At 39.6% G+C, this 71,639-nt stretch overlaps 2 protein-coding genes and 1 long non-coding RNA gene across 6 annotated transcripts; 1 reads left to right on the top strand and 2 right to left on the bottom strand.

Annotated features, from left to right (window-relative positions):
• The first annotated feature begins 13,274 nt into the window (after positions 1–13,274).
• Positions 13,275–56,053, top strand: LOC104593514 (uncharacterized). Of its 4 annotated transcripts, none has more exons than XM_088892270.1 (5): positions 13,275–14,659; positions 31,926–32,058; positions 33,653–33,897; positions 34,700–34,871; positions 55,420–56,053. In XM_088892270.1, the coding sequence occupies exons 1-5, from the start codon at positions 14,460–14,462 to the stop codon at positions 55,591–55,593; spliced, it is 924 nt and encodes a 307-aa protein (XP_088748396.1). In that variant the 5' UTR covers positions 13,275–14,459; the 3' UTR covers positions 55,594–56,053. The 4 variants fall into 4 exon arrangements, 2 of the variants coding, with proteins under 2 accessions (XP_088748396.1, XP_088748397.1); XM_088892271.1 differs by lacking the exon at positions 13,275–14,659 and adding an exon at positions 31,249–31,628; XR_016078837.1 differs by lacking the exons at positions 13,275–14,659; positions 31,926–32,058; positions 33,653–33,897; positions 34,700–34,871 and adding an exon at positions 44,361–48,236 and having other exon boundaries at positions 55,420–55,560.
• On the bottom strand, positions 38,335–43,491 carry LOC148790273 (uncharacterized). The gene is made up of 2 exons (XR_016078838.1): positions 42,753–43,491; positions 38,335–41,886 (listed from the first exon to the last, which is right to left on the bottom strand). It is a non-coding gene; the product is annotated as an uncharacterized LOC148790273 (long non-coding RNA).
• Positions 56,054–62,379: 6,326 nt separating the features above from the next.
• Positions 62,380–70,487, bottom strand: LOC104593517 (L-ascorbate oxidase-like). The gene is made up of 5 exons (XM_010253398.3): positions 70,124–70,487; positions 69,918–70,010; positions 69,574–69,786; positions 69,168–69,362; positions 62,380–63,572 (listed from the first exon to the last, which is right to left on the bottom strand). Exons 1-5 carry the CDS (start codon positions 70,412–70,414, stop codon positions 62,613–62,615), a joined length of 1,752 nt encoding a protein of 583 aa, XP_010251700.1. The 5' UTR covers positions 70,415–70,487; the 3' UTR covers positions 62,380–62,612.
• Positions 70,488–71,639: the final 1,152 nt, after the last annotated feature.

Here is a 71,639-nt window from a genome sequence, read left to right as displayed (position 1 = left end):
AGGGTGAGATGGTTGCCCCAATGTCTCCATCATGGCTAGGATGTGATTGACTTTTTGCTGCATGGCTTGGAATTGAATGGGGTTGATCGCACTTTGATGTTGGGATCTTGAGGTGGAGAGTTGCAAAGTGGGCGGGATCCCTGAGATGGGGAACAGGCTCCGGAGCGGTCGGATGTGTTTTTAGGCATGGTTGCTTTAAGTGTATGAAAAGGTGTTTGGGAAATGGGTTTTCGTATGCTTCCCATAGACGACACCAATATGATGTTGTTCCAAACCAAGGACACAATCAAATAATCCTGCCAACTAGACAAGGCTGAGGTGGAAAGACGAACCTACACACTGAGATCTGCAATCAGGAGAAAGGTCAGAGGCTCGAGGAGTTATCCCCTGGGTTAGTACTCCGATGCTCAAGTCAGTTGGGTAGAGAAAGAGGTGGTCGGGTCGAGCAGGTTGCAATAATGTTGGTTCGGGCCGAAGAGATATTCAAAGATTATTCTTCCAAAAGTCCCTTACCTCGAGCGAGGAATATCTATTTATAGTTGGGTGTCCGTGTTCTAGAGGGATAGGGCTTCGGGGTTGTTAGGATGAGGTCGTCCACTGAGATCTTCGAGAGGTTTCCTCTTCCTTGGTAGAGTTCGCTTCCATGTTCATGCAGGACACACCTTCTTAGTCATGCTCTTCCGTTACACGTAGTGTTGACCATGCTTAAGAGAGAGGACATATGTGGAGGTTAACACATGACATCCTTAACCAGCTTAACCATCACCCAAACACATACAATAATGCAAATGGTGGTTTAATGGGCAATCATCATGGGTTTTCAATGAGAGATCTGAGGTTTTCAAGGAAGCCATTGATAATGTCTCGATTCTAATGTTGAGTGGTGTAAAACCAACTCAAAACTGACCTTCTTTGATATTGATTACTAGTATTTGTTTTCTAATCATTTAGCTAGTTTTGTCTTCGTTTAAATACATGTTAAATCAAGCGTACTTGGTTCGGATTTGGGTCAATGGAATAGTATTAGCTTAAATTCATTTTATATTATTTTAACAATATTATATGATCTGTTTTATATTTTTTAATTTTTTATTACCATTATTTTTCCTTTTTTACATATTGTTATATTTATAATAATTTGTTTACTAATATATCTTTTTTACATTATTTATGTTAAATTATTTTTACGATATATTATATTTATGATAATTTTTACTATTATATTATAATTTTTTTACTATTTTATCTTTTTTTCTATTTTTTTTACTATTTACAATTTACAAATCTCCTTATTATATTTTATATTATTTTTATTCTTAAATGATCTTTTTTATATATTTAATTTTTTATTACCATTATTATTATTATTATTATTAGTTTCTTTTAAACTTTTATATATTTTATAATACTTTTTACTATTTTATCATTTCTAACATTACTTTTTTAATTTTTATTTATTTTTATCATATTTTATATTATTTATTATTTTTGTAAATTTTTATAATATCATTATACTTTAATCGTTTTCATTTACTTTTATTTAATTAATGACTTAAAGGATAAATTTGTAAACTGCAACCTTTTCAGATGTCACAACATTCAAATTATCAAATAACTTCACTATATTCAAATGTCTACAAAAGAAAAAAAAATGATTTTCCACTAGATGCTTTCAAAGCTTTTTCAGATGTTTTTTGTCTTTTCAGACTTCAAAGTTCAGATTTACTGAATGCCACCTAAGTTCTAAACTAAAATTCTATTTTATTGGCATTACGTAAAATATTTCAAATCAAAATGTTTATAAACTTAGAGTCTTTTTTATGGTTCATGGGACTACACAAACCATGGAAGCCCAAGTCTAGAGAAGCATACAAACCTTTGAACTTGGGCTTATGTTTCAAGCCCGAGCCTAGGTTGTGGTCATTATCACTGCTGCAAAGTGCAGCTTGACCCATGGGCTTAGCATCTCTTGAACTCAGTCCTGACAAGGGCCGTACATAGGGGTGATCATTTCAGCCCGGCCCGACTTGGAAATTCTAGGCTTGGGCCTTGGGTTTTGTGTTCAGGCCAAGCCCGGGCCCGGGCCCACATCAGGCCTGCAAATTTTAGGGCCAGGCTTGGGCTTAATACTTCAAGCCTGGCCGGTCCACATATATTTAAACTTACATATTTTGTATATAATGTATACATATGTATACATGTTATTTTACATTATATTATATATTTTATATATAAATATTATAACATGACATGTATAATTAATATTATATGTAATATTTTATATTATATAATGTATAAAATAAGTTTATATGCATGTTATGTCATTTAATGTATAGATATGTAATGTTTTATATATGAGTGACATTGGCCCGAAATCAGGCCCGAGCCCGTATAAACCTGGGCTAGGACTTATGTTTTAGGCCTGGAACCTCAGGCTGGGCCGGGCCCAGGCCAAGCTATAGCTGTTATCATAAATGCAAAGCCCAGCTTGACCCGACCCATGATCACCCCTAGCCGTACATAGATTTAAATAGTTTTTTCAAAAACGGTTACATTTCACCTCAAAACGGTTTTTTAGTTAAAAATCGTTGATTTGATCAGCAAAACAATGACCTAGCCAAACTGTTGACTTGGACAATTCTTTGGCCGCTTTTTTTTTTCATTTTTTTTTGTTAGAACAGGCCATCCATTTAGACCAGATGATCAGACCATTCAACCCGAGAATCAGACCCCATAATGGATCCCTGTCTGATATGGTTTTAAAAACATTGATTTAAAATAAAGCACACAACCCTCTATATCGGATTTTCTTCACACTCTTATTCTAAACAATACATTTTCAATATAATATTCGCTTCGCTAATTCCTTAGAAAACAAATAATATTTTATCAAATCCAAATTAAACTACTATTCCTACTAATTGCAAAACCGAACCAAACCATAAATTGTAAACTGTATATATAATTATAAATATTTAATAATTTTTTTATTTATCATGTTTATGATTCCAGTTTATTGGCCACTTATTTTTTGGATATTATATTTTTTCCATATCATAGTCGAACCCTTTTACTTTAGTCTTTTAGGCATGGTCAAACTTTTGATTGTGTTGAAACTTGATTGGATTTATGAATAGTGATTGTGCGCGATCTGGAAGCTCCTAGCTGGAAGATGACTTGGACCATAGTCGCGTGGCAAGCTGGACCAAGCTACAAGACAAAGGATCAAAGAACCCAGGGTGGTTGACTCGGTGGTGAGACTAAAAAGTACTCTATTTTTATCCCCAAATATTCACTCTTTTACATTAATTTAGCACTTAATTGGACTCATTACTTTTGTATTTCGATTCAGGGCAAGAAAGAAGGCAATTGGAAGAAAAACAAGGCAAATCGGATGATTTTGCACAGTTTCGGCACCATTCAGTAATCTGGGCATAACTCTCAAGTCCGGACTCCGATTTGGATAATTCAAGAGGCATCAGTAAGATGAAAGAAAGGCCCACAAATTTTATGTTTTTGGTTTTGACAGATTCGGTCCGCATCAAAGATGAAATCGGGCCTGAAGTCGGAGCAAGTTCGTAGCAAGGCCCATTTCACAACTGAAGACCAATTCGCAGAAGAGCCTTGTAGCAGCCCAAGTTATTAAAGTAGCCCAACTCGAATTCAAGAGCCAAGAGTCCAAATTTCGAATGTAATCTCCAAAAAAGATAGTCTTATCAGATTTAAATTTTGAATGTAATCCTATAAAGATAAGAAGATTAAGATTAGATCACTAGATAAGAGATAAGATAGGATTAGTTCAAAACAAGATCAGGACTTTCTAATTTGAGGTTAATCTCCTAGAAGGAATTGGAAAACAACCCTCTCCCTAAGCTATATAAAGGGGAGGGGGGGGACCAACTTTAGCCATCCAACAATCCATCAATCTAGCATCAAGCAACTCAATCAATCAAGAAGATCAGTTTGACCTTCTGAGAAGCAGAGCAAGGAGGATTCGAAAATCATGAGCAGCTAAGCTTTTCTTTTCTGGTTCAAGGGGGGATGTTCGATTGTGTCATCGTGAGGTTTTGTATTTAATTCAGGTTCTTGCTTTTTAATTCAAGTATTTGTTGGTTCTTGTGCATATTCTCTATGGATGTTGATGTTAATTAGTCTGACAAATTAATTAATGTTGATCTTCCTACTGCTACCCATGATTTGATGATCCGTAATTGTCACAAATAATGGTACAAGTAGCAAATAGGTTAATATCTTTCTGGGTCAATTGTTCGTGACAGCCTTTGACCAATGTATTGGCATGTTTTAACCTAAAGGGAATCAATGGAATAAGATTCGATAATTGTAGTTATCTCAATTATTGTTATCTTGGTTTAACTGTTTTCACAAAGGTGATTGCTATCATTAATTGATATGGAACGCTATCATACCCAGTTGGTTAATGGTAAGTGTTGATCGAATGCTGGGTTTGGTCAACTAATTTAGGAAAATGCAAGGTTTATTATGGCTATCCTAGTTAAATACTTGAATTGCAAGACTGCTGAAGTTTACCTATGATCAGTGACCAATTGACTCAATCTGAACCCTTGGATCAAAATTCGGTAAGACTGAATTTTCCTTGTAGTTGTTATTTGCTGTTTTGTTATTCTTAAATTTTATTCATTCCCATTCTTTAAATTGCGCATTCGGCTAAGAAATTCCTAGCTCCCTGTGGGATTCGACATGGTACCACTGTCACTACAAATTTATTGTAAGGTGGGACTAGCATTAATTTTGAGGGCTTCGACAACCCATCACTCGGCGTGGTTGCTCCGATGCTTAAGTCAATATTGTATTATGGTTGCAAGCTGAAAACTTGAATGCTAGAGTGCTAGTGTGCAAATAATCGTGCGTACCTGAGTTTTGAGGGTTGATGCCCTTATATAGTTGGGATGTCGTGGGTCTCGTGAAACGCTCTTGAGATCTTTGGCCCATGACGTACGGATCTGTTCCGCTTTAATAGGAGAGTAATGCACCAATTAATGAGGTTTATCACTTCCCTTCGATTCAGGCGGGATGAGGATAAGGCTTACGGTTACGCGGCATGATCCCGAGAAGTTTGGAAACGACGGTGAGCACCCGAGGTCCCCTGTTCTACTGACGTGACTTCATATGTCAATTTGTTGCCTGGCTTGCAGGTCGCGTCTATGTGTCCCTTGCATACTAGGTCAGGCCAAATCACCCCTTATCAATTGCCCCCACTCCCCGTGCCGTGGGTCCTGACCCGGTGTGGGGAATTCACGGCGAGCCCAGGTTGGTTTAGCATGACTTCCAAGTGGTTCAGAGGGTGGTTCTTTGGTTGAACCTTCATGGCCCTTTTGGCTCAACCAGGGAGAACCGAGATCGTGTACTGGGTACGCGCGGACGCCATGCCGTTTATAAATTCCGTGAACGTCAAAACACGCACTCAACCGATTTTGATCTCGGGAGTCATGCAGCTTGTTTTCATGGGAGCCATCAGATCGTGTACAACTTGAACATTGAATCTCAGTTGCGGTGGCTATAAATAGGGCTAGAGGGGCCCATTTTTCTCGCCATATATCACGTGTTGTAGTTTGGTTGAGGTCGTGCTTCAGTCTTCCAGGTCGGTGTCAGTCGCCTTTGCATCCGAGGTCTCATTGCTTTCTTCAGTCTTCTTCGGTGCTTATGAATCTCTCGGCTAATGCGAGAAACTCTGTAATAGTCTTTGGTCGATTCACTCTAACGTACCACCTGAACTCCTTGTGTGTGACTCCTTTTTTAGCTGCGTTGAGGCGTACTGCTGAGTTGAGATCTGGTATCTGTAAGCACGTTTCATTGAAACGTTTGATGTAGCTTTGGATTGACTCACCTTCCCTCTACACCACGTTCAGAAGGCTTTCTTGTGACTTTGGGCACTTCTTACTAGTGATGAAGTGGGTTGTGAACATGTCTACAAACTGTCTCCAACTTATGGTGGAGCTTGGCGCGAGATTCCTATACCAAGCCTGAGCTAATATTTTGAAAGTGGTGGAGAAAGCCACACACATACACGCTTCGTCTGCCCCGGCAAGATGCATTTGAGAATGGAACGTGTCTACATGATTGTTGGGGTTGTAGGATCCGTCGTTCTTGTCCAATGGAGGTACCTTGAAATCTTTTGGCATCGGAACTACTAATAGCTCGGGTTACAAGGGGGATTGCCAGCTCAACAAAGTTGGAGCCACTCGTGTAGCCACCAAGCTTACCTCTTCCCTTTTCTTGCTCTGCTCCAACGGTTGGTTGTTCTTCATTGGCAGGCTGTTCCTGGTTGAGGAACGGTGAGTCTTGCGACGCCACCATTGTTGCTTCTTTACTGGCTCGATGTTTGTGCTGCTGACTTCTGTATGGTTAGGCACTTCAATTCTGGTATGCTCTCACTTCTAACACTGTCGCGAGGTGGGTCATGGTTCCTTCATGTTGCTTCTTCTTGGTTTTGAGACCGGTGTTGACTGTTGTGAGGCACCGAGGGGTCTCATCTTGAGTCCGCACGTCGGGCCCTAAGTTGACGATCATTGCGTTGTGATCCATTTTTCTTCGGTCGCGAATGTTGATGTTGATTGACCCTCTCGGATTGGCTGACTTTGGGCCTATCCTTCGGGTTCCCCCTTTGAGAGATTGGGGGAGTGTGTTGTCCGTCCATCCTGCCCCGAGGTGGGGTCTGACCCCTGGGGGGACCGGTACTTGCGAGGTCCCCTCACCCTAATGGGGAGATCGGCGAACATTCTGATGGGCCCTATGCTAGTTTTGGTTATGGTTCTATCCTTGGTATTGACCTATTTGCTGGGGTGGAATCTGCTATTGGTTCGGCTGTAATGGTGGAAATTGTTGTTGATATTGTTGGTAGAAATTATACTGTTGAAACTATTGGAATTGGTGGCTCAGTTGCATTTGGATCTGCATTGTCCTGACAATCTAAATGAGGTCATCGAATTGGGAATGCCTGATCCCAGGAGGGATCACCGAAGGCTCTGAAAAGGTGGTGTTCACCTTGGGCAATGGGACATTTATCTGCTGAGTTGTCTGAGGCACTGATGGAGAGGGGATCTCTGAAGCAGTCAGGGGAATGGTAAACTGCCCAATAGTCACTAGGAGGCCTTGAGGGAGTGATGTTTGGTGATCCTACCCCCCAATGACGTTAATGTCAATGCCCTTACTGGTGTTGTTGGAAGATGCCTTTGAAAAAGAGTGTGATGGTTGATGAAATGTAGTGTTGACCTTTTGATTGGAATCCCACAAACAACATCAATTGATTGTGCACGATCTGGAAGCTCCTAGCTGGAAGATGACCTGGACCTTAGCCACATGGCGAGCTAGACCAAGCTGCAAGACAGAGGATCAGAGAACCTGGGGTGGCTGACCAGGTGAGGTTGCTTCGATGCTTAAGTCAATATTGTATTATGGTTACGAGCTGAAGGTTTCAATGCTAGAGTGCTAGTGAGCAAATAATCGCGTGTACTTAAGTCTTGAGGGTTGATGCCCTTATATAGCTGGGATGCCGTGGGTCTCGCAAAACGCTCTCGGGATCTTTGGCCCGTGATGTATGGATCCGTTCCGCTTTAATAGGAGAGTAACGCACCAATTAATGAGGTTTATTGCTTCCCTCTAATTTGGGCGGGATGAGGATAAGGCTTATGGTAACACGGCGTGATCCCGAGAAGTTCGAAGATGACTATGAGCCTCTGAGTTCGGTTACTTGGCACCTCGGCGCAAGTGGGTACCGAGGTGCTCCGGGCTCCGAAATGACCGAGCACCCAAGGTCCCCCGTTCTGCTGATGTGACTTTATATGTCAATCTGTCGCCTAGCTGGCAGGTCGCGTTCACGTATCCCTTGCATACTAGGTCGAGCGAAATCACCCCTCATCAAATTGCATTGGTTCAAAATCTCTCTCTAGATGCAGTATTGCAATGCATATCAAGCAAGCTCGCTTCTTGGGGAGTTGTTTTTTATATTTTTACTTTTGATAAAAAGAAACATTTCATTCACTATCATAGTCAACCGCAAAAGTTAGCCATGGTGCAAGTTGTGGGCCTTGTGGCTAAATAATAAACTACCACATGGCTAACATAAAATCGTTATGTGCAATTTAATTAGGCCGCATTTGGCAAGCCTTGTCGCGCGAGCTGATAGCTTTTTAAAAGTGATGGAGCGCAATCCAGTCGGTCCTAGCTGTCAATGGTCTTGCCTCCGACTAGAGCGGTAAGTGCCTGAAACGAGGAAGAGATCGAGTGATCTCCGGGGAGGAACCCGGTGAGAGTGCTCCGTAGCTCAAGTTAGTATTCTTTCAAAGGCAAGACGAAAGAGAACCAGATAGCGCAAAATTATCACCTACCTCCATTCGGGAGGGAAAGGGGGCTTTTATCATCACTTCGCGCACTCGCTCCTAGGCTCCTTTCAGGTCGGGCATTATTACTTCTGTGTTTCTGCCAGTTCGGGTGTCATCACCTCTGCAGGGGCAGACAACTACCACTGTTCTCTGTCGGAGCCGCCTCTGTGACTCGAGGTGGCGGTGGCAGGTGGCTGGTGTAGTGCGGCTGTCAACTGTCAGATCCCCTGAGTGTCAGGTTCATTGAGGTGTGGCTGTCAACTGTAAGATCCCCTGAGTGTCAGGTTCGCTAAGGTGCGGCTGTCAACTGCCTAGGAGACGAGGCGCCGGAGCGGTACGTGAGCTGGCATTGAGTTCGGATAGGAGGATGGCCCGAACTACTCCGAGGGGTCAGTTCGGGTTACTGCCCTTCGCGCTCCTCGCAAGGCTCGGAGTAAAAAGGGGGGAGCTCGAATTCCTTTTGGGGAGCTTGAAGCTCCTCTTTTTGGAGTTCGCACCTTAGGCACTCTGCCGTGTCGAGCTGTCGCTCCTGCCAGGTCACCCTTGGTAGCTTCCACGTGTCGGGGGACCCAGGGGTCAGGCCAAATCTTCCTCCATCAATTGCCCTTCACTCGTGCTAAGGGTTTTGCTTTAGTATGGGGAGTTCGCGAGGTGATGGGTGTGTTTGTTCCGCTTGGGCCGCGCAGGACTATTCCTGCTCCGCTACCTTGTTGGTTCGAGGAGCCATCTACGTGAAGGATCCAGGGCTCCTCATCCCAGTTCGCATTTGGCTTAACTGAGAGGAATGCCACCCTGGTCGCTGCCTTACGGGGCTCGGATTCAGTTGGCCTGGGAGCTCCAGGTTCACCTGAACTGGGGATCTCTGGTTCAACCGACCTGGGAACTTTGGAGTTGAATGTGCATTCTGCGATGAAATCTGCCAAGGCTTGGGCCTTAATGACAGTTCGTGGCTTATATTGGAGGTCGTACTCGCTGAGCTCGATGGCCCACTTCGTCAGTCGGCCGGAGACCTCAGGCTTGAGTAAGACTTGCCTCAGAGGTTTGTTGGTCAAGACGATGTTAGTGTGAGCCTGGAAGTACGGGCGGAGCTTTCAAGCTGCGATTATCAGTGCGTATGCCAACTTTTCTATTTGTGGGCACCTCGTCTCAGCTCCCTGCTAAATTTTACTAACATAATAGATGGGTCGCTGGACCCGATCTACTTCTCTTATTAGTACCGAACTGACCACTTCGTCGCTTGCCGAGAGGTACAGTTCTAGGACATTGCCCTCCTCGGGCCTGGTTAAGACCGGTGCACTAGCGAGGTATTTCTTGAGCTCGTCGAATGCGAGCTAGCAGTCTTGGGTTCATTCGAACCCTTTCCCTTTATTTGCCTTAAAGAAAGGCAGGCAGCGGTCTGCTGATTTTGAGATAAAGCGGCCTAGGGCGGCTATGCGGCCATTCAACTTTTGGATCTCCTTTAATTTCCGGGGAGGTCTCATGTCTAAGATGGCCTTGATTTTTTCTGGGTTGGCCTCAATGCCATGTCGGTTAACAATGTACCTTAGGAACTTGCCCGAGGTGACACCGAAGATACACTTGTTCGGATTTAGTTTCATGTTAAATTGTCTCAGAATTTGAAATACAGAATACAAATCTTGTATTAATTCGTGCAAGAATTGGGTTTTGACGACCATGTCGTCTACATAACATTCTACTTTTCTGCCAACTAGCAGCTCAAATTGTTTATTTACAAGCCTTTGAAAGGTCGCTCCGGCATTTTTCAATCCGAAGGGCATAACCTTGTAGCAGTACAGACCGAACTCCGTGATGAACGAGGTTTTTTCCTCGTCGGCCGAGTTCATTCTGATCTGGTTGTAGCTCGAATAGGCGTAAGAAACTTAGCAACTTGTGCCCCAAGGTCGCGTCCACCAAACGGTCGATTCTGGGCAGTGGGAAGCAGTCTTTTGGGCAGGCTCGGTTTCGGTCGGTGTAGTCAACGCACATGCGCCACTTGTCATTGGCCTCCTTCACCAGGATGGGGTTGACTACCCTGCTCGGGTAATGGACTTCTCTTATGAAGTCGGCTGCGAGGAGCTTTGTCACCTCCTCGTCAACTGCTTTCCACCGCTCTGAGGCTAGGTTACGTTTCTTTTGTCTAACGGGCCGGACTACAGGATCGGTATTAAGTTTGTGAGTTATAAGGCTGGGGTCAATACCGGGCATCTCAGCCGCGGACCATGCGAAAATATCTAAATTTTGAAGCAAGAAACTTACCAGTTCAGATCGTAGAGGTTCCTGGACGGAAGCACCGATCTGTAGCGTCCGAGCTGGGTCCGCGGCCGAAGTTGGGATCGCGACTGTTTCTTCCGTGGGTGCAGCTCGTTCTTCGCCTTGCTCCGTAGGCCGCTCTAGTTCGAGGTCGTCGACCGCCTTGGTCTTTCCCTTCAGGGCGGCAACATAGAACTTGCGGGACTCGAGCTGGTCGCCCCGCGCTACCCCCACACCGAAGTCTGTAGAAAACTTCATTGCCAGGTAGTAGGTGGAGACCACTGCCCGTAGGACATGAGTGATCGGCCGCCCTATTATGGCGTTGTATGGGGAGGGGGTCGCGACCACCAGAAAATCGTGGCTGAGTCTGACCGCACAAGACCATGTGTCGACCTCCATGGGCACTGTTACTTTTCCAAGGGGCCGGACTTCTTCTCCACTGAAGCCCATCAGAGGAGTGTTCGCGGGCTTCAAGTCACTTCCCCGCAATTGAAGTTGGTCAAATGCTGACTTGAAGAGAATGTCCAACGAGCTGCTCGAGTCAACGAGTACGTGTCTGACTTCGAAGTCGTTGATCCTCAGCTTTATCACGAGTGCATCATCGTGAGGGTGGCGGACCCCTCATGCATCGTCTTCCAAGAAGGAAATCGGTTCTCCCATCTTCGGCCTCTTCGAGAGGTTCTGTTCTTTTCGGGCAGCCCCGCGAACTGAATTCCGGGCCGCCGCCGAGGTACAACCTGCTACCACCGAACCCCCCACTATTACGTGGATGGTTCCTCGAACTGGCCTCTCTTCCGGAGGCTGTCTCTGCGGCTGTTCGGTCGGCCTGCTGGTGGACTCGGGAGCATCCTTACCGTGCTCTCCCTGCCGACCTGTCTTATTATTCTATTATTATTGTTGTGCTGTACAAAATTTCTCAAGTACCCGCGGCGGATGAGTTCCTTTATCTCGTCGCGGAGATTATTAGAATGTTCGGTGCTATGACCGTGGTCCCTATGGAAACTATAGTACAAGTTTTTGTTCCTCTCGTTTGGGTTCCCCTTTAGGCGAGGTGGTCACTTAACGTATGGGGCGTCTTTGATTGTCATCAAGATCTCAGCCCGCTTCGTGTTCAAAGGCATGTAGTCTGTCCGAGTTGCCATGGGAGTCCGGAATGGCTGGCTCAGTTTCGGCGTGCGAGCCAGATCCTTCCGGCCGTCTCCTTGGTTGGGGAGTTCTTCTCTCTTCCTTTTCTCAATCCCGCCCCCTATCCTTTGGTTGATCTCCTCCTCCGTTCACATGAACTTATCCACAAGCTTGAGGAATTCAACAATGGTTGCGGGCTGTTTGGCCGCCAAGTGCCATTTGAACTCCTTGTGTGTCACCCCCATCTTGGCCGCCGCGAGCTGAACTGCGTGGTCCAGGCGCGGGATCTGTAGGCACGCGTCATTAAACCGCTTGATGTAGCTGCGGATGGGCTCCCCTTCCTTCTGGACCATGCCGATGAGGCTCTCTTCGGTTCAGGGGCACCGCCTGCTGGAGACAAAGTGCGCGGTGAAGACCTGTACGAACTGGGCCCAGCTCCTTATCAACCCGGGGGCCAGGTTCCTGTACTAGGTGCGAGCCACTCCTCGGAAGGGGGTAGTGAAGGCCATGCACATACAGGACTCGTTGGCCCTAGCCAGGTGCATCTGGGACTGGAAAGCGTCAACATGGTCGCTGGGGTCGAAGGACCCGTCATACTTGTCAAGTGGGGGGAGCTTGAAGTCTCTGGTCATGGGAACTACTAGGAGTTCCAAAGACAGGGGGGAGGGGACAGAGAGGATAGGGGCAGCTTTTACCTCGTCCGAGCTTGCTTCCGCTTTACCTTGGAGCTCGGGCAAGACGTGGGTTGTAGTTCAGCGGCGCCTCTGCTGTTTGGAAGGCCCGGCCGGCGTTGGCGCTGCTGGCCTCGGTGTTCCCGAGCTCAATGGGCCTGGATTGCTGGAGGTGGTCCGCGGCTAAGGCGCTGAACCGGTTTTTCGTGTGCAGGAGCTCGTCCTGAGAGTGCCGAGGTGACGTTGACTTGAGGGATCGGGTCCCTAATCTGCCGACGCGTGGTGGGGTGGGGGCAGTCGCTTTCTCTTTCCTGCCGGGGGATGAGGCCTGGCTTCTAGATGAGCCTCGAGCTTGGGAAGGCTCTCCGTGGTGAGGGCGCCCACCCTGAGGGGAGGGCTTGACTCGCCCATCCGCGGGGTGCCGAGGTGGAAGCTGCGGCTGACTCTGAGACAGTTGGGGGAACTGCTACTGGTAGTGGTATTGGGATACATGGTTCAACATCTGCTACTGGTAGATCTGGTGTTGTTGAAGCTACTGCATCTGGGCTTGGATGGCCCGCATGCCATGTACCAGGTCATCAAGCTGGTTCTGGCCAGTTGCCGGGGGAACAATGGCTGGTTCAGCAAAGGTGGTTTCAACAAAGGGAGGAAGGGGGACGTTCACGGCGGGAAGGTTTACGGGCGCCACCGCTCGTGGTGCATTCAAGCTGGGGATCCCATCCACCGAAAGGGGGATGGTGAACTGTCCGGTGCACACCATGGGGACTGGAAGTTGTTCCCCGGTGGCGTTAATCTCCGTGGTACGCCTGACGTTGCTGGAAGAAGCCATGGATGCTAGGGTTTCTTTAGAAAGGGGGGGGGGTAATGAAAGTTTTGGAGGGAGGCTTTTAGAAGCGTTTCCCACAGACGACACCAAATGATGGAGCGCAATCCGGTCGGTCCTAGCTGTCAACGGTCTTGCCTCCGACTGGAGCGGTAAGTGCCTGAAACGGGGAAGAGACCGAGTGATCTCCGGGGAGGAACCCGGTGAGAGTGCTCCGAAACTCAAGTTAGTATTCTTTCAAAGGCAAGACGAAAGAGAACCAGATAGCACAAAATTATCACCTACCTCCATTCGGGAGGGAAAAGGGGGCTTTTATCATCACTTCGCGCACTCGCTCCCAGGCTCCTGTCAGGTCGGGCATTATTACTTCTGTGTTTCTGCCAGTTCGGGTGTCATCACCTCTGCAGGGGCAAACAATCGCCACTGTTCTCTGTCGGAGCCACCTCTGTAACTCGAGGTGGCAGTGGCAGGTGGCTGGTGTAGTGCGGCTGTCAACTATCAGATCCCCTGAGTGTCAGGTTCGTTGAGGTGTGGCTGTCAACTGTCAGATCCCCTAAGTGTCAGGTTCGCTGAGGTGTGGCTGTCAACTACCTAGGAGACGAGGCGCCAGAGCGGTACGCGAGTTGGCCTTGAGTTCGGATAGGAGGATGGCCCGAACTGCTCCGAGGGGTCTGTTTGGGTTACTGCCCTTCGCACTCCTCGCAAGGCTCGGAGTAAAAACGGGGGGAGCTCGGGTTCCTTCTAGGGAGCTCGAAGCTCCTCTTTTTGGAGTTCGCGCCTTAGACACTCTGTCGTGCCGAGCTGTCGCTCCTGCCAAGTCACCATTGGTAGCTTCCACGTGTCAGGCGGCCCAAGGGTCGGGCCAAATCTGTGGCTGTCAACTGCCTAGGAGACGAGGCGCCGGAGCGGTACGCGAGTTGGCCTTGGGTTCGGATAGGAGGATGGCCCAAACTGCGAGGGGTCTGTTTGGGTTACTGCCCTTCGCACTCCTCACAAGGCTCGAAGTAAAAACAGGGGGAGCTCGGGTTCCTTCTAGGGAGCTCAAAGCTCCTCTTTTTGGAGTTCGTGCCTTAGACACTCTGCCGTGCCGAACTGTCGCTCCTGCCAAGTCACCCTTGGTAGCTTCCACGTGTCAGGCGGCGCAAGGGTCGGGCCAAATCTTCCTCCATCAAAAAGCCTACAAGCTTGATTTTGCGTCTTTCTCCGGCAAGATGACGCGGGCCCAAAAAGATGCGAAAAGCCCAATTTCCGTCTAATTTCAAGAAGCTTGAAATGAAGCTTCCCGCTTTTAGATGCGTTGAGAGCTTGCTAATACGTGTCATTGTTGACACGCTGACAAAAACGAACAGTGCCAATCGATGGTTTCCCATTTTCTCAAACATTTGGGGCCTCAAAACTGAAGCCACTCCTCTTCTTCTTCGTCTGGTCAGGTATGTCGCTTCTCTTCCTCCTTCACCTTTGGGTCTTCTTTCTTCTTCTTCCTTCATTGTTCGTTTCTATTTTTTCTTGTTCTCTTACCATTTTCAACTTGCTGAGGAACCATTGAAGAACGATTGCGCCAGAAGTGATTTTGGCAGTCAAGGAACAACCCACATTTGACCACCTCTTTAATTTTTCATTGTAATTTCCAGGATTTGAACGATTGAGTTTGATTTTTATGTTCTACGGTTGTTTTTTCTGGTAAAATATTTGTTGCTCGAGTATTGGGGTTCGGGTGTTGAATATTTAGGGTTTGAACTTTGAAAGATAGTTGGAACAGTGGGGATCGATTATTTGATCTATGGTTGTAATCTTGTAGTTATTTGTTTGTTGAATGGATTTGGGTTCAAACATTGAACATTTAGGGTTTGAAGGGTAGTTCGAACAATGGGGTTCGATTGTTTGGGTTGTCGAATGGGTTTTATGCTTGAATGTTTATATTTATCAGTTCCAATGATTGAGGGGTTTGAATGGTTGGAGTCAACTGAGTTATATCGATTCAGATGTTTATGTTTACCAATTGCAATGATTTATGGGTTAATGTGAATCGGTTCAAAGGTTTACGGTGTAGGTATTGAAAGTTTTAATGCTTAATCGGTTTTACTGATTTATCAGTTCCAATGTTTCTTCTTCTAGGGTTTCGTCTTCAATTCTAATGTTTATCAGTTTTGCTTAATCGGTTTTACTGATTTATCAATTCTAATGTTTATCAGTTCTATTGCAATGATTTATTAGTTCTAATGTTTCCTCTTCTAGTGATTTTTTTTTCATGATTTTATGAACAAAGTACACAGTATTTATTGAATTTATTTTCTGTAAATGAAAATTCCATATTTAACCTTCTAAATTGTGAAACAAGACCAGGAAAGTCTATTGATTAGGGATGATACTTTGGAACATATCTTTGAACATGCTAAAGTGACAGTTTGAAGTTTGGCCAGTTTTGAGATTTTTGGGAGTTTTTTTCATATCTATTTTACCGTCCAACTATTGTTGCTTTGGATACTCAACTGATCTACTCTGTGCATGGTTTTTTGGCATGGGAGATGGGACAAAATCCTTGGCTGACCCTCTAGTTTCCAGTTAATCCCTCTCTTTTATGCAGCTGAACTCTGCGTTCTCACAAAGAGAACTTTCCCTTCCTTTCCCTTCCTATTCCTACCTTATTCTTTCAAACCAAACATACACTAGTTTCTAGTCCTTGGCTGACCCACTAGTTTCTAGTAATCCCTCTCTTTTATGAAACTGAACTCTACATTCTCACAAATACAACTTTTCCTTCCTTTCCCTTCCTATTCCTACATTTTTTCTTTCAAACCAAACACACTAGTTTTGTAGTAATTCCTCTCTTTTGTGAAACTGACCCACTAGTTTCCCTACCTTTTATGAAATTAAACTCTGCATGTGAAATTATAAAATAAGTGATTTTCAAACGGGTTTTTTTCCTCTATTTGGTTGCATGTGGGGCCCACATTATGCATTTTTCATATTATGAAATGCATGTGGGGCCCACATTATGTATTATATGAATTGCACATTTAAACATGCATGTGAGCCCTACATGTGTTAAATGAAAGGTTTACTAGCCCATAAACAAGATATTCACATATATATAACATATATATTTTCCTCACATTACCAAACGGTATTCTAGCTTTTAACTCACCATGTCTTTTAACTCATTTGTTTTGCCTAGCATCCATTGGTTCCAATTTTTGGATAAAAGAGTGGTGTTAAGCGGTGGGACCATACATTAGTGAGTGGGGTTGTTGAGTAGCATCAATGGTCTTCGACATTCGACAAGTATATATTAATTAGGGTAGTGTTTGGCATCAATGTCGTTGCTTTAGAAAACGGTGATACATCAACGCTACGTTGGAAATATTGATGCTTCGAAAAACAGTAACATATTTGGAACTATTTTCTATAAAAACAGTGCTCTAAACCATGCTTCGGAAATTGAAGGCATGGTCTGAGGAAACGTCGAATTCAACGTTTTTTCAATTTGGATCTCGTTGCTGCCAATGAAGTCATGATGTGGCAATGACGTGAACTTCCTATAATGGGTATCAGTGGTAAAAACAAATATGGAGTACTAGTACCAAGCAAAAGGTGTTGTTGTTGCTCTAGGAAACGTCCTACCTGGCAGTAACATTTCCAAACAAAACAAAGATGCTGTTTTCTTAGAAAACGGTGCTTCCAATTCACATATATACAGAAAATGGTGCTATATATACAACATCTATGCCAAACATATACTAGATATTTTGCATTGAAATTAACAATGTTTTCCTTGAAAAAAGGGTTTTTATTGTTTGGTTGTACTCCTAGAAATCTTATCTTCACCATACAGGTGGGATGAATCATGACCGTGGATCGATGCCAAATCCACGAGCAAGATGTGGTGTATAGGAGGACTACTAGTAGACTAGAAGGGGGCTGTAATTTCAGATTTCTTAGGTGGACTACAGTTACTTGTCCCTAAAAAATGATTTTGGAAGAACTAGAAGAAATCTCATTTTCCCATAACTTTTGTTCATACCCATCATGCATACAATTAAACACCCAGAACTCCGAAGTATAAATTCCTAGAAAATCATTTATTCCTTCATTTTACAACTAGATTAACCAAAGAAAGCCTATAAAACAAAGTTGGGGAGAATTAATGTTGACGTAGATAGGATGTTCTACATGTCAAGTTTCTATTTATGATAATGCAAAGATTAATATATATATATATATATTCAATGATATATATTAATCAACGAAAATAAAATAAGATAAATAATCACGTTGACATGCATGGTTAGACCATTCGATTTGGTAACCATCTAAGCAACCGATTTCGTTTTACTTTTAATCCGTTTTTGAGCTAAAGTGGTCAATGATCCATTGATCATATCCATTCAATTTGTTCAATGGTTTTTGGACATTTTTTTTTTATTTTTTAAATTGAAACAAACCATCCGTTAGAACTGGATGGTCGAACCATCAACTTGGAAACCGGTGGGTGGTGGCCAAAACAATTCCAGTTCCGTGTTAATTTTTAAAACCTTGATCATGGGTGAACAAGCATGCTATATGCTAGGTAATTGGACATGTTAATTAGTAATTGGCCCAAGGTTCAAAGTATCGGCACATATCGACCCATATTGGCCGATACGTATCGTGTCGATGGCTTCTTGATATGCCCCTATAGGGGTTGTATTGGGTCAGACCATGGTTCGGAGGGTAACTAGGATGTAAACTAACCCATTTGAACCGGTTTTGAAAAAAATAAATAAACATAAGAAAAAAGCACCGACATAGGCTGATACGCCCGACCCATGTCAATATTTAGAACCTTGAATTGGCTCTAAATTAACTCAAACATGCATTTAAATATAAAAAACTAGAAAATTATTTTTTTATTATTTTATATGTAATGAACTAGAAATATATAAAAATTTTGGTGAATTAATGTTATTTCATTTTTCCCTAAAATACATTTTTAAAAAATAGTCCATGCATCGCACGGGTCACCACTAGTATATATACTAAAACATAGCAGTCTAGAAATTTTCCCCCTTTCTGAATTTGTTTAATTTTTTTATTCCATGTCACTTTTGAAAAAAACTAATGAGATGATCTCCTTCTCCATAATGATGATGATGATGATGATGATGAAAGAACAAAAAAAGCACAAGTCGGAAGTTTTTCCCCCTCTTGTTTTTCTCTTTGTTGCAATGTTTACCACTGAGGATTAGGTTTTAAGTTTTTACCACCTTTAACCTTCTCAAGAGCTTTATACACAAGAACATAGATTGAAGAAAGGACTCATGAAAGCGAGAGAGGGAAGTATGGGAGAGGAGAGGAAGTACAAGCTGGCGGGGAAATGGAGACTGGAGTTGATCATTGAAGCCAAATCTTTCCTGTTTGAGTAGGGAAGGACAAAGGGGAAGGCTCACTTGAAAATCAGAGAAGGGAGCAGGGCGACGATTCTCCTACCAGAGGAGGCCTGTGTGTGGTTGAAAGGTTTTGTAGATGGAACTGTTAATTCCTCACGGGCAAAAGGTTGGAGAAACTCGTTGACTTGTGAGAACAAGAGGTTCGAATTTGTGCTAAAAAGGAATGGAAAAGGGTGGTTCATAAGGGTTACCGAACTCTTTGGTAATAACAAAAGGCAAGTGTTGTGTATTCCAGAAGGCCTGAAGCGGAGAGGGTGGGCTTCTTTTGCTTTTAATCTTCAGGCTTTTCTCTTGGAGGTCGAAGGGAGAGTAGAAGAAGCCCCTGGCTTGAAGGATTGTCTTCATTCTGTCCTGTGTAATCAGGTGCCCTGCTTTAAGCATTACCTTGAAGTTTTGGTGTCCAGCTCGACTATCCTCCGACGAGTAGCTTTGGAAGAAGGGAGTGGGAGCTGGGAGAAGAGGGTGGTCCTAGTGGCAGACAGGGTGATAGAAGATTGGACGAAAGTTTTAGAAGTAATTGCAGAGAGGTTGGGATTAGATGAAGATGTATTGTTGCTGCCTTTTGCTGAAAAGAAAGCTTTATTAGATACTTGAGATAAGAAACTGATCTTCAGTACTTTCCTTGTAGAAGGAAGTTTGATTCAAGTCCAGAATTGGGCTCCAGATTACAACGAAGTTGAACCTAGAGCTGACAGCTTTTTGATTAAACTTCTCGGTCTTCCTTTCAACCTTTGGAATGATCAAATACTGAGGAAAATTATTAGAGCGTTGGGTGGAGTTCTGTTAGAGGTTAATTTAAGAAACTTGAGAGCTGTGGAACTTAAGGTTGCTGGGATCAAGTCGGAGAACTTGTCGCGGGCCTTCGAAGTTCTCTCAGAAGGTGCTTGGTACAAGGTCTGGTTAGCTTCAGAAGATGAAGCCTTGCTTTGGGGAAGACGACTAGAGGTTGAAGGAACTGGCGAGTTTGCAGGTTGGTGAACACATGGCCTTCACGGGCTGGTGGGAAAGCCTGGTGCATGTGGGCGAAATACAGAGGAAGGGGAACAGTTGCAGGGGTGCCCCAAGTCTCGAAGCTTTCCTTTTAAGGCTTCCAATTCAAATTTTTTTGAAGAGGGATTGTTTAAAGAGGGTGGCCCGTCCTATGCTGACGTGACTAAAATGGGAAAGAGTCCTTTGTGCTCAAAGTCTTTCTCTTAATCGGATTTAAGGAAGGTTGGGCCGAACGGGTCAGTGGGTGAGCCTTCACTTGGTTTTAAAAGCCCACGTGACAACTTAAGTCATCATGTGGGGCGGGGCATGCTTGGGGCGATGATAGATGGCAACATTCATCTATCATCGTCTAAGTCTCGCCCTCTCAACTGTGGAGGGGCAAAGTTGGCGAGAAAGGTAGAAGGACGCCGGCCTCTATGCTGGGTCCGACGGATAGCCGACGATGCGCAAAAACACAACATTCCTGATCGCCCGAATCCATGCTATTTGAGAGGTAGAACAGAAGAGAAGGAAGAGGCTGACCAATGTTGGACAAGCTGCGGCTCAGATTCTGAATATGATGAAAGTTCGGAAGCCTGTGGAAGTTTAGGTAGTGTGGCAGATGAAGCTCTATCTAAAGATCAGAATAGGGATCCTTTTGGCCTGGATTGTTTGTTCTTAGGGGATTCGGTGGGGGAAGAAAATGAGGAGGGGGAGGAGCGGGTGAATGATCTTAACCCAAATCTGGCTGAGCCCCCCTAGTTCTAGTGCTTTGCAAGAGGTCGAAAAAGAGGTAGCTCGGGTCTTCTCAGAGATGAACAAGGGTACCTCACAGAGAGGTACATACTTGGGTATAGAAAGGGGTCATTGTGTTGATACAACGACAGGGATTTTCTTCCCCCAACTCTGGGAGACAGAGTACTCTAATTTCTCAAAAAAGAAAGTGACTACCATTCCTTCGCCTTTGCTCTCTCCTCATTTCTCTGCCTCAGGTAAATCCCTTAACTCTGTCAATACCATTTTGGATACTAATGAGCACTCTGTGTCTCTTGTTCCAAATTCTCTTCCCAACCAAGAGTCGGAAGCCCTTGGTCTGAAAGCCACAGTGAGTCTACAAGGGGGGGGGGGGGGGAGTGGGTGAGGAAACTTGTAGAGAGACAATAATATGGGAAATCTTAGAAAGCCTCTTGGGTGAAGTGGAAATGAAGGATTTGCAAAGAGGGAGCCTGGAGGGGACAGAAAGGGCTGTAGTTGGAGGTAATGTGAGAAGGAACAAGAAATTTCCTAAGACTGAGGAAAGTGCATCTTTAGAAAAAGAGAAAACTAATGGGGAAGAGTCAGTTGTAGAGTTTGTGAAAAAGTTGGGGTACAAGCTAAAGAACCCGAATGATCTAAAAGCCTACATGCAAAAAAAAGAGGACAGCAAGATGAAGTTTAGAAGGCTGAGTGAAGTGGAGAGGTTAAAAAAAGATATTGAGGGGGACAAGAAGTTTGAAGTGAAAGGGATTAGAAGAAAAGGGTCTAAATAGATAAGGCTAAGAGTTTCAATGAGAATCCTAAGTTGGAATGTGAGGGGGTTGGGCAGCATTAGGAAGAGAACAATCAAAGAGGTAATTATGAAGTTTAATCCGGATGTGGTAATGATTTACGAGTCCAAAAGAATGGATTTTGATTGCAGATGGGCAAGGAGTGTGTGGAGTTCTAGGGGTATAAAGTGGGTGGCTGCTCGTTCGTGGGGTTCATCAGGAGGGATTGTGATCCTATGGAAAGAAGAGATACTCTTAGGTGTGGAAGAGCTAATTGGAGATCATTCTGTCTCCCTAAAGTTCAGACAGGTGGACGATGGATATGAATGGGTACTAACAAATGTGTATGGCCCCAATGACTATAGGCAGATGGAGAAATTATGGGAAGAATTGAGTGGCATTAGAGGCCTCTGGGATGGACCTTGGTGTGTGGGAGGGGATTTTAATGTAGTGAGATTTATGGAGGAAACCAACAACCCCAGACAGACAGTGACAACAAGTATGAGGAAGTTCAACCAATTTGTGGACTCTTTTGAACTCAAAGAACTTCCTTTCCTAAATAATAACTTCACTTGGTCCAACCTTCAATCAAGGCCAATTTGCTCTAAGTTTGACGGATTTTTGTTCTCAACATATTGGGAGGAACATTGGGGCAATATTACTTCTAGGGCTCTTCTTAGACTTACTTCAGACCATTGGCCTATAGTATTGGTCAAGGAGGAAATAAGAGGAGTAGGGCCTACCCCTTTCAAGTTTGAAAATATGTGGTTGACTCATCCGGGTTTAACTGAGAAGATCAGAGAGTGGTGGGAGCAAGCTAATTCGGTAGTTGATTGGGAGGGAATGAGGTTCTACAAGAAACTCCAATATTTAAAATCACAATTAAAGGAGTGGAATAGGTTGGAGTTTAGAAGATTAGAAGAGAGAAAGCAAGTTCTGGTGGAGCAAATCGAGGATTTGGACCTGAAAGAAGAGAGATGCCCCTTTGGAGAGGAAGAAAGGAAGTTGAGATAGGTTTTGAAGAGGCAGATGGAGGACATTCTGGTTAAGGAGGAAATCAGTTGGAGGCAAAAATCCAGGTGTAAGTGGATAAAGGAGGGAGACAGAAACACAAGGTTTTTCCATTCAGTGGCAAATGGAAGGAGAAAGAAGAATTACATCTGTAATTTAGAAGTTGATGGAGCAGTTTAGTCCCACCCGACTGAAATTGCAGAGGCTCTAGTAAATCACTTCAAATCTATTTTTAGAAGGCCTATGAATGAGAGAGTGTGGTTGGAGGGTTTGGATAGGCCGACTCTAAGTGCAGAGAAGAGAGAGTGGTTAGAAAAAAAGGTTTGATATGGAGGAGGTAAAGGAAACAGTATTCTCTATGGATAGGACAAAAGCTCCGGGTCCAGATGGGTTCACAATGGCCTTTTACCAGGATTGTTGGGATATTTTGGAGAGTGATCTTACATCGGTTTTGAGGAGTTCCATAGGAATGGTGTAATAAACTCGGGCTTGAACTCAACTTTCATTGCCTTAGTCACAAAGAAGAAAGATGCTTCTCAACCAAAAGATTTTAGACCTATTAGTCTGGTGACTAGCTTGTACAAAATCATTGAAAAGGTGCTGCCTCTTAGGATAAAGAAGGTGCTCCCCTCTATTATTGCACCCAGCCAAAGTGCTTTTGTGGAGGAAAGACAGATCACCGATCAAATTCTCATTGCAAATGAGAGCTTGGAGAGCTTTAGGAAGTCAAAGAAGAAGGGAGTGATTTGCAAATTGGATTTGGATAAGGATTTTGACTTGGTTGATTGGTCTTTCTTGATAGAGGTGTTGACGAGTTTTGGTTTTGGTGACAGGTGGTGTAAGTGGATCTGGGGCTGTGTTAGGACTTGCCATTATTCTATCCTAGTGAACGGGACTGTGGTTGACTTCTTTCCTGCGTTGAGAGGTCTAAGACAAGGATATCCTCTTTCCCCTTTTCTTTTCACCCTTATTGTTGATGTGCTTGGGCGATTGATCCATAGAGAAGACTCGAGGAATCTGATAAGAGGGTGGAGAGTAGGAAGGAAGGAGGTTCCCTTAACTCTTCTGTAGTTTGTAGATGATACTATACAACTTTTTGAGCAGATATCTAACCTCAAGGAAAACTTTGATAAGAGTTGTGTGGCGGGAGTGAATGTGAACGAAAGAGACCTAAGGAAATTTGCAGGTGAGCTAGGTTGTGCAATTACGGACTGGCCCCAAACTTTTTTGGGCCTCCCATTAGGAGATAATCCTAAGAGTGTTAGCTTTTGGGCTCCAGTAGTGGAGAGGTTTGAGAAGAGGCTAGCAGCCTGGAAGAGGAATTATCTTGCTTTAGGTGGAAGAGTCTCTCTCATTAGGTCTACCCTAGCTAACCTTCCTGTTTACTATCTGTCAGTGTTTAAGATCCCCTCAAAGGTTTCAAATCTTTTGGAAAAATTAATAAGGAACTTTCTCTGGGAGCCTGGAGAGGAGAAGGGAGATCATAGGGTGAGTTGGGAGGTAGTCTCTAGGTGTAAAAAACTAGGAGGTCTTGGGATTGGTAATATCAAGAATAGGAACATGGCTCTACTGGGGTAGTGGTTGTGGAGGTTCTCTTTGGAAATGGATAAATTGTGGACTAAGATTGTGTCTAGCATTCATGGGCTGGAAGACAATGGCTGGGATGCTGGAATTTGGGCAAGGGCTTCAGCTGCTTCTCCTTGGAAATCCATCCACAATCTCCTTCCAGTTTTCTCCCCTTGGATCATGTATGGTCTAAACTCTGGTAACCGAATAAATTTCTGGGAACAACTTTAGGTCGGGGATTCTCCTATGAAAGACCACTTTCCTTCCATGTATGCTTTTTCAGACTTGAAAAATGAACCCATATCTTGTTTCTTGGTCCCTTCAGCCTCCACTTTGGGCTTTGGATGGAACCTTGGTCTGCGTAGGGCAATTAGGGATACAGAATTGGATAGCTTGGTAGCTCTGCTATCCTCCCTTGAGGGTGTCTTCCTAAACCCTGCTAAGGAAGACACCAGATTTTGGATCCTTTCTTGCTCTGGTACCTATTCTTGTGCTTATTTCTTTGAAACCTTAACTCAGCCTCCTATCCCTCTGGGGTTGTCCTTTCCAATTAAGGAAATTTGGAGCAAGCCTATTCCTCCTCGGTTGGTTTTTTTGTTGGGAAATTTTCTTGGAAAGAATTAACACTTTAGACTTACTTCAGAGAAAGAAACCCAACTATTGTCTACTTCCTAATAGATGTGCTCTTTATAAAGCTGATGGGGAATTTGGCTACCACCTCATGGTCTCTTGTAAGGTTGCTAAAACTGTTTGAGAGTGGGTTTTTTTCCCATTTTGGGTGTTCTTTGTTTCCTCTGGAGACTGTCCAAGGTTTATTTTCTCATTCTTTTTTCAGTTGGCCTAAGAAGCGAGGGAAGACTATGTGGAGGTGTATTAGGGCAGCAGTATGCTGGTCTTTGTGGGAAGAAAGAAACTCACGCATTTTTTCTGACAAGGAAAGAACATTGGAAGATTTGTTAGACCGAATCCTTTTAAGCGCTGTCCACTAGATAAAATCTTTGGAGTTGTTTTCAGATTGTCCTATGGATGACTTGCTAAGAAACTAGAAAGAAATTGCTTCCACTACTAGATGCAAGATGACTCTTTGTCCGTTTTGGTCCCCTCCCCTCTCGGGCTTTATAAAGCTGAATTTTGATGGCAACATTGTAAAGAATCCAGGGCCCTCTAGGATTGGCGGAGTCTTTAGGAATGAGGAAGGGATTGTTACTGCTTTATTCTCTGGCCCTATTGGAGAAGGTGACTCTCTTAGGGCTGAGATCCTTGCAGTGCTTGATGGAATTCGAAGAGCAAAAGAATTAAATATTAACTGCTTGATTCTGGAAGGTGATTCAAAGGTGGTGGTTAATTGGTTGAAGACAGAGGACAGTGGTTTGTGGAACTTTAACAATGAAAAAAAAAATAGTTCTTATGGCTGGGTAGGGACATTAAGATTCAGTACAGCTGGGTGAAGAGGAGTGCCAACTCATTTGCGGATGGGTTAGGAAAGCAAGGAGTGAATAGGGAGGCTGTTTTTTGGGCTAGTTTTTAATTTTTTTCTTTGCATTCCCTGTGTTTTCTGTTTTTGGGGAGCTAAGTTATTTTATCTCCCCCTTTGTATTCTTTTCCCTCTGATGTTATTGATCAAAAAAAAAAAAAGAGCTTCATACACAAATGAAGAACAAAGAAAGTTTTTACATTCTTGTAACCCTAACCCTAGATTTCCTTCCCAACTTCTGCACGAACAATGGTTGTCGTCTTCTCCAAAATTTTTCTTGCTCGTGAAAAAAAAAGAAACTTGTCGTCTTCAAAATTTCGAATGGGAAGGGTTCTCATTAAGCGGGAGAAAGAAGCGGTTTAAATCCAGTCCAATGTAAAAGAAAGTTTTTCTTGAAGTGTCAGCTCTCTTTAATTCTCTTCCTTTTCCCTTCCAACCACGTATTATAACTTACCCATAACCCCTTTTTCCCCAATGTGCTGGTTGCGGGAGTTGATTCCATGTCAATACTGGAACAAACCAGCTAACACACCAACGAGACAATCCTCGGTTGGTAGTGCATCACGTCTAATTAAATTCCAAATTTGTAGTTACCTTTTGCCTTACGTCTTCATTTTAGCTTACTTTACAAACTTTCCACCTTTTCTTTCTTGCATATGAACCAATGTTTTAAAAATCAATTTGGAATCGAAATCGTTCTGGCCAGCGGTTTTCGGGTCTATGGTTCGATTGTTTGGTTCGAATGAACAATTTGTTCTAACAAAAAGATTAAAAATTAAAAAAAAATTAAATAAAAGGCTCAAAACCGTTGAATGAGTCGACGGTTTGGCCGCCCGGATTAATGATTTTTGGCCAAAGACCGGATTTGGGATAAAATAGAACTGGTTGCTTGAACGGTTCCCCGGGCCGAATGGTCCAATTGTCTTCAACCTACGGTGGTTCAAAAAGATTGATATAAACAATTGTTTCTACACCACCATACTGTGTTTTTAAACATCTTTCCCTACTTAGCAGATATATTCCTCCAGCTTTTTATATCATCTTTCTCATCAACAGCCCTCAAGGTTGGTGTTTTGTTTAATTTATTCTACTTGCATTGATTGTGTATCATCGTTTTTCTTCTCATCAACAAAGTTGCAAGTGAGCACTTTTCCTCTCCAAGAGTAACAGCGACCAATCTCAATTTCCGTGTATTATATGGATGCCTGTGTTTCAAGCACCTTAAATTTTGATTTTTCACGTTTGTTGGGAAGATTATGGGTTTTAGGCAGCGTTGCTTGTATAGGATAGGTTGTTGGGCATTAACGACATGCATTGGTTGTAAACCAAATCCACTTTGGAGTGATTGTTATACATATTGCGCTACCTTTGTTCTGCAGAGCGGCAGTGACGACGATACGGGGGAAGGGAAAGGGAGAGAGAAGAATGAGATCATGGGGGAGCAAAGATTGAGATTGTGGAGAGAAACAAGAGGGAATGCGAGAAAAAGAAGACTACCAGATTCTTTCTCGCTGCCCTCGCTGTTCGGGGTGTGGAGAACGTGTAGAAGACGAATCGTGCAAAACAATAGATTAATTTGAATTGAAAACATATAGGTTACATTTATAGGTAGCGTTAAGGGTAATTTTATAATTTTAGAGAAATTAGGGGTAATTTGGCAATTTTGGGTTTAAGAGGGTCAAACCTGGATTCCAATTTAATGGTGGGGTTATGGGTCAAAGTATGAAGGGTTAAGATGAGTTTAAGCATTTACAACGTTTTTGTGTGTGTGGGTCAGTGAGATTGATTGAAACAAAATCTTTTTAGATGAGCGGGTAAGTAGGGTTTTTTTTGTTGAAATTTGGTAGGATAAGGTTTTTGGGCATTCTGGATTTATTAGTAGGATTGGATTGGTACAATTGGACTTGGGTTGGACAGATCTGGAAGGGTAATGGTTCGGTCGACCCGAAGCATCAAAATGAAACCTTTGTGTGATGGGGGGGGGGGGGGCAAAGAAGGGTATTTTGGGTTGACATTTTACAAGTGGGTATTTTAGAGTATTCAAGATTTGGTGGTAATGTTTGATTGGTTCAAGGGGGTTAAGATCGTAAGAATTTGGGTCAATGATGAGAATTTTGGATTGAAACTTTACGGTTAAATGTTTTGGTGTGTATAGGGTTCAATTGTATAGTCTGATTGGTTCAAAGGTGTTATGATCAAGGAGATCTAGGTTGTGGGTTTTTCAAGCTAATGAGAGGACTCAAGAGGGAATCTTAGTTTGATGGAGGGGAAACAAATGAATCTTGGGTTAAAATTTCACAAGTAGGTATTTTAAGATGTATGGATCTAATGGTAGTGTATGATCTAACGGTCAAGGTGTAAATGGAGATTGATTGGGGTCATTGGGTTGGTATTGAGCAGATTTAATGGTGAATCTAAGGGCTTTTGGACTGATGTTCGGGTTCTTTAGGTTTTCTAGTGTTTCAAAGGGATCAGAAAGGTCTGATTGGATGTTAAGGGTAAATTGGGGCTTCAGGCGACGAATTGAGCAAAAATCGAGTATTGACACATGATATGCACAACGCATTTTAAGGGGGAGTGTTGTTAGGTGTGGTTCTTATATGTTTTTGGTGCTAGGGTTTTTTCTGTAATTTTTTTCTTTTAAGGGGCCACTCTATGATTATTATTTTTTGTTAATATAATTGGGTGAAGTGGGTGATGCCACTAACCTATTCAATTTCTCCTATTTCATTCTTCTTCTTCTTCTTCTTTCCTCTTTTTTACTTTTCTCTTGGTTATTCAAAAATTGATTACATGAACTAAGGGGTCAATTAGCACAATAAACCCATGATACATGAAATAAATGAAATTTTATTCATAACAAAGATATGTACAATACATCAATTAGAATAGAGGGCATACAATGTTCAACATAGCTCGTTGATTTTGTAAAAGACTTCTTTGGTTTTGTTTTTTCAAGTCTTGAGTTCCTTAAAGTATTTCATATAATCATTATTTATAGTTTACCATTCTTTTATGTTATGTTGACCATTATTCTGGAAAATCTTAATCATACAAACATATTTTCTTTCATAGTGCCCCATAAGTTGTTATATTTGTAATACATTTTTATTTGCTCTTTGATTTATCAGACTTGGATCTAAAACAAGCCATAGTAAGATTTTGTGAATTAAGCTTTACTTTGGATGAGTGGACATGAAGAATTATAAGAAACTCTTCCATTTTAAATGAAGTTCTTGCCATCAACATAACCCTAGAAATTCCCTCATTGTTTAGGGGTATTTTCATCATGCAAATTACTTAATGGTTATGTGGACAACTTTTATTAATGATGATCACTAATAGTGATTTGACAAAATGTACGCTTTGGATACTAAAAACTCATTGGTAAGGGCTGTTTAGAGGTTTTGAAAAGTTATAATGAATTCAAGAGAAATACAAAAAAGTCATGATAAGATCCCAAGCTCTAAACATGAAAAACCAACCTGAATTTTTTTGGGCAACATTTTTCTAGCCATGAGAGTAAGAGATGTTGGCCTTTCCGAACTAAATGTCTTTCCAAACTTAAAAAACAAGTCCTAAACAATTCCAAATCCTTAACTAGAGCTGCATTTGTAACCTCAAAGTGTGGCCTCGAGGTCTTTTTCTAACCTTGATGCATAAACACGGTGAGCTTATTAGGAACCTCCCTAAGGGTATGTTTGGTTTTTGCGATTGAGATGTGAAAATAGGAATATTCCTATTAGATTCTTATTTTTGGGTGTTTGTTCGCCGAGATGGGAAGGGAAACTGCGTGATGCCAGTTCCCAAAATCAAAGATGTGGGGTCGTGTCGAAATGGTGTGACCCTGGTGAGAAAGAGAGTCAGAGAAAATTGAAGCTCCACAGCCAACTCTCACTGCCTCCCGTTTACAACGATTGAGTCTCTGGCAACGTTCCCGATGAAGAATAGCTCTCCGGCGATGTTCCTTGGTCCCCTCATGCTGCTGACTGTTGAGAAGGAAAGCGCCAAGGTTCTCTCTATTCATTGCAAAGAATAGCTCTCTGAATGCTGCCTTGTATTTGCTTCTATTGCTAAAATCATGGCAGCAGAGGCATCAAGATCTGGTGGGTTGACCGATTCTACATCGACAACCTGATTAGCTTGACATTGAAGAGCAAAATCCATTATGAAGGTGTTCTCTACAATATTAACACTGAAGAATCCAACATCGGATTGAGAAATGGTACCCTTTTGATTTATGGGGTTTTTTGCTTTTCTCTTTATCTGTAGCCACTGTTGTGTGGTTTTGTATTCTGGGTATTAATTTTCTTGGTCACCATTGTTTGTGTTTATAGGACAACTTGTATGAATCAAATTGGATATTGGTTTTTTCTTGTTTACACCCAATCTGAATTTGATTTGATCCATTTGCAGCCCCACACCCACCGAACAAAAGTTGGGAAAAAGTTTTCAAAGATTAGGGATTTAAAGCAAATAAAGATTGCGTAGCACTGTTAGGGAAGATTGCTTGTGAAATCTCTTCTTCTTGTGTATGCAAAATTTTCTCATCAATCAAACACAAGAGGATAGGATTGAGAAAATAAATTTTCCCTTCCCATCCCATCCCTTCTCATCTCATCCTTTCTCGGCAACCAAACGGACTGTAAGTGGTAAATGGCCTATGACAACCTATGTGATGTAGCAGGTGTTTTTCTTGTAACCATCAAGCCACTCTCCTTTGCATTTGTACATCCCAACTGATTTGTCTTCATCTTTCCTAGGTAGAAGAGGTACTTATAAATCTGCTAATTCAAGTGTGCTTAAAAATGTGGTGCCTTTGATCTTAGCTTTGCTTGATCATACACAAGCAAGGTTCAAAGTATCAATACGATACGAGTTTCGGTCGTATTGTATGGTATTTAGAAAAGGCCGAAACACTTTTTTTTTAGTTTTTTTTTTCAAATTTTGCTTTTTTGAGAAGCTTTTAGCATGTTTTTTATTATTAAAAAAAAATTGGGGTCCAAAACACCTAGAAATCAGACCATATCTTTTTCAAAAGATATGATATGATACGCTCCGTATCAGATGTATCGTATTGATACTTTGAATCATGTACACAAGTGGCAAGTTATAATGCAATTAGTTATGAAGTAGCAAGTTGAGGAGGGTTTCTTATCCCTTATTGCCAAATTGCCATGTATTTATGTCTTTAAAATATAAATAGTTAAATGCTATTAATTTATATGGACGAGCATGGATGCCAGGTCCAATTAGTTGTGGCCTATGGGAAGATTTTAGTGGGATGGGAAAGGATGGGATGAGAACGGAAAAATGGGTGAAATTTTTTTATGTTCTATTGTTTGGTTGCAGAAGGAAAAATAGTGGGAAAATCAACCCTAATAACAATTAATTAATTAATTATCAATATTTAGTTAATTATAAATTATTTAATAAAATACTAATAATTAATTAATAGTACAATATAAAAGAATGAAAATATTACTAATTATCCAATTAATTAATTAATAATTTTTATTAAGATTGAATTTTCCAATATTTTCCCTTTTGCACCCCAGGAACGTGAAAAATTTCAAACAATTTTCCTTTTCTCATCCCATTCCATCCTATCCTTTCCCCACCAAAATCTTCCGTTGAACCAAATGCAAGGTGCACCCCTCGAGGGCCATCAACACCATGTAAAACCCCACCAGTCATGATTATCTCATTGCCTCCTGTGTTTTTGAACCATCGTTGATTCAGATGATTGGACCGTTCGGTCCAGGAACTGCCCAAGTAATTGGTTTCTTTTCACTCTTAACCCATTATTTGACTAAAAACTGTTGATCAGCGGCCCATTGACCCAGATGGTCAAACTATCGACCCATTCGACCTCGACAGTGATTTTTGGCCACTTTTTATTTTAATCATTTTTAAAAATTTTAAATTGAAATGAGTTCATTCCAACCGGACAGTCAAACCACTGAATCGAAAGCCGATGGCCAAAGCGGTTCCGGGTCGATTTTCTAAACATAGGCTCAGTTTGGAAGGAGTACAAATTCTGTACAAATACAAACATAAGTTCCAGTGGCCAAATAGGATTCCATCCAATTCTTTCCCGTGCTTGCCACCTGCAGAGGGCTGCAGTGTAACTCTTGCCTCTTGGGCAGTTTCCAAGAGTTGCACAAAGTCGTTGCTTGGTAGAATTCCTCCATCGACCCTCGTATGAATGAGATCAAACATGCCAGGTTGCAGGCGCGAGTGATGCGACATAACTCTTTTCAACTTCCTTTCCGGTTCTATAGCGATATACAGTAGAGCGGTTGTTTGTCATGGAGAAGGGTGTTCAGAGATGGTTTGTTAACGTATCTGAGTGGAGCCCTTCTGGCGATGAGTTCTACTTCCTCCTTTCTCTCCTTCCTCCCCACGAACATTCCGCTATCACCAGGTTAGCCTTTCTAAGATTCAAGGCCTCGATCTTCTTTGTAATCCATCATTTTTCTCTCTGAATTTATTTGCAAGTAGTTCAGTATCAACTGTTAATATTTTGATCTGCCTTTTAACATGATTCCTTGATGCTTAAAATTCCTCTCTTCTTTAGTGAAGTTAGTTTCTGGGCTTATTTTATTTTACTTCATCTTATTTTTTTGCTTGCTGAATTTTATTCTATTACATAGCTGTTGTACAAGGCATATTCTGGTTTTCGTTGTTTTGATTAGCTTACATTGAATTTGGTTGTGCTTAGGTTTGTAAAACTGGAGGATAGAAAACGGGCACTTGTTAGCCGGTTGCTTCAGTATGCCCTTGTACATGAAGTATTGGGAATTCCATTTGATGAGATAATCATAAAGCGAACAGTTGAAGGCAAGCCATATCTGGTACGACTAGAATTGTGACTCTGATCTTGTTCAGTGAATGATATATGCTTGGTGAAATGTTTAGTGAGACAGTGAGAGAAGTAGTAACTCTGACATTTTTTTTTTGGGTCTGATTCAAACTCTTGGCTTTATTTAATTCTGCACATATAGCTATGTTAATCGGGATTTCACTATGAATTAAAATGAGGGCAATATATATGATGCTGGAAAGGTATGAATCAGATAGAGTAAAATAGGTCGACTGGTTTTCAATGTGAAAATTACATCTAACATACGATTAAATCTATCAGTTCCTTTGGATTGAAGGGATTTATTGGGGAGCTTGGGTTTGAGGACACTTGGAATTCTCTTGACTATATAATGAAAAGTTCGTATTCATTGTGCATTCATTTGTAGTGATAATTTCATTGTAACCCCTTGCCCAGAGTGTGACACTATCAAGCCTTATGTTGACTGTTATTTGGACCATCTAGACCTTTATGGTATCTCAGGCCTGGTGGGAATAAAACATACCATTAAAGGTGAGGTTGCTGCATTCATTCACTTCATTGTAGGTTGCAGGTTTGGTGAGCTTCTTGAGCTCAAGGGCTTCATAGTGGAAGTGGAATGTGAAAATTGACTGCTTTTATTATTTTTTTTCCTATGTGATGGTGTGTGGTGGCCATTTCTTTTAATGTTTGAGATTTGGGCTTTATCCTTAGAATGAACATCTCATTTTTGTGGAGCTTAAGGGCAGCTAAACCCATATTTAATCACCTTGAAAAATGGCAAGAATACAGGGTTGAGTTGTTTGTCTAGAACCAAATTCCTTGTGCATTATCTTGTGTTTCTGTTTTCACTCCTTTTTTCATGAGAAATAGTAATTGTTGTTTTCACTGCTCATTATGGTTGTTTTTTTCAATCTAGTACCCTGCCCTTTGTTCCTGATTCCTTTTTCTATCTATTTGGGTCCTCTCTCTTTTATAATGTATACGTGCTTAATTAATCAAATGGGGGGAAAATGGAAGGAAACAAGAAAACAGCTAGGTTTAGGTTTGGATAGATCGGACATGACAGGCTGAAATGTTGATTTCCAGAGAAGAAAAAGAGAAATTTAGCTTCTAGGCTTTTAGTTTATAAAAGGGGAGTTTATTCTCAAGTGATGGATATGGGTAAAAAAAGTGGTAAAAGAATCACCAAAGCTGTCTCACTTCTCTCCCTAAATTATAATTAAGAGCTCACCAATGCTAAAGCAAGGGTTCAGTGGTGAATTGCCATCAAGGTTGAGCATGATGTCACACAGCAAAAACTGCATAACTTACAAGAAAAAAGAAAAGATAAAAACCTTGCTATTATTCTTCCCTAATATGTAGAAGAATAATAAATAGGTCTAGTTTAGCATAACTTAGAACTACTAATTTTCATTTTAAATTTGTATGATGTCCATATTTTTGGTTATTACTATCTCATCTGAGTTAAGATATTGGGAAATAAAAATGTATCACCATGAGTAGTTGAATGGTTTGAAACATAGATCCACTAGATTGATTTGCAATTTTGCATCATCAGTGATTATAACTTTTTTTGACAATATTGATGCTATTCTCATTTACAGGAGTATAATAAACAGAACTTGGAATTTCCTAATTTCAATTTCAATGCATCCCATCATGGAGATTATGTTGCGATAGCATCTGAACCATTATGCCTGGTAGGGTTAGATATTGTTTCTCTTTTGATTCCCAAACAGGAAACAACTCATGATTTCATTGGGAACTTCTCATCATACCTCACAGGATTAGAGTGGGAAAATATTATCAAAGCAGGCACTTCTGATGATATTTTGGGTCAGTTTTACAGGTAAGTTTGTACTTCCCTTCACATGATTATCTAGGGGGAATGAGTTGTTTGGTTTCAAGAATTTCCTTAATCATTTACTGCAATGTATTTCTTAAATGCAATACAGCATGAAACCCAGTTTTTTGTTAACCTGTAGTGATGATTTGCAATTGTAGGTGTTGTATAAAATATAACTTTTTTTACTTTGTAAGTTCATATTTTTGTTTTGGATTGCCTATAATATTTTTTCAAATTTTGTTGATTAAATATTAGTTCTTTCCACAAACACAAAGCATCTAACTTAGTAAGACACAGTACTTTTTGCCACTATCTTGTTTTGAGGTAGAGTCTACGTACATAATTTCTACAAGCATGGATGGATGTAACCACACAGCACAAGTATGTGCATACATACATGCACAGACATATGCATGCAACTGTCAACTATTGCTTTTATAATTTTCTTTTCTATTATTTTCTGGTTGGTTCTATCAGAATATTTTTTTTTAAATCAATGTCTTACAATCATGGCCAAATATACCCTTTAACTTAAGTGTATATGGTTTATTTTTGTGTATAAATGACTTGCGGTGGCAGTATTGGTTTGTTGTTCTGTATTATAGTGGGATGCCTTTTGTTTTTGTTTTTTTTTTTTTTTTTGTGCTCCCTTTCTCCAATATGTCATGTGTGCACATGTTGCCTTGGGAACAGAAACAAATTAATAGAATGATCTTGTCATATGAGCACAAAACATTACAAAGATGTATTTTTGTCTTATTAGAATGCTATGATATATATAATAATGATTTAGGCTATTTTCTAGATACTGGTGCCTGAAGGAGGCATTTGTCAAAGCCATTGGTGCTGGAATGGGGTATGGGTTGGACAAATTGGAATTTCACCATAATAACTGGACCAACATATCTATCCATGTTGATGGGGATGAATTGAAACAATGGAGGTTTTCCGTTTCAGAGTTGGGCGAAAAGCACTGGGTAAGTTGTTTATGTACTAATATTGCTTTCCTTTGTAAATTTCCTCCTTTCATTTTCCTTAAAAGTTAGGTATTTCTGCTGCATCAGCACAGTCAAATGCACAGAATCAGTTCTTTTCTTGCCTTTTAGAGTGTAATGGACCATTTAATGCCACTTAGTAGATGCTCTGGAAAAGCTGATTTTTTTTGATAGGTAACTATAAAGAACTTTTATTAAAATGAGACAAAGAGATATTACAGGCATCCCTTACATGTTGCTAGTTAACCACTTGAACTTCTTGATTTCATCCCCTTATAGATTCACCCATCTCTGGATTCCTTAACCATTCTACCACCACCTTAGAATCCCCTTCAATGACTAGCTTGTCAATGTTCAGATCTGTTGCTAACTGCACCCCTTGAATTACAGAAAACATTTCAGCCCTAGAGGAGTCTCCTTGATGGGAATCAATCTCTTTCTCTTTTCTCTTTCTTCCCTCTCTATTTTTCTCTCTTTCTATCTTGTGGTAGTTTATTCTAGCTTTGCTGCATCACTCCTATACCAATTGGTCTTGAATACAAGGTTGTGATATTGTCATCTTCATTTCTAAAAACTCCCCCTATTCTAAAAGGTCCCAGATTGCCTTAGCTACTCCCATCAAAATTTAGTTTAATGAAGCCATCTATAGGAGGTAGCCACTGTCTTGATAATCTCTTTTCCTTTTGAACTTCTTGCCACCTCCCCTCAGTTTCTCTAAATGTCATCATAAGAGAAGGAAGAAAAACTCTTTATTGTTTTATCCCAAACCCTAGTCATTATTCATTCCTTCCCCGCTTCCTTGCTTCTTTCCTTCTCTAAGAACACTCTTGCATTCCTTCCCTCCCAAACGGTTCATACTAATGATGCCCTTGTGCATCTCCACAAGATTCTTCATCTTTTTCATGGCTAAGTGAAAAAAGATGGATTAGACAGCGTATTCATCTCCACCAGCATGGTCCACCTGTACATCTCCACAAGATTCTTTCCCTCTTCCTTGTGCATCTCCGTAAGATTTTTTTGATAGGTACATCTCCATAAGATTCTTCCCTTTTTCTTTCTCTAAGATCACTCTTGCATTTGTTGTAAGGGTTAGAGATCAGATTAAACATGGCCGAACTAGATCTAGTTGCTGGCTGAATTTTAAAAGTATTTTTAACTGAACCCGGGAACCGATTTTTTTGGTAATTTGAAATCTGAAATTTCAGGATCGATCTTGCATTGAACTAGACCAGCTTTGAAACCCAAATTAGAATCTGATCATACCTCATACGAAGTCCACAAAAGCAACTCCAAAAGTTGTAGTTCACACCCAGTGTCAAACCCAAACCGGCCTCCAATTGAAGATGGCGCAGTTGCAAGAGTGAAGATGATTCAACAATGCCTTTTCTACAAAGTCAGTCTCAAAACTAACTTGGATTTGTTGTAGTAGCGTGAGCCTGAGTGTGTATGATGTTCTTCCCAAAACACAATAGAGGGTTGATGAATTTCATCTCCCATCACAGCTGGTTCAAATTAGGGTTTGTTGGATGCAAGAGAGAAGAGAAGAGAGCAAGGGGATGTAGAGAATAGAGTGAATTGTCCCTCCCCTCTTAGTCCCTTATATAGAGCATTCTCCTAATCCTATTAGGAGCTGATCCAAAAAATCATTTGGATCAAGACTTCATCTTCAATTAGATAAGCATAATCTTCTTAATAGAACGAGTGCTCCGTACCTAGATCCATACCCATTTTCGATCTAAGTCACATGACAACACTTAACTAATCACATAGGCAATGGGCTTTAGGCCATTTTTTTACTGGCTCACTAACTTGGATTGCAAGGCTACATAGGCCTGATCATTATATGGCATGGGGCCCACAAAGGTCTCACATAAGTCCACAAGGGTTCGGCCCCACACTTGGAAAGGGGTAGTGAACCCCTGATCCAATCAACTTGGGCTTAATTTGGGCCCAACATTTAAACATAAATGATCATTCGATTCAACCACCCTATGAAAATCCAAGGATAATACTAAGGATAATAGACTTATATAAGGTAAATCCCATCAGGTAATTAGCCTTGTAATGGTCTCTTGCTCTTAACCTCTTGGCCCAAAATCATCAAAATCCTCATAGGAAAGGACCTCTCCCCTGACTACAAAGTGTAGTGTCACACTCTTTACTCAAATGGATCTTGAGATTAAAACCTTTTGCAAATATTTTTTTTTCATAAAATAGTGATATAACATATACATACATTTTGTATATCGGATTCAAATACAACTAAAATCCACTGCTGGCAGTTTAGGTTTCCATTAGAGAGAGTTAAACCCTGATATTCACTTTATCTAACAAAGGGGCCGATCCTATCACTATAATCACCCCACTCAGACAATTTCCCAAACTGCCCCAACATGCCTAGATATTTGACCCTTGATGGATCTCATTGGTTGGCATATCAAAAGTAGTTCAGTCCAAGACCTAGTATAGTATCATAATCAAATACGGGGTTAAGTGCAACTTTCTAGTTTTGCCCATCTTTCTCTAAGGTCTAGGGCAAACTTACAAACATAGTTGTCAAGGCGACAAGGCGCCCTTTGAGGCTCGCCTCGCCTAATCACCAAGTAGTTTTCTACTTCCTATTATAAAATACATTTTTATTCATTCTTTTTTTGATTTTATAATTATAAAATAGACATGATTAAACTAAAATAATCATTTTGTGTTTATATACTAATTTCTTTTAATATTTATTTATTAGGGTTTAATCAACACAAACATTGCTAAATGCTGTATTGAACCCTCAAAGACTTAAAAACTGAACCAATAAGTAAGGAAGAACTTAAAATTTTATCTAATCATCACATTTTCCTCTTCCATATATTCTTCTTCTTCTTCTTCTTCTTCTACTATTACTACTACTGCCAAGTACCAATACTTTTTATTTTCTTATTTTCCTATAACAAAAGTAAGGGTTCAACCCCTATATTTTTGAATTTTATTTTCTTTCTTTCTTTTCTTCTAACAAGTATGTTGATTTTCTATACTTTAATATGAAATTTATACTTTTCTTATGAAAATCATGAATAATTATTAAAGAAATATGGTTATGGTACCTAAGGAACTACCCTAGGATCTGTTTTTAACATAAAAAAATCCATCGCCTAGGTGCCAGCCTAAGTGACTAGGTAACCCCCAGTCACCTAGCCTCGCCTTGGCGCCTTGAAAATTATGATTGGAAATTGGTCCAAGTTCAGAGTGCCTTCCAAACACCCATTGACTAATTTACGGGTCTAACACTAGCAATTGAGACAAGATGCTCCACCAATTCGGCAACACAATTGTGTTAGCCTTGTTAGAATAAACTCACAAAGTCTATCCAATGGCTGAGAACATTCTAAACTAACATGGGTCGCATAAGTTTCTAGTTTAAGTAGTAATTCACAGGAGCATACCAATTTGAACATAAAACAATAATGTGCTTATTCTATTCATTCATAAATGTTTATGTATAACAATCTGATTTGAACTAAGGGAATACATTGTCTAACAACATTCCTTTCCTCCCAAAAACTCCATATCAATGCTGCCCTTTTGCACCTTAAAAGATTCTTCCCCTCTTCCTTGGTCAAGCAAAAAAGGACGGATTGGACAACCTATTTATCTCCACCAACATGGTCCACTTGCACCTAAAGAAAGCAAAGAACCACTCCCAAAGACAAGAAACAAATGGACAAAAGTTAGTTGGTGGTAACAAGTCTCACCATTAGTTTCATAGAGAATGTACTAGTTAAGGGAAAAGCAGACATTAGGTCTCCTCTTTTGCAAGATGTTTACAGTGTTAATCTTTCCATGAAAGACTTCCTAACAAAAAAGCTCCTTTTTTTTTGGGGGGGGGGGAGGGGTGATTTGCTTATACCAAATTTCTTTAATAGGGAATGAAGGCTGAGAAGCATGAGAAGAGCAAAGAGATTTGAAAAAGATGCACAAGAAAAGTGACCTTGGGTCTAGGGGTCTAGACATACTTGTCAGGTTTATAAGGATCCAACTAAATCCTATCAAGAATTTGTAGAAGCCCAATTATTGATTTAGATTCACCCTCCTTCAAACCCCTTCTAAAACCAAGATCCAATTAAAACCATTTGGAGGTAGTGGGGATGACAAAAACTTCAAAATGGGCTCCTTTTTATACATGAAAATAGAAAACAAGGAAAAAGGTCCTTAACAATTGAGTTACCCACCTAAAGATCTTCCCAAAACGATATTTTATTCCTAGAGAACACATCATACTTGACAAAGTTTAGAAACTGAGGAAGGATGCCATGAATGACTTTCCTAGGTGGTGATGCCAAAGTTGCCTGAAGGGAAACACCAACATCCCAATCATTGTTCGAACTTCGAAGATCCATGAATGCTTGTCACCACTCTATGCCATAGCTTCTCCCTCTTAATAGGCCATTTCCACAATCATTTCCCTAGTAAAGTTACATTCCTCTTCCCCACATTCCCAATCTCCATGCCTTCTTGCTCCTTTATTCTACACACTATCTCCCAATTTACCAAGTGGGGGCCTTACCATTCCTTGACTGTCATAAAAAGTCCCACATAATTTTCTCTATTTTAGTTTTGAAGAGCAACTTGCAAATATTTTCGTGAAGGGCATACATCACTTGCGATACAATGATTTTTGTGACAAGTTGGGCATATGATTGACATCTATGTCCAAACTTGAGAGGGCATATGATTGACATCTATGTCCAAACTTGGGCATATGATTGACATCTATGTCCAAACTTGCTACAAGGGCACTATTGTCTTTTTTCTGTATTATTTTTATTATTGTTTGGGACACCCTACTATAAATAGAAAGGTTGGTGCTACCAGCCAGAACTTTTGCCTCTCAATCTCTCTTCTCTCTCATATTCTTCTCTCTCCTCTCTTCGCTCTTGTCTTCTACCTTTTCTTCTTATTTTTCCTGGATAATAAAACTCATATACAAGATAGCCATGTCGTCTCAGGTCTGAGGATCATCTACACAAATATAATGATAGAAACAATCATTGACTAATGAAACTCCACGTGATTGTTCTCTTAATGGGCCAGGTTCAGTGAACTTGTTCTCTAACAAGCACTCATATATTTGCTCTAGTGTCTCCACACAAGTGATTTGAGATTCATCACCCTATTAAGGCAAGCCTAATATGCTAGTCTATCTGGATCATCAAAGTCTTCTTGATGATCCTCTGAGTAGGAATTGTTTAAGGATTATGTACCAAGAAGAGAATATCTCAAATTCTTAACATACTTAAGAATATAGTTTCTTCACATAGATTCTAAAATTATTCATATAAGTAAAATAGAGAAGGGAAGGATTTAGAGAAGGCATACGTTCTGGTGGATTGGTCTTTCCTCCTTGAAATCCTATAGAAGATTGGGTTAGGTTATAGGTGGACGATGTGGATTGGAGGGTGCTTAAGTTCAATGAATTATTCAACTTTGATAGGTTGATCAAGAGAGGTTACTTAGAGAATAGGGTAAGATCCGTTATCCCTTTTCCTTTTCACTTTAGTAGCAGATGTCTTAAGCAAGATGATTGTCAAGGTTGATTAGGAGAGGTTGCTTAGAGGTTGGAGGGTAGGAAGAAATGAGGTGATAGTCACCCACTTGTAGTTTGCAAATGATATAATCGTGTTCTGTAAAGGAGGTAATCTAGATGATTTGAGGTTGATGAATTTAAAGGAAATCATTGCTACTTTTGAATCTATTTCCAATCTGAGGGTGAATTTGGGGAAAGATTTGTATGGCGGAGATAAATGTGTTGGAGGAAGAATTAAGAATGTTGGCAAAGATACTAGGGTGTGAGGTGAGGAGTTTTCCTTTAGATTATCTTGGTCTTTGTTAGGGGGAAACCCAAGGACAAAAGATTTTTGGAAGTCGGTAGTAGAAAGATCCACTATGGAAAAGAAATTACGTCTTAGTGGGTGGAAGAATAACTTTGATTAGTGAAACTTTAGCTAACCTACCTATTTACTTACCTTTCCACCTTTAGGATTTCGTCGAGAGTTGCGGGTCAACTAGAGAAGATCATGAGGGATTTCCTTTGAACCTGGGATCAGAAGAGGGACCATTTGGTGAAGTGGGAGCAAGTTAGGAAACCTAAGGAGCAGGGTGGGCTTGGAGTAGGGAACCTAATTTGTAGGAGTACAACGTTGTTAGGGAAATGGTTATGGAGGTTTCCTTTGGAAAATGATAGACTTTGGCCTAAGGTAATTGCAAGCATTCACATGACACTGAATAATGGATGGGATGCAAAAGTAGCCTCTTCTTCTACATCACTCTCCTTGGAAATCAATACTGGTGGTATAACCAACTTTTATTGATTTCGCTAGATACGATGTGGGATGTGGACCCTAAGTATTGTTTTGGGAAGACCTCTGGTTGGCTGAAAGCCCCCTTCAGTTTGTTTTTCCTAGCGTTTACTCATTGTCTAACTATAAACAACTTGTCTTGAGATTTGTTACCTTTTCTCCTTTAGAGATATACTGGGACTTTGGGTTTAAAAGGGGCTTGAGGGATGGTAAGTGTGAGGCACTTATCCAATTGTTGGACAAACTTCAATTAACTTTCCTGGATCAGTCAGTGGAGGACACTAGAGTGTGGTCTTGTACTCCTAATGGGGTTTTTACTTGTGTTTCCTTTTTCAATGTCCTCTTTGTAGTCCAACATGCCGGGAGAGAATTTTCTTGTGAAAGAGATTTGGAGCATCCCTATCCTACCTAAAATTCAGGTATTGTGTTGGGAAGTCTTTCTTGGAAAGGTAAATACTTGTGATATGCTTTAGAAAAGAAGGCAAAATAATTGTCTATCACCTCATGTGCTTCCTTTGCCTTGCAAGTGGTGAATCCTTATCTCATTTATTGCTTTCTTGCTCTTTTGTACTTGGTGTTTTTATTGTTCTCTTTTCTGTTGTAAGTGGACCTCTCCGCAGGATGTAGTGAGCCTTTTTAGCCAAAGTTTCCTAAGACAACCAAGAAAGAGGGTAAGAATCATGTAGAAAGCAATTCGGGCTGCAGTAGTGTGGACTGTTTGGGAAGAAAGAAATGGGTGGATCTTTAATGAGAAAAGTAGATTGAAAGAGGAAGTTTGTGAAGTTATAAAAATCAGAGCTGCACACTAGCTAAAGACACTTGATATTTTCAAAGACTTTTCAGTGAATGATATCCCAAGGGCACGGACCGAAGTGGCATTTTCTTCTAAAAGGAAAAGGTGGTTATGGAGTGGTTACCCCTGCAGCTAATAAAGTAAATCTAAATTTTGATGGAAACTCCATGGGAAGCATTGGAATGGCAGGTATTGGAGGAATATTTAGTGATTGTACAGGGAAAGTGTTGGCTATGTTTTTAGGACCTTTGGGGTTTGGAGATTCACTAAAATCTGAACTGATGGTTACCTATAAAAAAAAAAAAAAACCGAACTGATGACATTATTGCAAGGCTTAAGACTTGCTAAACAAGACACTTGGAAGTAGAGGGAGACTCAAAACTGATCATTTCTTGGGCCAGGAATAAATAACTTGTGCCATGGATCTGTAGGCATGAGTTTAGGGAAATAGAGAGCATCACATGGGAGCTGAACATTACTTTCAATTGGGCAAAAAAGACTGTAAATGGGAAGGCCGATGCTCTAGCAAAACAAGGGGTTTACAGGCAACAGTTGTTTTGGGTGCTATTGTAACCTTTATAACTTTGTTGGGGATTGGAACTGTCTCTTAGGGGTGGCTAAACTCCTCATTGTATTAACCAGATTCATCATCATTTAATGAAGTTCTTAAGTTTCTTGCTAATCTTAAAAAAAAAAAATAGAGAAGGGAAGAAATTAACATACTTTCTTGACAGCACAGAGGAAATGGTTCGGTCGTTACAAGTGGAAGGGAAAAAGTTATGAAGAGATTAGGAGAGGAAAGGGAAGAGGTGGAGAGGGATTTAAAGAAGGGTGTAAGTTTGTTCTATAGAGGATAGCTTGGGAAAGGAGAAGGAAAAGGATGCGTTTAATAATGGAGTGGATGGAAGGGGAGAAAATGAAGTGGGTCAAAAGAACAAAAGTCCACCAAAGGAAAAGGATCTATAGAACGAAACCACTTGATGTAGGAATGGGAGCTGAAAATGAAGAGGAAGTTGCAATTATTCTGGATGAAACACATGAAGTTGGAAGGGCAGTTGATCTAGAAACAATTCTAATATAGAGGTGTTAGTGAGAAAAATGCTGGGCTTATTTTTCTTAGGCTGGAGAGGAATTTGCAAGGAAAGTCTTAAAGGAATTGGAAGAAAATTCTGGTTAGCTTTTGAAGGGTGGAGAGAAGGACAATCAACTTTTGCTGAAGTTTCTATAGTTGTAGAGGTGGAGAAGTAAGACAGATCTCCGAATGAAGCACGATTTGTTCTAAAGTAGGGTATTAATTTGGTAGCAGAGCAAGCGATTGAGAATGATGCCGTCTTAGAGTTAGAAAGGATTAATGATAATCATTTGGAGAGGAGGAATATTGAGGTCCTTCCTAACGCAGTTAAAAGATTTCACTGATAAAAAAAGAAATTAAAAGATTTGGACACAAAAAAAGAAAAAAAACCGAACTTTGCCAGTTCTGAAGGTGCTTGCTTGATTGAAGTGGGGTTTATTTGTAGCTGGACTTAACAAGAAGGAAAAGAAGACAAAAAATAGCTTTGAAGAAAAGGAAAGAGGTTATTACTTCAACTGTTGGACACCAAAAAAAAAAACCCCGAACTTTGCCAGTTCTGAAGGTGGTTGCTTGAGGATCAGATCTGATGTTTCTTACAGTAAAGTGTCAGCGGCCGGTGCCTGGCCTGACTTTGGTGCCTCGGAGGTGAGAAAAGTGGAGGATAGGATGATCGTGTTCACAGAAAGTCAAGCAGTTGATGCAAGGAGGGAGTTCTTGCGGAAATGTCTGGTGGGCAGATTCCGATGGGGGGTGGAAGCTAGAGAGGTGGAAGCATGGGCGGCTAGAGTGTGGAGGGGGGGTATGGGGAGTTGGGGTGAAAAAGATGGCAAACGAGTTATTTCTGTTCATTTGTCCTTCGAGAGTAGAAGTTGAATGGATCTTGCGCCAGGGGCCATGAGAGATGAATCGTAATCCTCTCCTTCTGGATTGGAAGATGTTGACGATTCCCCTCAGAGGCTGAATCCCTGTACGGAGTCCCTTGCTGCCCCTGGTTCGACCAAGTGTTTTCCGGTGACAGAAGTCAGAGAAGAAGAGGAAAGGGTGTGGGTGTCTCTGAAGCGTCCGATGTTGGATGAGATCAAGGGTCAGGATGGGCTTTCTAGAAAAAGCCCTGATATTGGATTTCGAAAGTCTGATGAAGGGGTGGTTGGGCGGGATTTGGGTTTAAAGGATTTAAAAAATTTAATCAAAGAATGCTTGTTAGAGTTGAACGTGGCTCCCTTGGAGGGTTTTGCGCCGAAGAAGGATATTAATAGTTGTCAGAAAACGACTTTTGAGTCCTGCTCGGGTCAGACGAAATAAACTGGGGGTCAGGAGAACTTATTAGACCTTCAAAACGCCAGCTGTATGCCTGTATCCACTTACGCAATGGTAAGGGCCAGGTGAGGGGGCATTCGAGTGGGCCTGGGCCGAAAGCCTTTAGTGAGCCTAGACTTAATTTTCGAAGGAATGAAGTCCATAACACTGGCCTTGGGGGGTCCGTTAGAGCCAGCCCTCTTTCTAAGTCGGCGAATGCTGGGCGTAACCAACTGCTACAGGGGAAGAAGCCGAATGGTAAAGGTGGTGTCCAAGAAAATCTGGGTCGTCAACTCAGCATCTGCGGGAAAATCTTTATCTGGAATCACAAGATTTGATGGGGCGGAAATGGAAGAAGACCTGGTGTAAGCTGATCCTATCGTGGTGGTGGAGTCAACTGGTACGGCGGAAGAGAGTGGAGGGGTTTTCTTTCAGAATAGAGATGAGGTAGGGAGGGATGTAGAGGGTGATTCAGTGAAGAATAATGGCAGTGCTGCTCAATCTAATGTTGATCAAAGAGTCCCAATGTGTGGGTAACTCGCAATCTGATAACTCGTGTTCAGATTGGGTTACTTCTAAGATGTTGGGCTTGGGTAAATTCTTGGGTGTGTCGATGGAGGGGTTGGAAGAGGAAACAGTTAAGTTCTTGGAGGGGATTGAACACAGGGTTCTGTTGGAAAGAGGGAAGCTTGCGGCTAAGAGAGGGGGAACAAATTCAAAGAGGAGTAGGGAAGTGATGAGGTTGATCTGGGGGCTGAATGACAAGGTGGGGTCTAGTGAGGGGATGGAAAAGACTTTGAGTTCTGGTTGGAGAGTGGCTGATGTTCGTATGAATCAGATGGATTTGAAATTATTATCTTGGAATGTTAGAGGTTTGTGTTTGGGTAGAAGGCGTGTTGTGGTGTGTGCTTCTTTGAAGAAATTGGAGTCAAAGATAATTATGCTGCAAGAAACTAAATTGGATTACATGGATGATGCTGTTGTCAGAAGTATATGGGGTGAAGGGGATGTTAGGTGGAAAGCTAAATTGGTTATGGGTAGTGCTGGGGGCCTGGTGACTCTTTGGGATCCCACTATTTGCAGTCTTGTTTCTTCTCATGTTGGTAATTTCTCAGTTTCATTGGTGCTGAAGTTTTTTGATAATAAATTATGTCAGGTTACAAATGTTTATGGTCCTACAGATAGAAGCCGCCGGGGTGATTTTTGGGAGGAATTGGCAGGGTTGAGAGCCAATTTGTCTATTCCTTGGGTGATAGAAGGTGACTTTAATGTTTGCCTCTCTGCGGAAGAAAAGAGTACAAGAGGTAGGAGATCTAGGGAGATGATCCAGTTTGCAGATTTTATTAACAGTTTTGAGCTGGTGGATCTTCCCCTTCAGGGTAGTCAGTTCACTTGGACAAATAATCAAGATTCCCCTACTCTGGTGAGACTGGATAGGTTCTTGGTTTCTCACAGTTGGGTGTATTTATTCCCTGATTTCAGGCAGGTTGCCCTCCCTAGACCAGTGTCTGATCATTGTCCAATCCAGTTGGTTTGTGGTTTTCGAGGCAAAGTTAAAGCCCCATTCAAGCTAGAGAACTCTTGGTTGGAAGAGGCAAAGCTTATTCAGATTTTGAAGGATGTGTGGAATGGGCTGCAAGTGGAAGGTTCATCTTCTTATATCTTGCCAAGGAAATTAGGTGCAGTTAAAGAGAAATTAAAGCTTTGGAAAAAGGAGCTCTCCTTGAAGTCAGAAATAGAGAAGTGTGCCCTTTTGAGTACCATTAAGGACATTGATTCTGCTGAAGAGGTGGGCCTCATTTCCGAGGAAAGCAGACTCAAAAGAGCTCAAGCAAAGCTAAGGTATGACAAATTGGCTGTGGAGGATGAGATTAAGTGGAGACAGAGGGCCAAGGTGAAGTGGCTGAAAGAGGGAGATAAAAATACACACTTTATTCATAAGATGGCCAATGCAAGGTTGAGAGCTTCTTCTATTTCCAAGCTGGAATGGGATGGTAAGGTTGGGGTTTCCGATGCATATTAAAGGGGTGGCTACAAGTTTTTATAAAAAGCTTTATTCAGAATCTTGGACTTGTAGACCTTTTCCCAGGAATCTCCCTTTTAAGCAGTTAACTGAAGATCAAAAGCTGTATATTGAGAGGCCGTTCTCAGAGGAGGAGGTCAAATCTGCTACTTCCTTGATGGTGGCTGATAAGTCTCTTGGCCCGGATGGTCTCACCATTTTGTTCTATACCAAATGCTGGGATACTATTAAGCAATACATTATGAAGGTTTTCAGGCTTTTCATGAAAATGCTTCCCTTCAAAGGAGTTTGAATCCTACTTTCATTACTCTTGTTCCAAAAGTTGAGGGGGCTGTGAATAGGGGGCTGAGGCAGTTGGATCCTCTGTCCCCTCTGCTGTTTATCTGTGTAATGAAAATCCTTACCCTTTTCTGTAAAGGGGTTGCTGAAGATGATAGTTGGGAAGGCTTTGCAATTTGTCAAGGGGGAGAAAAGGTTAATCTTTTTGCTGATGACACATTGTGTTTTATGGATGCTTTCCCATCCCAGTTGGATCTCATGCTTGGTGTTTTAATTTGGTTTGAAGTGGTGTCTGGGCTTAAGGTGAACTTGAACAAAAGTTCCATCATTCCGGTGGGGCAGGTTTATAATTTAGAGGAGTGTGCTGATGTCTTGGCCTGTAAGACTGATTTTCTTCCTGTGAAGTACTTGGGTCTCCCTTTGGGGGCAAATGGGCTCTCTCCCTCGATTTGGGATCTAGTCATTGAGAGAATGGAGAGGAAATTATCTTCTTGGAAGGCGAAGTACCTCTCTTTTGGAGGGAGGGTAACCTTGATCAAAAGGACTCTCTCTAATTTGCCAACTTATTTCTTATCCCTAATTCCTATCCCTGTTGGTGTGGCTAAGAGATTGGAACAGCTTCAGAGGAATTTCCTTTGGAAAGGCTGGGAGGAGGACAGCAAGGTTCATCTAGTTAACTGGGACCAAGTCTGTCTCCCTAAGGAATCAGATGGTCTTGGAATAAGGAAGGTAAAGAGTTTCAACACTGCCCTTTTGTGCAAGTGGATCTGGAGATTCTCGACTGAGAGAAATGCTTGGTGGAGATCTCTTATTGCTGCCAAGTATGGGAGTGAATGGGGGGACTGGAGAACTAGAGACCCCCCCACCCAAGTTGGGGTAATTCTCTGTGTAAAGGAATTATGAGATTTTTTCCTATTTTCGGAGAAAGGGATTTCTGTGAAAGATGGTAAAGGTGATGGAACAAAATTTTGGAGTGATGAATGGTGTTCAGAAGGCCCTCTTGCTGTTTCTTTCCCTCACATATTCAGTTGTGCAGTGAATCATGAGGCTACTGTGGCTGACTACTTCTCTCTGGAGGAGATCTCAGTTGCTTGGTCCTCTCTTTTAAGGAGGAACTTGTTTGATTGGGAGTTGGAAGAATTCTTGGAGCTGCTGAAGACCCTCTTTAGCCAGAAGATTGATGGATTGGGGGAGGATGAGTGGTGCTGGAAGTGGAAGCCGGATGGGATCTTTACTGTGAGGTCCATGGCTGATAAATTATGTAGTGAGGGGCATGCTGATTTCCCAGCTACTCTGATTTGGAATCCGATGAGCCCTTCTAAAGCTAACTTTCTAGTGTGGACGATGGCTCTGGACAAGTGTCTTTCAAGATCAAATCTGCTGAGAAGAGGCATTCCAATTATGGATCCAAATTGTGTTCTTTGTGGGAAGGATGCAGAAACTACAGATCACTTATGTCTTCATTGTCCGTTCTCTCTTCAGATCTGGATGCATTTTTTTCCAAGCTTTGGGTGCTAAGTGTGTCATGCCGAGATCAGTTAAGGACCTCCTTTGACCTATTACAGAAAATTCTACCATTTCTTTCAGTCCAAATGGACCACAACACAGTAGCTGGGATTGTATTCCACATAAGTCATATTCAGAAAGCTGTGGGTAAGCTGATTTCTTGGATTTTCATTTCTGGGGAGTTCAGGAATATTAGCTTGCCTGTATTATTTCAATCTTGTTCCTGGTGGAAGTTGTAATCTCGGCTGCTTTTTAGACAGCCTTTTTGGGTCTGAATTGCAGTTTGTTTGTGTCGAATAAATTTACTCTTTTCCAAAAAAGAGAAGACAAAAAATAGCTTTGAAGAAAAGGAAAGAGGTTATTACTTCATCTGTTGGAGATTTGGAGTGAGTGTGTTAGGTTTCTTATATTTGTGAAGGGGGCTATGTTTGAGTGGATTTCTAGGTTTGGTTCTTGGGAAGGTGAGATAGGGGGTTAAGTTAGGGGTTTAAGGTTGTGTTCTGGTTTGTATACTTTTGGGTGTTCATTTGTGGCTGGTGGTTTTCTTGGATAAGATTAGGGATGTTTCTTAAAAAGAAGAGAAAAATAAGGGGGTTCTGTTTTGTTTCCAAAAAATATTTCTTAAAAAAAATAAGAAAATAAAAATACATGAGTAAGAGGATGACTTGGACTGTGTTTAAGGGGGCGGACACCCTGTTTCAGGCCAATAGAAAGGTTGAGTGCAGAAAAACGAAGAAAAATAAGGGGACAGAGCCCTTGTTTTGTTCCAAATAACTATTATTAAAAAAATAGTGCAAAAATACAGGAAAAAATTTAGAAAGTTGGGGGTGCAGTCCTGTTTAAAAGTATTTAAAAAAAGGAGTGACAGGAGTAATAGGACCATTTGAAGGAGGAGGAGGAGGAGGTGGCGGTGGAGCTCCTGTTTTGTTCCGAAAAATATTTCTTAAAAAATGTAAGAAAAAAAAACAAGAGCACAGAATGACTTAGACTGTTTAAGAAGAAGAAGAGGCTTACCTGGAGGTCCTGGACAACTTTGACTGAAACAGTGAAAACTTCTCAGTCATCGGAAATATGAAAACCAACCAATAAAATGATATAATATATGTGGGCATTTGCAATATGAGAACCATCTCGACATTGGGCAGGGCGACCTCTAAAAATCGCCTTGTCGCCTAGGCGTCGCTTTGACAATTATGATACAAATCTTTCCCTCCTTCGTGGTCTCAAAAGCTTCCCCCTCCAAACCTCCTTCAGCAGTTTGACTATCAAGATCATCTTCAATCTCCTTTGGAAAAGCTTATTGATTCTGATTAAATAAATTCCTTTATTCATCCCCTCTTAATTTACCTTTGTCTTTCACTTTCTTCCTGTTATAAATCCTCTTATATAGTTATATTTATTATGTGAACCTACTCCACAAATGCCTGCCTTCAATCAGGAGAAAATCTTCGTCACATGAACCAATTGACCAATCTTTGGACCCTTCAACCTTTTGACTCAAAGGGATTTTGTTTTTATTTCAATTTCTTTTAACAAATTGATCTTACCTACCTCCAACTCCAACCTCTTCCTTCTCAAATCTCTTCCTAGTCTTCCTACTATAATTTCAACACGGTTTCCTGTGTCAAAAACTTCCACACCCTTGCTTGCCTCGGACATCATAGAAATAGAACATCCCATCCTAGAAAATCTTGATCTTCCTAGGTTTTTTCTTTTTTTTTTGGTTTCACTCCATTAAGTTTCATAGCTGCTGAGTGAAGATCACCCAAAAAATAGCCTCTGAGCATCCACACAAATCGATGCAATGGTTTCAAAAGTTCCTTATTTCCACATATGGAATGGTAGACCAAATACTCTTACATTCACACCAGACTAAAGATTTGCCTTCTTTAAATTTGAGTTTGGTCACCATTTAGCAATCATAAAATAGTTTTCAAGGCGTCTAGGCAAATCTAGGTGACACTAGGGTGCCTAGCCGCATAGTTGCCCAGGCGATAAAAAATTTATAATATAAAAAACTAACTTTTGGTCAGTTCCCTAGTTTTATATACTATTCAGCATGTATGTTAATTGAAAAAATAACAGTTCTCTTTATTAAGAACATTAAGTTTCCTCTAAAAATGTGGCAAATCATCGCACGTAAGAGTTAAAAATCTTATACATATATTAATTTCATCATTTTCAAAAATAATACTACCATAATAAGTATTTAATAGAGCAATTTCATATTAATTAGCAACTAAAGAAGGTTATTAACTTTATATGATAAATATTCAAGATGGAAAGTAAAATAGAAAAAACAAGGATGGAGTTTCTGTTTTATTTAATTAGAGAGAGAGAGAGAGAGAGAGAGAGAGAGAAAATAGAAAAAAGAAAACCTCTTTATAGTTCTATTTAATTCTTTCTTTCCTTCTTTCCTTCTTTCTTTCTTTCTTTCCTCAAAATCCTTTGATATTTTAAATTTCAATAGTAAAACATTAAATCAAAGTATAATTGATATATAATAATAATAATAATAAAATGTATTTTTTTATATCTTTTGAAGGGCTACACAACAGGGGGTAGACCTTCCCCCATCCATAACCCCCCAATCTAGGTGTTGGTGGGATTCGATCCCAAGTCTCTACTACGACCAGTAGGAGATCTTACCAACCAGCTGGTTGGCATCTTGCACATATAATAAAATGTACTAACACATATATTAATATGATACAACAATATAAATGATATTATAAAAGGCACCTGCCTTGTCATTTTTGTCGCCTAGGCGTACGCCTAATTGCTAAAAGCCAAGGCATTTGGGCAAGGCGCCCAACCAAGGGCACCTAGTTGCCTGGGTGACACCTTGACAACTGACATAAACTTACTGGGTGGGGTTTGGAGAGTCATCGTAGCCATCCCTGGGTTGTCTTTCACTGGATCAAGCAAAGCTTTGTGCTTGTGAACAAGTTTGATAGTCGTCATTCCTTTTAGCTTCAAGCTCTTTAAAATGATATCTGCAATATCATACCAGTCTTTTACTTGATATTTTGCCTTGACCTCTAGTTTGGTTTCCCAGTTCTCCTTGCTTTGACGGATTACCAACTTACAGTGAACATTATAACCCACCAAGGTCAAAAGCCTTGATGTATCTTGCATCTTTATCCAGACTTTTTTTGCAAAGCTTCACCTTCTTTAGATGTTGTTCAAGATTCTTCTAATGAACACAAATACTCCTAGAGCAACCTTGAGAGCCTCTCCCAACATTCACTCTTTCTTCCCTCAGGAAACCACATGACCTCTTTTCTTCCATTTCCCAAGTGTTCATAAAGTGTTCTAAATCTTTGGCATTTGTTTTTCTTTCTACAAAGGATCTTCTATCTCCTTCATCTAGAGAATTTTTCAAACCCAACTCCTTCCTGCTAGTGATAGCTCCATCGGTAAAAATCCTTAAATCATCTAATAGCCTCCCCTTATCAAAAGCACTTTCACCATCTTCATTTCTCTAACCTTCAAGGTATTCAATCTTGTCACTCTGATCTCCTTGACTAGCAAATTTTTGCTTCAGTCTTTAGCAATCTTCTCCAACTAGAAATGGGCACCAATTCCTTGTTCTTCATTTATGTTTATCCTTGTCCTTGTAAAATTTGCTGATTTGTTCACTATTCATCCTCCAACTCCTTTTTCCTGAGTATACTTATGGAAATGGTTCTTTAGTCTTATGTTCTTCCTCCCCCTATCTTATTCCTCTTCAAGTTTGTTAGAGTCCAGGGAGGAAATGTTGACTCTTGGGGAGGAGTTACAAGTTTACCATTGGAGAAAGGTTTAAAGTATCAGAAACGCTAAGTGCATTGGAAAGACAAATTTAAGGAGCGTATCAGGATATGCATGGATACGGACAAAAACTTAAGATATGCGTGGAAACACATGAAAACACTATAGGTACTATAATAAATCATAAATATACATCAATAACATTAAATATAGGGCCTAAATGAGCTATATATACATATAAATCACATCCTTTAGTGATTTTTATGAAAAAAAGGTCATAATCAACATACGGAAACATAAGGGTATTCTCTAATAAGGTTGTAACTACAAAATATAAGCTTAATAATTATTTAATGAAATATTTTTTATAATTGTTTAAATAATTATTTATTTCTTATTTAAACAATTATTTTATTTTTTATTACAAAAATTAAAAAACAAAATGTAACAAAAAAAATAATTTTATGGATGTGGTAGATCATCCATAGATTTACAACATGGTAAATGGTTAGATCACACCAAAAATTAAAAAAAAAATAAACATTACAAAAAATAAAAAATAAATATTTTAAAATAAATTTCAATAGATCTATGAATTAAAAATTGGAAAAATTATTTTAATATTACAAAAAGTTTAAAAAATAAAAATTTTTAGTTTTACAAAAAATAAATATTTTTTCATACTAAAAAAATAAATGTTTTTATTCAAAAAATAAAAAAAAATAAAAAATGAATATTTTAGAAATCTTAATAGATCTATGGATATGGTAGATCACTCATGGATCTATAACACAATTATTCTTCATGGGAAAATCTTGAGTTTTGGAGGTTGTTTTTGGGTTTTTTTTTAAAGATTTTACAATCCAAAAATGTGTTGGAATGATTTGGTGAGTTTAGGAGAGAAAGAAGGCTTTTGGAGAGTTAAAAGCCTTTTTTCTCGAAAAATTGTAATTCGTTTTTTGCATACAAGAAATCGTACTGTATCAGTCGATACACCTCGATACGGTCCCAATACACCCTGATACGATCACGATACAGGGTCGACACGGTGATAAAACATGATAAAAATGATTTTGTAGCGTTTCCCGTGCTGACCCCTTAAAGATACGATATGTATCGGCCGATACGTTGCGAAATTTTGAACCTTGCATTGGAGGAAGCACAATGTTTCTGATGTTGCCTTACCACCGAAAATGTTGATTATCCATTTCGACTTTATAAGTGTTGAGAGGTTGGAGGCCTGATATTAAGGGAAAAGTTGTCTTATTTGTTTTATACAAATAAGGGATTAAAGTGTAACTTTAGCTTTATTACATTAGTATAAATCTAAATTACATAATCACCATCATCTAATCCTTGTTCCAACTATATGTGGTCTGCTACATGAATCCTGTTTTCCCATTTTGATTCATTGTTAAAGTATGAGTCCTTGAATCATTTCTTGCTACTTCGAACCATGTTCTTTTTGGTTTTCCACTAGCTTTCTTGGTCCCTTCTACTTGTAATACATCACTTCTTTTTATAGTTTTAGTAGATGGCCTTCTCTACGTGTGACCAAACTATCATAGTCTACTTTCTATCATTTTTTCACCTGTTGGAGCTACTCCTAGGTTCCTTCAACATTTGCATTTCAGCAGTACTCATTTTTTGAGCATGCTTCTTAATTTCCCAATACTCTCCTCCATGCAACATTACTGATCTTACATCCATTTTATAAAATTTCTTTTTAGCCTAAGTGGTATCCACCTATAACATAAGACTCCGAATGCACCCCCTCCATTTTGCTAATCCTGCTTTAATTCTATGGGCAACATCCTCCTTAATCTCTCCCTTGTTGTGCATTATTGAACTAAAGTAACAGAAGGGGTCTCATTGAGTTCTCTCTTCGTTTCCAATCCTAAGTGTACCCTGATTAACAATTTTATTATTATTAAGTTTACATTGCATATATTTTGTTTTGTCCTTATTTTAAACCTCTTATTTCTAAAATATTTTTCTGCAGATCTAATTTTACATTTAATGTTTGATTAGTCATCAATTAATACTATGTCATCAGCAAGCAAAATGCACCATGGTATTGGTACCTCTTTGTGTACACTTTGGTGAAGACCCATTGTAGCTGCAAAATCTGATATCTCTAAAAAGTTTTCCAACATTGGTTGTTGTACCCTCATACATATCTTTAATAAGGTCCATATACCTATCTGGTGCTCCTTGTTTCTCCAAAGCCCACCGTAATTATCTCAATAGGGACTTTGTCATATGCTTTCTTTAGATCAATGAATACCATTTTAAGATCTCTCTTCTTATTTGTAAACTTTCTTATCAATTATCTCAACAGAAGGATGGCTTTTATGGTTGATCTCCCTAGCATAAATCCAAATTAGATTTTTGATATACTTGTTTCATGTCATAACTTTTTTTTGATTACTGTCCACAAAGTTTTATAGTATGACACTATGGCTCGTGAATTTAATCCAAATATCCAACAATAATTATTAAAACTTTGTATATCACCTTTGTTTTTAAATGTAGAACCATAGTGTTCTTTCTCCATTCATCCAACATCGTCTTTGCTTTCATTTTCTTAGTCTACCTCTCCTATTACCTTTCCAAGCTTTTATTGGGATGCTATTCAGGTCCTTAACACCTTTCCCGTATTCATGTTGTTTAAAGTCTCCTTCATTGCGAAAGTTATAATTTTACGAAGGTACATGCTATTTTTAGTACCATTAGAGTTACTAATCCCTCTTTGCAGATTCAGTTGGTTGTATTGATGCTAGATGATCCAATTTTGGATATTGCATCTTCACTGGTGGAGCGGGTAGTCTGGTCTCCTAGAAAAATAATAAACAATCAGTTGTTGCAAGTTTAATTCCATTACTGAGTAGCGAATGATGACTCATTTTGTTTCAAAATTACTTTCGCTATGAAAGCTCTTGGGAGAGTTAGCAATTGTCTTTGATTGTCCTAAAAAGTTGTACTGTGATAAGAAGTTGCAACCAAAATTGCTTATATTCACAATGACAGTACCAATCATGTTGAAGTTGACCTTCATTTTGTCAAGAAAAAGTAGCTATTGGAGAAGTTTGTCTATTGTTTGTAAAGTAAAAAAGCCAGCTAGCTAATGTATCTAAAAAATAGTGTTTAAACCTAAGTTCTTAGTTTTAACAAGCTGTGCATGGTTAATTACCTATACTCACTTGAGAGGGAGTGTTTAGTATGGCATTGGGTATTAAAACAGGGTAATTTTGTGGTCATTTATATTTAACCCCAAACTTTAATAAACGAATGCAAATAAACAAATTAGTTCGAGAGACAAAAATACGTTCAGCAACATAGAACCATGGAACCTTAACTACCAAGAGCATGGGACTAGTAGCTACAATGGTTTTCTTTGTTTCCCTAGTTTCTGTTTCTTTTTTATGAATATGTTTCTAATGCGAGTAGTGGAATGGCAGGTGTCTATTGCAAGGGGTCATCCACAGGAAGCTATTGAGAGTTACAGAAAAGTGCTAAACAAAGTAGAGTTTGAGGAACATGAATATCATTTTGGTCTTCAGCTTCCAAACAGAGGCTTTGTGTTGCGTAAAGTGGGACAACTCGTGCCAGTCTCCCACAGAGCAAGTTACTAAACTATTAGGTAGAATCTTCAACAATGATGTATGAAGCATAAAAGCTAAAATTAGATAAAGAGTTGCGTGCTGCCCTATCTTTCAATGAAGATGTCGATGGTGTGAAGGCAAATGCAAAACAGAGCCTAGATAACTGCATGGGTTCTCTATAAATTCTCTCTGAATGTCATCCCCTCTCTTTTCTCTGTTAAAGCAACTCTTATTTTACAAGATCCCACATGGAGGCATACATTTCTCCATATGCAACCTGACTTGAGGGTTTATTGGCTCCAGGGATTGGAGAGTGACAATGGAGGGCTGTTGGGTTCGTGTGGTTATCCACTGATTTTTTTTTTTGGTTATGATACTAATATAGCACTTCACGGACTAATCTGTTGAATATTTTAATATGTTGTAACTTTTTGTTTTGGTAGTTATATTGTTGGCTTTTATATGATATCACTAGGACTTTTTTATTTTTCGTGGCGAGTGCTACGGTTGCGTATGTTATTTATTTATTTTTTTGAGAAAGGTTAACTGATTTCATTAAACAGAGGGGTACAAGGAGAAAAAGAAAGAAAAACAGGGATCGGACCCTAAGAATTACAGTTGCGTATGTTATTACTTTATTTTCTTTGCTTTATATTGTTGGCTTTTATACAAGCTATTTATGGCTTTATGCCAGATATGTCGTTACTTTCTTTGAGCAGAGTTACAAATGGCTAATGAAAGGAAGCACTTGCATTCTTCAATTTCAGAGTCTTCAGACTCTTCTAATGAACAAATGATTAATTTTGTTCTCATCCCTCATCTTTGAGGGTCATATACTCATATGGTAGTCACATAGGTAGACAACCTTACATGCCTCTCAAAGAAGAGATCATGATTATGTATGGCCAGAAGTATTAAATGATCTAGAACACCTTGATAGGTGTTACAATACATTTAGGATGGTGGGACATTTATTCAAAAACTTTGCCAATATCCTTAGACAATGGGATTTATTGGAGAATACAAACAATGCCACAGTGGAAGTCTCTTGACTCTTGCATTCTTTTTGTGCTTGTTGTCAAGGCAATATATAAGTTAGGGCCAAAACTCATCCAACCCCCCTCTTTTGGAGAGATCCTGCATTCATTAGGACATCAAATAGATTTTTCTCTCTGTTGAACGTATTTTACATCAATCATTTTGCTAATGACAGCATTTTCCCGTATATGTATGTAACCTAAATAAGATGGTGTATTTTGTCAATAGGATTGTATAAGAGCTATAGAGGGTATCCATGTGTTTGCTATTGTCCCTGATATTAGCAGATTCCATATAGGGGTATACAGAAAGTATGCATCTCAATTGTACTATCCTTGTGTGATTTCAACATGCAATTCACCTTTGTGTACAGAAACTAGGAAGGTTTAGTCCATGACTTAAGATTCTTGTAGAAGCCATTGCTACTTGCTAGCTGGATGTGGGATTTCCACACTTCCACCTAATTCAGGTCCATCCTTTTCTAGATTAGTCAGTATTCATCAAGCAATCACGTGCATCCATTACTCCAAGGTTCAAAAAATTGTTATGTATCGGTCCGTATCTGTTGACACGTATTGTATCGGACCTTTCCTGATATGCCCCTACAAGGATTGTATCGGGTCAGGGCCTGGTTCAGAGGGTAATTGGGACTTAAACTGACCTAAATACTGAAAGTTAAAAAAAAAGGGCCAATACTGACCGATACGCCCTACCGGCGTATCAGCCAATATCTAAATATTATCTTGTGGACTATAGGTTTGGAAGTTATCCTGGTTACCTCACACCATATCTTGGTGAGCGTTACCATTTAAGTGAATACCAGTCCCATCATGGTAGATTCAAAGGGAAAGAGGTGCTATTTAATTACATGTACTCTTCCCTAAGGAATGTGATTGAACATACCTTTGGTTCCTTGAAGGGGAAGTTCCCAATTTTAGAAAGCAAACCACTTTATGAGCTGCACATGTAATGGTATATAGTAATGGTTTGTTTTATTACCTACAACAATATAAAGATAGAGGGACATGTTGAATTGGAATTGGATTTGCTCCTCGGAGAGTGTAACTCACACCGACCCCACAATACATTCCACTGTGTATTGGGAATAAATAACACACAAGTACGGAAAATGTTTCTAATATGTAGCTATGATGCATTGTGAGGAACAGATTTGAACTCGTTAAATTGCACACTTGGGAGAGGGAGGATATTGTGGTTCTTGAGGAAGAGGGTGATCATCTGAGTCAAGATGATGGTGTTGCTTCAACAAATAGGAGCACAAAAATGAACACAATTATAGAGAGTATTGCAAATGCCTTGTGGGAGCCAAGAACATTAGCTTTTATTTATTTATTTATTTATTGCTTTTCTATGTTACTCCATTTTTAATGTGTATTAGAAGTACAACCTTTATATCGAACCATGGTTTTCAAAATCGGACCGGATCGGACAGTCAGACCGGAAAAACTGGGAACCGGTTTTTTTCCCCAAAACCGGATTTTCTCCAAAAACCATTGGTTTTGGTCAGCAAACTGCTGACCTAGGTGGTTAACCATTTGAACGGTTTTGACCGTTTTTTAATTTTAATTTTTTTCAGAACAGGTCGATCATTCGACTTGGGAACCGGACCCCTGACCGGTTCGTTCTCCGGGTCAGTTTTAAAAACCTTGTATTGAACTATAATGCATGGTTATGGTTTTTTTTTTGTGAATGTTATATGTTTCTATTTCTTAAATTACCTTCTCTCCTTTAGAGAAAATTAAAATGGTTGAAGGCCCATGTATATCCAAATGCTCTTGCAGGAAGGGCCAAAGGGGGAGATGATAGTGTAGTGGCTAGGGGTGCAACTTGGGCATGCCCAAACTGAGTTTGACTCGACCCAATTTGAGTTTTTAAATGAGCTGGACTTGGGTTTTTGGGCTTGGTGTGGGCCTAGGCCAGAAAACTTAGGCCTGACCTATACTTGGGTTGGGCTTGGGTTGAGACCTTGGGTAATCTGAGCCCAATCCAACCCAACCTGAGTCCATCTGAAAATATCTTTTTTTTTTCTAATTATATATACATGTGTATATGTATAAAATATATATATGCACACTTTTAAATGAAGTTTGCACATATTTTTAATCAATTCTAGTATTGAATTGGACAAGGCCCAATAAAGGATGATTATGTAAAAATATATACATAAATTCTTTTAAACTTTCCAACCTGCTCAAGCCCAACTAATCTATCCTGGCTCAATCCAAGCTTGGGATCAACCTGAGTTGTGTTGGGTTAAACTTGAATTGGGCCTAAGATGGGCAAACCGGAGCCTGAGGTTTGCACCTTTAGGGTTGGGCTAAGGCTAAGGTTAACTTCAACATGACCCAACCCACCCGAGTTACACCCCTACACATGGAAAGATCAGAAGTTAATTATGGAAGTTGGCATTATAGATGTCCATAGAGGGGAGATCATTTAGAGGCATTTATATGGGCAGATTAGTACCATGAAGATTATAGGGGTATTTTAGTCAATTACTTGTGTATAGAGTCATTTTCGTCTATTCATTTATCATCAAGCTTTATTGACTCCTATGGTTTGGTTGTTGCACCTTGTATGTCCACCTTGGTCAATTTATCATTATAGGGGTATTTGGTCAATTTATTGGTACAATGGTATTTTGGTCAAATTAATTTTTTTTGCTAGGTCCACATGTATTAGGAACACAGACAAAGTTCCAATGGTGTTATTAGTTGATTTATAGCGTTAATGCATGGTTTATAACGAGATGTGCTACATAGAATCCTGAGGGCAATATTGACATTTAAGTGAAAATACAGACTTTTCTTAGCAATATTACCAAACGCATGATTTTCTTTATATATATAAAAGCAGCATTAATAAATGATGCTCACCAAACTCTCACTTTTTTGACTTTCTAAAGATAATTAAATTGAACTTTTAAAAAAGTCCAATAAATTACCTAACCTCACTGCCAAATATATGCAGCCTAAGTCACCATATTTCAAGCGTGACAAGCATAGGTGTGACATTTTCTAGACATGGTTTGCTGTGATATTTGTCACAGTGAAGTAGTTTAATTTCTCATATGTAATTTGTGTGGGAGACCATAACTGTTGAAATATATCTATTACTGTTTGTATGGGGACTTCATTTATATAATGGTAATAATGCAGTTTCTCTTTATGTTGAATGTTTGGAATGATGTCTTTTAAACCCTTTTACTATTGATACCTGAAGCTAATTTTAAGAATCCCTTACATTTCAAATTCGCAAAACAAAAAAAAGGGAGAATGACAATTCAGCCCAGGGTCAGAATTTTTAGGTCTAAAGTACAATTGGGTAAGTGTCAACTTAGAATTGATATTAATTCGTGGGCTGGCATTAATATATAAAATAGAGGTATTAAACATTTTGAATTTTTGTAGATCTGCTGTCAGAAATTTGCAATGGGCCTGTCGTACTTTTTTGAAAAAAAATTAACTTCAGACTTCAGGTATGGCAATTCCACGAGTTAGTTGTCCATTGACTTTAATAGAGGTTACAGGATTTAACTAGCCTCCATGTATCTTTGAATGTATTAATTTTTACCAATCCACTATTATGTTATATTTTTTTGATAGGCACTATTATATTACATATTTGACTTTCATGAGAATGGGTACTGTGAGTTTCCAAGTTTATACAAGTACAAGTACAGACATGATCAAATTCATCAATTTCTATTGACTTTACATATTTGACTCTCTCTCTTTCTCTCTCTCATTTTATCACCTATTGGAGCTATTCTAAGTGATTAAATTATTTTTTTGGTCTAAGTAAAGAGTAAAGATATAGATTGACATCGTAAAGTCAAATTTAACTTGTGTATACAATCACACATCAATAAATGTATGTATGTATGTATGTATGTATGCCAACAAATTTAATTTTAAAACTTAATTGATTAAATCCACTCTTGAGTCTAGTCTTGTTTTCCATATGCAGACATTTCTTTTCCGAAGATGGTGTACAATGAAATAAATTCACTTTGTAGAGACCTTTGGTAGAATGATAACAAAGAGAGTGCAAAACATCATTTAAAGGCATGGAGATATTTGTTGAAGCATAAAGAAGGAGGTCTAGGATTATTAGACCTCTCTCCTCAATTCCAGTTCAATAATTAAGTACATAACAACACCTCTCTCCCATTCTGAAGAATTCCATTGACAATATATGCAATCCAATCCTAATTGGGCTACCCAAGGTTCAAAGTATCTACACAGGTTAAGACGTTGGTAGGACGTATCGGCCTGTATCGGTGCTTTTTTTATATTTTATTTATTTTTTTTAAAATCGATTCAAAGGAGTCGTTTTAAGTCCCAGCTACCCTTTAAAGCATGGTCTAACCCGATACAACCCCTATAGAGACGTATCAGGAATTCATCGGCATGATACATATCGGCCGATATGAGCCGATACGTGTCAATACTTTAAACCTTGGGGCTACCCAGTGGTCCAACCTGTATGGTTTGGTTCCACTATGAATCTAATAATGGATCAAGGTGTTTCAAAATCGATCGAAGTGTAGTTGATTGGATTTCATCATGGTGGGACCTGGAACATGACACTGGCTCTCCCTATATTTTGTGTGGCTTTTCAATGTTGTGGTTGATATGGAGGTACAAAAATGTGCATGTTTTTGAAGAAAGGGCTTTCAACCCTGTGGCTATAATTAATCATTTAAGAGTTTCTAGTGACTTCTTCATGTTTACATCAACTACAAGAAGTGATCCTTTTATGAATGAAGTCAACAACCTTTCACACAAGCTTTGTGGTCCAAGCCTTAAAGGTGAACATTGACAGGGCATTGGGAGCTACAAAAGTTGGTGTCGGTATCATTGCTAGCTAGAAACCATCATGGAAATCATATTTGTTCTAGAGTGGTTCCACTCCCCACCGGGTCTCTAATTTAGTGGAAGCGTGGGCTTCTCTCCATGGGAATAGATTTTGTAATGGATTTGCAAAGAGAATAAATTTTGTTATGGATTTGCAATTGAATTGAGTGGCTTTTGAAGGTGATGAGAAACAAATTGTCGACCTCCTTTTGGTAGAATCTCTCTCTCTTTCATTATTGTTAGGAATGACAATGGGGCGGGGCAGGGATGGAGATACCGTCCCTGTCTCCATGGAGATCTCCATTTCCGTGGTGGGGATCTCCACTCCCTGTGATTTTTTTACGAGGTCAATCATTTAAAAAATTAAAAATAAAATAGTTATGATTTGCAATTCTATTAAAAAAAGATTCAAATATATTTAAACATATTCAACTATATTTTTAAAATATTAATATGCATATATACATATATAGATACATAGATACATATATACACGGGAAAGATATGCTTTCCTATCTCCACCAATGGGGATGAAAATTTCCCCATCCCCATCCCCACCCTATTCAAGGAGAATCTTACAAAGATGAGTAAATAGGGAAAATTGCCATCACTTTTCAATGCCTATTAAGAGTGTCATATTAACCGGAACACTAAACAGACTGCACACAAATTGGCAAAGATTGCCCTGAATCTCTGAATTCCATTGCACATTCTGATATTCAAAACTGAGATGAATGGTTGACCTTTGGGACTAGGAAATTAATGAAAAAAACATGGCAAAAAGAGGCAGAGAAATTAGGACAATCCGAAGCCATTAATACAAACCCAACCTGAAAATTTTGGGTTGGGTTAAAATGGTGTTGAGCTCAACCGAGCTAATCCGGCCGGACTTGCACCCTGATCCAAAGAAGGCAAATTTCATTACACAACAATCAATTACAGCCCTACTCAGACCACAGGATATAAGCCATGAATCCGGAGGATTACAAAACCATTCTGACAATTATACAAAGCTGCCCGGCCGACTCACAGGACACACAGATTTTTATCATAATAATAGATAACCATCGCATGACAATAATAGACAAAACACAAGTGAAATAACTTAAACGGAAAACCCAGAAACTGTTCTTATGGGCGGTAGTTGTTCATCATCAGTTTTCCTGTCAACCCACAAGCCAATGCTTCATTGGGTATCTTTCTAACACGCTCAACGCCTTCAGCAAAGATCACGCCCATACCCATATGAAGATGAGGCTCTATGTGGCAATGGAAAGCCCAGACTCCAGGGTTATCGGCCACAAATCTTAATGCAGTCCATCCGTAAGGGAAGATAACTGCTGTGTTCCTCAAGGGGGGATTCTTCAAATTGAACTTACTAACATCCTTCTCAGTGAACTTCCCATCTCCATATCCCAGCACCCAGAAGTCATGTCCATGCAAATGCCAAGGGTGTATCTCACTAACATTCACGGTCAGTATATTAGCATTCTGAAGGATTACATCTACCACGCTGTTCATGGCAAACATGTAGACTCCACTTCCGGTGGTAGAGTTTGGATTGGTGGGTGGTCTCATCACATCGTAGCTCTCGGAGAATTTCTCCGGCGGGACCTGGCTATTAAATGCACCTTTCATTCCGAATTTGATGGAACCCAGATAGGGAGTGGCTGGTAAGGATAGGGAGACGTTGTTGATGGACCATTTGGTGTAGCCATTGACCTTGTTTTGGGTGTTGAGGAAGTAGATGCGACGGGTTGGGCTGGTGGGAGGCTTGGGTGAGCCTTGTAAGGCGAGGATTTTGTAGGTGAAGGATTTGCTGTGGTCATAGTCATTCCACAGGGGAGCAACCGGAGGTGGAGAGGTTGGCAGCTTGGATGCGCTGTTGGGGAGATAGTTTAAGAGGGTGAGACCTTGTGGGGTCTTGGGAAGTCTTCCTCTTACACTGACTGAAACCCAGTAATTGGAGGATGGATTCTGATCTGTAGTGATCAGGACGGAGTAGCTTTCGCCGGAGTAAATGTCCATGTCATCCACTGCAAATGGCTGGACATAGTTGCCGTCGGCCTCCACCACCACCATCTTGTGATTCTGGAAAGGATATATAATGCAACTCATATCACAACAGTAGAAAATTTGATAAGTTTAGGTTATCTCATTAGACATCCAAATAAATTTGATGACAGATACTTGAATTAGTTATTTGTAGAATTAATGAAAGAAAATAAGTTTGTAGAGTAATGGATTCAATCAAAGTAGTAGATCTTGTTGGGTGATCAACTCAATTACCTGGTTATTTTTCACCAATTATTGTCTATATATGCCAATTAGCTTTATAATGTATTGTAGTTTTTTTGTGTTTTCTTCTTATTTCCTTTTTCTTTTCCTTGTTCACTGGTTTTTCAAACCTTTGCATATCACACACAATGGGCTTCTGCTTTTAATTTCCTATTTCTAAGAGAAAATGGAAAATTCTCCTGCATAAATTAGAATTGAAGTGTATTCTGATTGTAAATAGTTTTACACTAAAAAGGTGTCAAGTTACCAACTCAACCCAATGGATCTAATCTAGCTGAATTCATGAAACCTTTGTGTTTGAGTCAAAGGATTTTGGTATCAAAGAGTAACTCTTGTCATCTATGATTATCTGGGTAAGTGCATTTATTCATGTTCTTTTATTTTCCATGTAAATAAGAAAATTATTATTTTAGACATAAAAATTCATTGTTGAAAAGTTTGTCCCATTCAAGTGTTGACAACTTTCCCTCAGATGAGAAAGTTATTTATTCACCTAGGAGATGAGTATACGTAAATAAACATTTATAATCCCCACATAAATCTAAAAAAAAGAACATGAATTTCTTGATCAATGGGAATCAAAATCCCATTGACCAACTTTCCTCCATCTCAAAATCCAAAAAAAGAAGACCTCCTAAGATTTAATTGTCTTAATATTGGTTCTAAGTGATCAAGTATAGACCCAGAAGTCTACTAAAGCTGAAATTGACAAATAATCACAGTATAATGCCAATGGTATACCACAGAAGGCTCTCCACTTCTTTAGTGGAGATGATATGAAATATTGCCTTCTTTCACCCATTCTAGAGGTTTGATTCCCTCCACTAGTGTTTTGTCATTGTCCCACTGGAATCGTGAGGCTTTCACAAACTTCTGAATAATGAAGTACAAAAGCTATAACTCATGAATGGACATGAGAGAACAGGCTGTAGGTCCACTGTTCACATTCCCTCTAGTGTGAAATGTGAACAATAACTTAGCCAGACTAGAGCAGAATAAATGGAAAAAGAAAAAGAAAAGTGGGAAAGAAAAACTTTACTTTTTTTTGAAGGTTTCAACAGCAGGAAAGAACAATTATTGGTCCAAACAAGTAAAGATGTATATTTCGTATATGGCAGGCCGATCAGAAGTCAAAAAGTTATGTCTTCAGAATTTATTACTACAAGAAATTGTTTTCAAGAATAGATTCCAAGACGTACACCTTGTTCTTTATCATTAAAAAGTATCTTCTTTTGATTTATTAATTTGGACTGCCGAAATGTTTTTTGTTTTCTTTTGTAATTCTCTCGTTTTTAAACATGGCGCTGGCATCTAGGTGTGATCTAATGACGACAATGATGATAATGATAATTACAAGTGCATCGAACACTGCTCAAGTGCTCACAAGTAACTATAGAATCATTAGAGCTATTTTTATTGGATGAGTTCATGAGAACCATTAGAGCATCTTATTTATTTTCTTAATTATCTTTTTTAGAGCTTTATATTTTAAAGAATTTGCTATTTTCCTTTGCCCAGTTTGATCTAAATCGGATAACAAAAGGAACCCATTCACCTCCAAGGTTAATCTATAGTGTTGAGTTAGTCATATTATCATTTTTTACTTTCATTGAGATCAAATCAGCCCCCCACAAGAATGCACCCTACAACGTTCTATAGCATATCCCCGTTGTGTATTAGGGACAATTCATATTACCCCACAGAACGTGTCTTACCGATGCCTTATAGGCTCACTGCACATCCCAACCATGTATTAGAAACATCTTTCAATGACAAACATGGGAAAAGTTCCTACTTTTCAATGTGCATGTAGGGCATCTGAGGAACATGAATGTGATCTAGTTGGGACCAAACTTTGGAGGTGGAATTTTGTGATTAGTTAAGAAGAAAAATTACTTAGAAAAGCTACCATTGTTGGGATGCGCATCAGACTTAGAAGACCATATGATGATCAGAAAAAAAAGAACAAAAAAAAAAGGAATAACTTTTGCTACTACCAATAATTAAAAGAAACCAGCCTTTAGCTTTTGGAAGGTGAATAACAAAGGCAGATCACCTTTGTTCAAGAGAATTTTAGAGCATCTACATGGGTGACGTGGGTTTGCTACCCACCATCAAAAGGATACATCTACTCCTTTTTAACACAAGGAGCGAAAAGTGCATTCATGAAGGTGAACAAATGTGTATTTGCACTCTACAAATTTTGTATTTGTATTCTTTCAACTGAGCCTAATGGAATCAAACTATATTTATTGTTTAGAACTTTAGCATATGAAGGTGAATAAATGTGGTTTACTAGAAGGATTTAATTTTCTTCTCCCTATATACCAAGGTTTTAAAATCTGACTCGGAATTGGAACTGTTCTGGCCACCGGTTTTCAGGTTGATGGTTCGTTCATCCAGTTCAAATAGATGGTCCATTTCATCTTAAAAAATTAAAATAAAAAATGGCCAAGATTGTTGAACGGATCAACGGTTTAACCGCCTAGATCAGTGGGTTATTAATCAATTCAACGATTTTTGGCCAAGGACTGTGTTTAAAGTAAAATAGAACTGGTTGCTAAATGGTTCTTTGCCAAACGGTCCAATCATCTAGGTCAATGGTGGTTTGAAAAGACTGCTATGTACTTGCTTTTATGAATTCCGTGTGGGGTTCGGCTGGAGTGTGAGAAGTCACGTCTCAAAAACCCTCCCAACTAAGCAGTAAGACTGTGTTTGGTTTGAATAAAAAAGTATGGAAAGCAAAAAGCAAAGGCCTCCTTCGGCCATTAGATTACAAATTTAAAAAAGTCTTTTAATGTTGTGTCGTTTTTCAATAATGTAATGCTCATGAGAATGCTCATTTTCTAAAGATGATGAGAAGACAAAAGATACCCCAGCAGAAAGCCCATTTTTTGTTGAATATTGTGTCCTATTCCCACCCCCAATGTGCAAAAGCTTTGGTTTTGGGAGAGGGACCTGTCCGTGATTAGAACTCTCAATTTACTCAACCAAGGACGTTAGGTGAGCTAATAATCTACTCAAAGCAGGATAATGGTGATAGTAAATTTAGAGTTTTTTTTCTAAAAAGGAAAAACAAATCAGGTCATGCTATCTTTAGCTTTAGGGGGTCCATTGAATGGTGCACTTAAATTTATATATCCAAGAGGAATTTGGTCATAAAAAACATGTCGCATCTAGTGATGTAATTAAGTTAATAAAATATGAGCTACAAGTCAATTTGTGTTAAATCTCTTTTTTATATATTAAGCCTGATAATTCGTATTTTCATCTTTTCTCATATGATTGGAAAAAGATTTAGCCATTGAAAGCTGTAGCCCCGAAAAGATACGGTAAGTCCGATTTGAATTATTTTCGAGAAGTTCCAAATATAGCTTTTTGTTGTTTTTTTTTTCTTTTTTAATTTGTCTTCATGCGAAAAGACATGCCTTAACCAAACAGCCATTAAACTGTTAAGATCTTAATGTAAAAGCTCACATTGTCTTTTGACCCTCAAATCTATTAAAAAATTTTCTAAAAAAGACTTACCAAACGGCCCTTGACTTTTTGGGCAGAGAACCCGATTTATTAGAGACAAAATCATATGCAATGAATTGGACAACCTATTACGAGTGGACACGTCAGTGCTCTGCATGCATAAGGTGTGTGTCTCATGTCAATATACATTACAGAACACTGATATTTACTCGTGATAAGTTTTCGTCTCCAGCCAATCTGGACCCTTGAAATACACTAGGCAGTTAGGTTCCATAATTTGTGATAGAATCCTCTGCAAAAAAACTCTACACTTACACATATCCCTATGGGGAATATTTCCAATGTGCGGAAGAATGTTATATATGTAGAATTTTTTGATTTCAGGAATTTTAGGCTCATAATTCAATGTCTATGTTCCTTATTGAGTGATGTCAATTTGCAGTTGGTTTTGGTTATTTGGTTTCTAACAAACACCATTCCTTGAGAATAAGAATATATTAACAAAGTAGTGGAGAGCAAGTTGTTTTCCTTTTTGGATCATTCTTTTAAGTGCTTATTTGTTTTCTTTTGAAAAAGGAAGTTTTGTGAGACAAAGAATCAAGATTGTGTTTGGAAGAGGTGTAAAATATCATCAGTGTAAAAATACACTGATGACGTTTTACACTGAACCATAAGTATATATGACCGTTGTATTTTGAAGTTGATGTAAAAAGATGTTTAAGTTTTACATTAATAAAATCGATGTAGTTTTTACATTGATTATCGATGTAAAACTTTAAAGGTGATGAGGTTTTACATCTATCATTGATATAAAACTACACTCCATCCAAATGCACGCAAAACTGAACCAAAGTGTAGTTTTACGTCGGTAATAATTACACTCCTTTACCAAATACGTACAAAAGCAAACCGATGTAAATTTTACATCGGTTCTTGATTTACACCGCATCCAAATACAGCCAGGCTGTGTTTGGAAGAGGTGTAAAATGTCATCAATGTAAAAATACACTGATTATGTTTTACACTGAACCGTAAATATATATGACCGTTGTAATTTAAAATCAATATAAAAGATGTTTAAGTTTTACATCGATAAAATCAATGTAGTTTTTACATCGATTATCACATAAAACTACACTCCATCCAAACGCAAGCAAAACTGAACCGGAGTGTAGTTTTACGTTGATAATAATTACACTCTTTTACCAAACGTGTACAAAAGTGAACCGATGTAAATTTTACATCGATTCTTGATTTACATTGCATCCAAATACAGCCTAACTTTGTTTGGATTTATCCAAACAACTGCCATTTACCAAAAAGAAAATCTAAACAACCCCGGAAATGATTCCTTTACAAGAAGTGAACTTGAAAGTTTAAAAGGCCAACTGCAAATTATTATTATTATTATTATTATGATTATAGAGAAAATGAAGCATGTTTTTGTTCAAGGGGAAAAAAGAGACTAAGATAAATGTCTCAATGAATAATTCTCCCTAAAACCTTAATAAATAGATTTTTATTCTCTAATACACTATACACTAAACAGGTTTATTGGGCTTAAAGTGTTGACAAGTATAAACCCATCCATACCTTGTGTTGAAATTTATTTATATAACAAGACAGGCCAAAATTGAACTAATTTCCTACTCACTTTCTCTACCTATTCCCTACCCACAATACACTGCAGTGGCACATCTCAAAAGACAAAAGACAAGATGGCCATGTGTGGCTGCAATTCAAGGTAGGTAGAGTGTGGGTAGAGAGTGGTGGGCAGTAAATCGTGGTTTGCTTCGCTTAGTCAACAGGCTCTAATACCATGTAAAGTAACCATTTAACCTAAAAGCTGACACTATTTAGGTAATTACTTTATTCTCCTAAAAGAAGATAAAATGGGAATTATTTTCTTACCCCAATGGCCAAGCTGAGAGAGGAAAGTGCAGTGGTACTAGCAATTCTCAAGCGGTAAGTTTTGTTTGGACGCACATGGAGAACGTCGGGCGTGCACTGCCTCTTCCCTTCCAAATCACACTGGGTTGATGTCGAGCTGCTGTAATGTGCTGCTACTGAACAATTGTACTGTCCTCTCCCATTGATCAGAAGAGACTGCAAATGTACAGAAAAATTATTTCTCTGTTAGGTCTTAGCACTCTCTTCTTTTGTTCATCTCTCCATCTCTCCATGTAAAGAAAAATTCCATTATACAAGTATTGAAAGTAACGTAACAAACAAGCATATATACAAGCATTGGCCTAAAAAGTTGCCTGCCAACCTGGGCCATTACAAGGAAGATGAGAGAGAGAGAGAGAGAGGGTACCTGGGGTTCACCAATCCAACGAAATGGAATGGAAGAGAGACCAACTTCCTGCTCATGGATGCTCTGGTGCCACCAGTCACTGAGCAATAGGCTGAACTCCCCATCATAATGGAAAGGTTCCTTCTGACCATCTGCCACATCTACTATCAGAGATCCATACAACCCAGCTGATCTTTGCATCCCATAATGCCCATGATAAAAGTATGTTCCAGGCTGAAACACCCACAACAGTATCATTACATTTAGTTAATTTTCTCTGGTCCAAATTTAAACAGGTTGATAAATAAATGAAAACCCTTTTGAGTTTTAGCTTCATCAGATCAAAGACAAGTCTATATATATACCTTGTCAACCATGAACCTGTAAACGAAGGTTTCCCCAGGATTAATTGCACACTGAGAAATGGCTGCCGTTCCATCAGCCCATGGCGTCCCAAACTGAAAGGAAATATGAACCAAGAATGTCATTACTTTGTGGGTGGCAATAATAATAATACAGAAGAGAAGAGATCGAAGAGAGCTGAGGGGAGGAGGGAAACAGACAGACTAACCTGTCTAATTCCGTGCCAATGGATGACAACTCCCTCTGTGGGGAGTTTGTTCGTCAGCTCCACCACAATAATGTCGCCGGCTTTTGCCCGGATCGTCGGTCCGGGGAACTGGCCATTGATCCCCATCACTACACTCTCCTTGCAGTCTGGGGACCAGAACATGTACTCCACATCCCATTTGAAATGTCTGGCCTTTGCAGCAACCAATGATGACTGAAGCAAGGCTGATGAGAAGCAGAACAAAATAATGAAGAGAGGCCTGATGGATCTACTACAACATAATAGCTCCATGAGGAGGAGGAGGAGGAGGAGGAGGAGATGGATTAATATCTCCAACAATACCCTTGTCAATGAACTGATGCTGGATGCCTCCTGCTTTTATAGAACTAGATGGGGCGATTCCACAGACAAAATTGCAGATGTCAATGGCCTTAGATGTTGTGGCCCCATGAAGATGTCAATTCATTCAACATGGGGCCATTGCTAGCTCTACATCAAAGCCTTTGATTATTTCATTGTTTTAACCCTGTTCTATGACATTGTACTAGCAAATTAAAGGTGGTTTGCTCTAAGTGGTTATGATGATTTTGACGTTACAGAAGGAAAAGAAATTGTTCCCTTAGAGTTGTTACTCCTGAAATTTCTACGCAATTAGGTCGATTGATGTTTTCAATTTCACCGGCTGCTTTATGATAAGAATCAGTTTCCCTTTTTCATCATATAGGCAGGGAGGGACCCCAACCTTCTCATCAACTTGAACAGTTTTCAAGGAAAGAGTGTATGACACTCACTCTTTGCATTAATTAATAATTTTCCCTATTTATAATGTTATGCTCTTTAGCACAAGCGCCACATGTTATGTTACTGTAATATTTTATTAGTCATGAATAAAGAGAAAAAAAATATACTTTTATATATTCTTTAATTTTTCTTTGTTATTACAAAACTAAAACTTAGAAGATGAGTAAATGATAAATTAATTAATTAAATAAAATAAAGACGAAAAATGTAACAAAAGAAATCAAATATGTATTTTGCTCCTGACCTGTAAAGTACAAAAGCAAAAGTGACCAGTTGATTCTAGTAATAGAGGTTGAATTTGAATATTGATTGGAGAAAAATTCTGCAAAGCTTTGTGTTCCACTTTCATTCCGTGTTTTTTCTCTGCAGATTTGAAATAGACTTGTAAGCACATGCCCATTCAAACATTGTGTTGAAATTTAACCTTTGTTTAATTGGTTTGAAGGAAAAGGTGGGGAAAGGAAAGGAAAAATAGGAAAATTTATACAAGGTTTATAAAGGTTTTTCTATCTTTGTTTTCCTTTCCCTATTTTTTTCTTCAAACCAAACACAACCCTTTAATTAACTATAATAAGAACTGCTATGAGGATTGAACACTAGATCATTTGTGACAGGTATATACATATACCCATTATGCATGTGAAACGAGGGACTAATTAATATTGGAGTGAATCTAAATCTATTGACAACAAGATATCACAACCGCACATTGGGA

The sequence above is a fragment of the Nelumbo nucifera genome, chromosome 7 (genome assembly GCF_055504915.1).
Source record: "Nelumbo nucifera cultivar China Antique chromosome 7, China Antique-T2T, whole genome shotgun sequence".
Taxonomy (NCBI): domain Eukaryota; kingdom Viridiplantae; phylum Streptophyta; class Magnoliopsida; order Proteales; family Nelumbonaceae; genus Nelumbo; species Nelumbo nucifera.
Note: the sequence above shows the minus strand (reverse complement) of the source record. Positions and strands in the feature narration are given on the sequence as shown.

Excerpts from the sequence above, each read along its gene's own strand:
- LOC104593517 (XM_010253398.3), bottom strand. The coding sequence starts at position 70,414 with ATGGAGCTATTATGTTGTAGTAGATCCATCAGGCCTCTCTTCATTATT. Across the intron at positions 69,363-69,573 it reads GTTGGATTGGTGAACCCCAG|TCTCTTCTGATCAATGGGAG; the intron begins GTACCCTCTCTC and ends GTACATTTGCAG. Across the intron at positions 63,573-69,167 it reads CTCTCAGCTTGGCCATTGGG|AATCACAAGATGGTGGTGGT; the intron begins GTAAGAAAATAA and ends TATCCTTTCCAG.
- LOC104593514 (XM_088892270.1), top strand. The coding sequence starts at position 14,460 with ATGCGAAAAGCCCAATTTCCGTCTAATTTCAAGAAGCTTGAAATGAAG. Across the intron at positions 32,059-33,652 it reads TTGAAGGCAAGCCATATCTG|GAGTATAATAAACAGAACTT; the intron begins GTACGACTAGAA and ends TCTCATTTACAG. Across the intron at positions 33,898-34,699 it reads ATTTTGGGTCAGTTTTACAG|ATACTGGTGCCTGAAGGAGG; the intron begins GTAAGTTTGTAC and ends GCTATTTTCTAG.